Consider the following 69843-nt stretch of genomic DNA (forward strand, 5'->3'; position numbering starts at 1 on the left):
AGCCAGTGAACCAGGTCAGCAGAGCCATTGTAGAGCCAGAGAACCAGGTCAGCAGAGCTGCTCTCGAGCCTAAGAACAAGGTCAGCATAGCTGCTCTAGAGCCAGAGAACCAGGTCAGCAGAGCTGCTTTAGAGCCAGAGAACATGGTCAGCAGAGCTGCTTTAGAGCCAGAGAACCAGGTCAGCAGAGCTGCTTTAGATCCATAGAACCAGGTCAGCAAAGCCATTGTAGAGCCAGAGAACTAGGTCAGCAAAGCCATTGTAGAGCCAGAGTAACAGATCAGCAGAGCCGTTGTAGAGGAAGAGAACCAGATCAGCAGAGCCGTTGTAGAGCCAGAGAACCAGGTCAGCAGAGCTGCTCTACAGCCTAAGAACCAGGTCAGCAGACCTGCTCTAGAGCCAGAGAACCAGATCAGCAGAGCTGCTTTAGAGCCATAGAACTAGGTCAGCATAGCTGCTTTAGAACCAGAGAACCAGGTCAGCAAAGCTTCTTTAGAACCAGAGAACCAGGTCAGCAGAGCCGTTGTAGAGCCAGAGAACCAGGTCAGTAGAGCTGCTCTAGAGCCTAAGAACCAGGTCAGCAGATCTGCTCTTGAGCCAGAGAACCAGGTCAGCAGAGCTGCTTTAGAGCCATAGAACCAGGTCATCAGATCTGCTATAGAGGGAGAGAACCAGGTCAGCAAAGCCGCTTTAGAACCAGAGAACCAGGTCAGCAAAGCCGCTTTAGCACCAGAGAACCAGGTCAGCAGAGCTGCTTTAAAGCCAGAGAGCCAGAGAACCAGGTCAGCAGAGCTGCTCTAGAGCCAGAGAAACAGGTCAGCAGAGCTGCTCTAGAGCCAGAGAAACAGGTCAGCAGAGCTGCTTTAGAGCCAGAAAAACAGGTCAGCAGAGCTGCTTTAGAGCCATAGAACCAGGTCAGCAGAGCTGCTCAGAGCCTAAGAACTAGGTCAGCAGAGCTGCTCTAGAGCCATAGAAACAGGTTAGCAGAGCTGCTTTAGAGCCAGAGAAACAGGTCAGCAGAGCTGCTCTAGAGCCAGAGAATCTGGTCAGCAGAGCTGCTTTAGAGCCAGAGAAACAGGTCAGCAGAGTTGCTTTAGAGCCAGAGAACCAGGTCAACAGAGCTGCTTTAGAGCCAGAGAATCAGGTCAGGAGAGCCGTTGTAGAACCAGAGAACGAGGTCAGCAGAGCTGCTCTAGAGCCTAAGAACCAGGTCAGCAGAGCTGCTCTTGAGCCAGAGAACCAGTTCAGGAGAGCTCCTTAAGAGCCAGAGAACCAGGTCAGCAGAGCCGTTGCAGAGCCAGAGAACCAGGTCAGCAGATCTGCTTTAGAGCCAGAGAACCAGGTCAGCAGAGCCATTGTAGAGCCAGAGAACCAGGTCAGCAGAGCAACTCCAGAGCCTACGAACCAGGTCAGCAGAGCTCCTTAAGAGCCAGAGAACCAGGTCAGCAGAGCCGTTGCAGAGCCAGAGAACCAGGTCAGCAGAGCTCCTTAAGAGCCAGAGAACCAGGTCAGCAGAGCTGTTGTAGAGCCAGAGAACCAGGTCAGCAGACCTGCTCTAGAACCTAAGAACTGGGTCAGCAGAGCTGCTCTCGAGCCAGAGAACCAGGTCAGGAGAGCTGCGTTAGAGCCAATGAACCATGTCAGCAGAGGTGCTATAGAGGGAGAGAACCAGCTCAGTAGAGGCTTTTTAGTGCCATAGAACCACACCAGCAGAGCTGCTTTAGAGCCAGAGAACCAGGTCAGCAGAGCTGCTTTAGAGCCAGATAACCAGGTCAGCCTAGCTGTTGTAGAGCCAGAGATCCAAGTTAGCAGAGCTGCTCTAGAGCCTAAGAACCAGGCCAGCAGAGCTGCTCTAGAGCCATATAACCAGGTCAGCAGAGCTGCTTTAGAGCCAGAGAACGAGGTCAGAAGAGCTGCTTTAGAGCCAGAGAACCAGGTCTGTAGAGCCGTTGTAGAGCCAGAGAACCAGGCCAGCAGAGCTGCTCTAGAGCCTAAGAACCAGGCCAGCAGAGCTGCTCTAGAGCCAGAGAACCAGGTCAGCAGAGCCCCTTTAGAGCCAGACAACCAAATCAACAGAGCCGCTTTAGAGCCAGAGAACCAGGTCTGCAGAGCCGTTGTAGAGCCAGAGAACCAGGTCAGCAGAGCTTCTCTAGAGCCAGAAAATCAGGTCAGCAGAGCTGCTGTAGAGCCAGAGAAACCAGGTCAGCAGAGCTGCTCTAGAGCTTAAGATCCAGGTCAGCAGAGCTGCTCTAGAGCCAGAGAAACAGGTCACCAGAGCTGCTGTAGAGCCAGAGAAACCAGGTCAGCAGAGCTGCTTTAGATCCATAGAACCAGGTCAGCAAATCTTCTTTAGAACCAGAGAACCAGGTCAGCAGAGCCGTTGTAGAGCCAGAGAACCAGGTCAGTAGAGCTGCTCTAGAGCCTAAGAACCAGGTCAGCAGAGCTGCTCTTGAGCCAGAGAACCAGGTCAGGAGAGCTGCTTTAGAGCCAGAGAGCCAGGTCAGAAGAGCAGCTATAGAGGGAGAAAACCAGGACAGCAAAGCCACTTTAGCACCAGAGAACCAGGTCAGCAGAGCTGCTTTAAAGCCAGAGAACCAGGTCAGCAGAGCTGCTTTAGAGCCAGAGAAACAGTTCAGCAGAGCTGCTCTAGAGCCAGAGAATCTGGTCAGCAGAGCTGCTTTAGAGCCAGAGAAACAGGTCAGCAGAGTTGCTTTAGAGCCAGAGAACCAGGTCAACAGAGCTGCTTTAGAGCCAGAGAATCAGGTCAGCAGAGCCGTTGTAGAACCTGAGAACGAGGACAGCAGAGCTGCTCTAGAGCCTAAGAACCAGGTCAGCAGAGCTGCTCTTGAGCCAGAGAACCAGTTCAGGAGAGCTCCTTAAGAGCCAGAGAACCAGGTCAGCAGAGCCGTTGCAGAGCCAGAGAACCAGGTCAGCAGATCTGCTTTAGAGCCAGAGAACCAGGTCAGCAGAGCCATTGTAGAGCCAGAGAACCAGGTCAGCAGAGCAACTCCAGAGCCTAAGAACCAGGTCAGCAGAGCTCCTTAAGAGCCAGAGAACCAGGTCAGCAGAGCCGTTGCAGAGCCAGAGAACCAGGTCAGCAGAGCTCCTTAAGAGCCAGAGAACCAGGTCAGCAGAGCTGTTGTAGAGCCAGAGAACCAGGTCAGCAGACCTGCTCTAGAACCTAAGAACTGGGTCAGCAGAGCTGCTCTCGAGCCAGAGAACCAGGTCAGGAGAGCTGCGTTAGAGCCAATGAACCATGTCAGCAGATGTGCTATAGAGGGAGAGAACCAGCTCAGTAGAGGCTTTTTAGTGCCATAGAACCACACCAGCAGAGCTGCTTTAGAGCCAGAGAACCAGGTCAGCAGAGCTGCTTTAGAGCCAGATAACGAGGTCAGCCTAGCCGTTGTAGAGCCAGAGATCCAAGTAAGCAGAGCTGCTCTAGAGCCTAAGAACCAGGCCAGCAGAGCTGCTCTAGAGCCATGTAACCAGGTCAGCAGAGCTGCTTTAGAGCCAGAGAACCAGGTCAGAAGAGCTGCTTTAGAGCCAGAGAACCAGGTCTGTAGAGCCGTTGTAGAGCCAGAGAACCAGGTCAGCAGAGCTGCTCTAGAGCCAGAGAACCAGGCCAGCAGAGCTGCTCTAGAGCCTAAGAACCAGGCCAGCAGAGCTGCTCTAGAGCCAGAGAACCAGGTCAGCAGAGCCCCTTTAGAGCCAGACAACCAAATCAGCAGAGCCGCTTTAGAGCCAGAGAACCAGGTCTGCAGAGCCGTTGTAGAGCCAGAGAACCAGGTCAGCAGAGCTGCTCTAGAGCCAGAAAACCAGGTCAGCAGAGCTGCTGTAGAGCCAGAGAAACCAGGTCGGCTGCGCTGCTCTAGAGCTTAAGAACCAGGTCAGCAGAGCTGCTCTAGAGCCAGAGAAACAGGTCACCAGAGCTGCTGTAGAGCCAGAGAAACCAGGTCAGCAGAGCTGCTTTAGATCCATAGAACCAGGTCAGCAAAGCTTCTTTAGAACCAGAGAACCAGGTCAGCAGAGCCGTTGTAGAGCCAGAGAACCAGGTCAGTAGAGCTGCTCTAGAGCCTAAGAACTAGGTCAGCAGAGCTGCTCTTGAGCCAGAGAACCAGGTCAGGAGAACTGCTTTAGAGCCAGAGAGCCAGGTCAGCAGAGCTGCTATAGAGGGAGAGAACCAGGACAGCAAAGCCACTTTAGCACCAGAGAACCAGGTCAGCAGAGCTGCTTTAAAGCCAGAGAACCAGGTCAGCAGAGCTGCTTTAGAGCCAGAGAACCAGGTCACCAGAGCTGCTGTAGAGCCAGCGAACCAGGTCAGCAGAGCTGCTTTAGAGCCATAGAACCAGGTCAGCAGAGCTGCTTTAAAGCCAGTGAACCAGGTCAACAGAGCCATTGTAGAGCCAGAGAACCAGGTCAGCAGAGCTACTCTCGAGCCTAAGAACAAGGTCAGCATAGCTGCTCTAGAGCCAGAGAACCAGGTCAGCAGAGCTGCTTTAGAGCCAGAGAACATGGTCAGCAGAGCTGCTTTAGAGCCAGAGAACCAGGTCAGCAGAGCTGCTCTAGAGCCAGAGAACCTGGTCAGCAGAGCCGCTTTAGAGCCAGACAACCAAATCAGCAGAGCCGCTTTGGAGCCAGAGAACCAGGTCAACAGAGCTGCTTTAGAGCCAGAGAATCAGGTCAGCAGAGCCGTTGTAGAACCAGAGAACGAGGACAGCAGAGCTGCTCTAGAGCCTAAGAACCAGGTCAGCAGAGCTGCTCTTGAGCCAGAGAACCAGTTCAGGAGAGCTCCTTAAGAGCCAGAGAACCAGGTCAGCAGAGCCGTTGCAGAGCCAGAGAACCAGGTCAGCAGATCTGCTTTAGAGCCAGAGAACCAGGTCAGCAGAGCTGCTTTAGAGCCAGAGAAACAGGTCAGCAGAGTTGCTTTAGAGCCAGAGAACCAGGTCAACAGAGCTGCTTTAGAGCCAGAGAATCAGGTCAGCAGAGCCGTTGTAGAACCAGAGAACGAGGACAGCAGAGCTTCTCTAGAGCCTAAGAACCAGGTCAGCAGAGCTGCTCTTGAGCCAGAGAACCAGTTCAGGAGAGCTCCTTAAGAGCCAGAGAACCAGGTCAGCAGAGCCGTTGCAGAGCCAGAGAACCAGGTCAGCAGATCTGCTTTAGAGCCAGAGAACCAGGTCAGCAGAGCCATTGTAGAGCCAGAGAACCAGGTCAGCAGAGCAACTCCAGAGCCTAAGAACCAGGTCAGCAGAGCTCCTTAAGAGCCAGAGAACCAGGTCAGCAGAGCCGTTGCAGAGCCAGAGAACCAGGTCAGCAGAGCTCCTTAAGAGCCAGGGAACCAGGTCAGCAGAGCTGCTCTAGAGCCTAAGAACCAGGCCAGCAGAGCTGCTCTAGAGCCAGAGAACCAGGTCAGCAGAGCCCCTTTAGAGCCAGACAACCAAATCAGCAGAGCCGCTTTAGAGCCAGAGAACCAGGTCTGCAGAGCCGTTGTAGAGCCAGAGAACCAGGTCAGCAGAGCTGCTCTAGAGCCAGAAAAGCAGGTCAGCAGAGCTGCTGTAGAGCCAGAGAAACCAGGTCGGCTGCGCTGCTCTAGAGCTTAAGAACCAGGTCAGCAGAGCTGCTCTAGAGCCAGAGAAACAGGTCACCAGAGCTGCTGTAGAGCCAGAGAAACCAGGTCAGCAGAGCTGCTTTAGATCCATAGAACCAGGTCAGCAAAGCTTCTTTAGAACCAGAGAACCAGGTCAGCCGAGCCGTTGTAGAGCCAGAGAACCAGGTCAGTAGAGCTGCTCTAGAGCCTAAGAACTAGGTCAGCAGAGCTGCTCTTGAGCCAGAGAACCAGGTCAGGAGAGCTGCTTTAGAGCCAGAGAGCCAGGTCAGCAGAGCTGCTATAGAGGGAGAGAACCAGGACAGCAAAGCCACTTTAGCACCAGAGAACCAGGTCAGCAGAGCTGCTTTAAAGCCAGAGAACCAGGTCAGCAGAGCTGCTTTAGAGCCAGAGAACCAGGTCACCAGAGCTGCTGTAGAGCCAGCGAACCAGGTCAGCAGAGCTGCTTTAGAGCCATAGAACCAGGTCAGCAGAGCTGCTTTAAAGCCAGTGAACCAGGTCAACAGAGCCATTGTAGAGCCAGAGAACCAGGTCAGCAGAGCTACTCTCGAGCCTAAGAACAAGGTCAGCATAGCTGCTCTAGAGCCAGAGAACCAGGTCAGCAGAGCTGCTTTAGAGCCAGAGAACATGGTCAGCAGAGCTGCTTTAGAGCCAGAGAACCAGGTCAGCAGAGCTGCTCTGGAGCCAGAGAACCTGGTCAGCAGAGCCGCTTTAGAGCCAGACAACCAAATCAGCAGAGCCGCTTTGGAGCCAGAGAACCAGGTCAACAGAGCTGCTTTAGAGCCAGAGAATCAGGTCAGCAGAGCCGTTGTAGAACCAGAGAACGAGGACAGCAGAGCTGCTCTAGAGCCTAAGAACCAGGTCAGCAGAGCTGCTCTTGAGCCAGAGAACCAGTTCAGGAGAGCTCCTTAAGAGCCAGAGAACCAGGTCAGCAGAGCCGTTGCAGAGCCAGAGAACCAGGTCAGCAGATCTGCTTTAGAGCCAGAGAACCAGGTCAGCAGAGCTGCTTTAGAGCCAGAGAAACAGGTCAGCAGAGTTGCTTTAGAGCCAGAGAACCAGGTCAACAGAGCTGCTTTAGAGCCAGAGAATCAGGTCAGCAGAGCCGTTGTAGAACCAGAGAACGAGGACAGCAGAGCTTCTCTAGAGCCTAAGAACCAGGTCAGCAGAGCTGCTCTTGAGCCAGAGAACCAGTTCAGGAGAGCTCCTTAAGAGCCAGAGAACCAGGTCAGCAGAGCCGTTGCAGAGCCAGAGAACCAGGTCAGCAGATCTGCTTTAGAGCCAGAGAACCAGGTCAGCAGAGCCATTGTAGAGCCAGAGAACCAGGTCAGCAGAGCAACTCCAGAGCCTAAGAACCAGGTCAGCAGAGCTCCTTAAGAGCCAGAGAACCAGGTCAGCAGAGCCGTTGCAGAGCCAGAGAACCAGGTCAGCAGAGCTCCTTAAGAGCCAGGGAACCAGGTCAGCAGAGCTGTTGTAGAGCCAGAGAACCAGGTCAGCAGACCTGCTCTAGAACCTAAGAACTGGGTCAGCAGAGCTGCTCTCGAGCCAGAGAACCAGGTCAGGAGAGCTGCGTTAGAGCCAATAAACCATGTCAGCAGAGGTGCTCTAGAGGGAGAGAACCAGCTCAGTAGAGGCTTTTTAGTGCCATAGAACCACACCAGCAGAGCTGCTTTAGAGCCAGAGAACCAGGTCAGCAGAGCTGCTTTAGAGCCAGATAACCAGGTCAGCCTAGCCGTTGTAGAGCCAGAGATCCAAGTAAGCAGAGCTGCTCTAGAGCCTAAGAACCAGGCCAGCAGAGCTGCTCTAGAGCCATATAACCAGGTCAGCAGAGCTGCTTTAGAGCCAGAGAACCAGGTCAGAAGAGCTGCTTTAGAGCCAGAGAACCAGGTCTGTAGAGCCGTTGTAGAGCCAGAGAACCAGGTCAGCAGAGCTGCTCTAGAGCCAGAGAACCAGGCCAGCAGAGCTGCTCTAGAGCCTAAGAACCAGGCCAGCAGAGCTGCTCTAGAGCCAGAGAACCAGGTCAGCAGAGCCCCTTTAGAGCCAGACAAGCACATCAGCAGAGCCGCTTTAGAGCCAGAGAACCAGGTCTGCAGAGCCGTTGTAGAGCCAGAGAACCAGGTCAGCAGAGCTGCTCTAGAGCCAGAAAACCAGGTCAGCAGAGCTGCTGTAGAGCCAGAGAAACCAGGTCAGCAGAGCTGCTCTAGAGCTTAAGAACCAGGTCAGCAGAGCTGCTCTAGAGCCAGAGAAACAGGTCACCAGAGCTGCTGTAGAGCCAGAGAAACCAGGTCAGCAGAGCTGCTTTAGATCCATAGAACCAGGTCAGCAAAGCTTCTTTAGAACCAGAGAACCAGGTCAGCAGAGCCGTTGTAGAGCCAGAGAACCAGGTCAGTAGAGCTGCTCTAGAGCCTAAGAACCAGGTCAGCAGAGCTGCTCTTGAGCCAGAGAACCAGGTCAGGAGAGCTGCTTTAGAGCCAGAGAGCCAGGTCAGCAGAGCTGCTATAGAGGGAGAGAACCAGGACAGCAAAGCCATTTTAGCACCAGAGAACCAGGTCAGCAGAGCTGCTTTAAAGCCAGAGAACCAGGTCAGCAGAGCTGCTTTAGAGCCAGAGAACCAGGTCACCAGAGCTGCTGTAGAGCCAGCGAACCAGGTCAGCAGAGCTGCTTTAGAGCCATAGAACCAGGTCAGCAGAGCTGCTTTAAAGCCAGTGAACCAGGTCAGCAGAGCCGTTGTAGAGCCAGAGAACCAGGTCAGCAGAGCTGCTCTCGAGCCTAAGAACAAGGTCAGCATAGATGCTCTACAGCCAGAGAACCAGGTCAGCAGAGCTGCTTTAGAGCCAGAGAACATGGTCAGCAGAGCTGCTTTAGAGGGAGTGAACCAGATCAGCATAGTTGCTTTAGAGCCAGAGAACCAGGTCAGCAGAGCTGCTTTAGAGGCAGAGAACCAGATGAGCAGGACTGCTTTAGAGCCATAGAAGAGCCAGAGAACAAGGTCAGCAGAGCCGTTGTAGAGCCAGAGAACCAGGCCAGCAGAGCTGCTGTAGAGCCAGAGAACCAGGTCAGCAGAGCTGCTATAGAGCCAGAGAACCAGGTCAGCAGAGTCGCTGTAGAGCCAGAGAACCAGGTCAGCAGAGCCGTTGTAGAGCCAGAGAACCAGATCAGCAAAGCTGCTCTAGAGCCAGAGAACCAGGTCAGCAGAGCCGTTGTAGAGCCAGAGAACCAAGTCAGCTGAGCTGCTCTATAGCCAGAGTACCAGGTCAGCAGAGGCGTTGTAGAGCCAGAGAACCAGGTCAGCAGAGCTGCTCTAGAGCCAGAGAAACAGGTCAGCAAAGCCGTTGTAGAGCCAGAGAACCAGATCAGCAAAGCTGTTTTAGAGTCAGAGAAACAGGTCAGCAGAGCCGTTGTAGAGTCTGAGAACCAGGTCAGCAGAGCCGTTGTAGAGCCAGAGAACCAGGTCAGCAGAGCTGCTCTCGAGCCTAAGAACAAGGTCAGCATAGCTGCTCTAGAGCCAGAGAACATGGTCAGCAGAGCTGCTTTAGAGCCAGAGAACCAGGTCAGCAGAGCAGCTCAGAGCCTAAGAACTAGGTCAGCAGAGCTGCTCTAGAGCCAGAGAACCATGTCAGCAGAGCTGCTCTCGAGCCAGAGAACCAGGTCAGCAGAGCTGCTTTAGAGCCAGTGAAATAGGTCAGCAGAGCTGCTTTAGAGGGAGTGAACCAGATCAGCAGAGTTGCTTTAGAGCCAGAGAACCAGGTCAGCAGAGCTGCTTTAGAGGCAGAGAACCAGATGAGCAGGACTGCTTTAGAGCCATAGAAGAGCCAGAGAACCAGGTCAGCAGAGCCGTTGTAGAGCCAGAGAACCAGGTCAGCAGAGCTGCTGTAGAGCCAGAGAACCAGGTCAGCAGAGCTGCTATAGAGCCAGAGAACCAGGTCAGCAGAGTCGCTGTAGAGCCAGAGAACCAGGTCAGCAGAGCCGTTGTAGAGCCAGAGAACCAGATCAGCAAAGCTGCTCTAGAGCCGGAGAACCAGGTCAGCAGAGCCTTTGTAGAGCCAGAGAACCAAGTCAGCTGAGCTGCTCTAGAGCCAGAGAACCAGGTCAGCGGAGCCGTTGTAGAGGCAGAAAATCTGATCAGCAAAGCTGCTCTATAGCCAGAGACCCAGGTCAGGAGAGGCGTTGTAGAGCCAGAGAACCAGGTCAGCAGAGCTGCTCTAGAGCCAGAGAAACAGGTCAGCAAAGCCGTTGTAGAACCAGAGAACGAGATCAGCAAAGCTGTTTTAGAGTCAGAGAAACAGGTCAGCAGAGCCGTTGTCCAGCCAGAGAACCAGGTCAGCAGAGTTGCTGTTGAGCCAGAGAACCAGGTCAGCAGAGCTGCTGTAGAGCCAGAGAACCAGGTCAGCAGAGCTGCTCTAGAGTCTAAGAAGCAGGTCAGCAGAGCTGCTTTAGAGCCAAAGAACCAGATCAGCAGACGTGCTTTAGACCCATATAACCAGGTCAGCAGTGCTGCTTTAGAGCCAGAGAATCAGGTTAGCAGAGCCGTTGTACAGCCAGAGAACCAGGTCAGCAGAGCTGCTCTAGAGGGAGAGAACCAGGTCAGCAGAGCTTCTTTAGAGCCAGGTCAGCAGAGCCGTTGTAGAGCCAGAGAACCAGGTCAGCAGAGCTGCTGTAGAGCCAGAGAACCAGGTCAGCAGAGCTGCTATAGAGCCAGAGAACCAGGTCAGCAGAGTCGCTGTAGAGCCAGAGAACCAGGTCAGCAGAGCCGTTGTAGAGCCAGAGAACCAGATCAGCAAAGCTGCTCTAGAGCCGGAGAACCAGGTCAGCAGAGCCTTTGTAGAGCCAGAGAACCAAGTCAGCTGAGCTGCTCTAGAGCCAGAGAACCAGGTCAGCGGAGCCGTTGTAGAGGCAGAAAATCTGATCAGCAAAGCTGCTCTATAGCCAGAGAACCAGGTCAGGAGAGGCGTTGTAGAGCCAGAGAACCAGGTCAGCAGAGCTGCTCTAGAGCCAGAGAAACAGGTCAGCAAAGCCGTTGTAGAACCAGAGAACGAGATCAGCAAAGCTGTTTTAGAGTCAGAGAAACAGGTCAGCAGAGCCGTTGTACAGCCAGAGAACCAGGTCAGCAGAGTTGCTGTTGAGCCAGAGAACCAGGTCAGCAGAGCTGCTGTAGAGCCAGAGAACCAGGTCAGCAGAGCTGCTCTAGAGTCTAAGAAGCAGGTCAGCAGAGCTGCTTTAGAGCCAAAGAACCAGATCAGCAGACGTGCTTTAGACCCATAGAACCAGGTCAGCAGAGCTGCTTTAGAGCCAGAGAATCAGGTTAGCAGAGCCGTTGTACAGCCAGAGAACCAGGTCAGCAGAGCTGCTCTAGAGGGAGAGAACCAGGTCAGCAGAGCTTCTTTAGAGCCAGAGAACCATGTCAGCAGAGCTGCTTTAGAGCCAGAGAAGGAGGTCAGCAGAGGTGCTTTAGAGGCAGAGAACCAGATCAGCAGAGCTGCTGTTGAGCCAGAGAAACCAGGTCAGCAGAGCTGTGTTTGAGGGAGAGAACCAGGTCAGCAGAGCTGCTTTAGAGCCAGAGAACCAGGTCAGCAGAGCTGCTTTAGAACCAGAGAACCAGGTCAGCAAAGCCGTTGTAGAGAATGAGAACCAGATGAGCAAACATGTTTGAGAGCCAGAGAAACAGGTCAGCAGAGCTGCTCTAGAGCCTAAGAACCAGGTCAGCAGAGCTGCTTTAGAGCCAGAGAACCAGGTCAGCAGAGCTGCTCTAGAGCCAGAGAAACAGGTCAGCAAAGCTGTTGTAGAGAAAGAGAACCAGATGAGCAAAGCTGTTTTAGAGCAAGAGAAACAGGTCAGCAGAACTGCTCTAGAGCCTTAGAACCAGGTCAGCAGAGCTGCTTTAGAGTCAGAGAACCAGATCAGCAGACCTGCTTTAGAGCCAGAAAAGCAGGTCAGCAGAGCTGCTGTAGAGCCATAGAACCAGGTCAGCAGATCTGCTCAAGAGCCTAAGAACCAGGTCAGCAGAGCTGCTTTAGAGCCAGAGAACCAGGTCAGGAGAGCTGCACTAGAGCCAGAGAACCAGGTCAGCAAAGCTGCCTCAGGGCTAGAGAAACAGGTCAGCAGAGCTACTTTAGAGGGAGAGAACCAGATCAGCATAGCTGTTTTAGAGGGAGAGAACCAGATCTGCAGAGCTGCTTTAGACCCAGAGAACCAGGTCAGCAGAGCCGTTGTAGAGCCAGAGAACCAGGTCAGTAGAGCCGTTGTTTAGCCAGAAAACCAGGTAAGCAGAGCTGCTCTAGAGCCTAAGAACCAGGTCAGCAGAGCTGCTTTAGAGCCAGGGAACCAGGTCAGCAGAGCTGCTATAGAGGGAGAAAACCAGGTCAGCTGAGCCGATTTAGCGCCAGAGAACCAGGTCAGCAGAGCTACATAAGAGCCAGAGAACCAGGTCAGCAGAGCTGCTTTAGAGCCACAGAACCAGGTCAGCAGAGCTGCTCTAGAGCCTAAGAACCAGGCCAGCAGAGCTGCTCTAGAGGGAGAGAACCAGGTCAGCAGAGCTGCTTTAGAGCCAGAGTACCAAGTCAGCAGAGCTGTTTTAGAGCCAGAGAACGATGTCAGCAGAGCTGCTTTAGAGGCAAAGAACCAGGTCAGAAGAGCTGCTGTTGAGCCAGCGAAACCAAATCAGCAGAGCTGCTTTAGAGGGAGAGAAGCAGTTCAGCACAGCTGCTTTAGAGCCAGAGATCCAGGTCAGCAGAGCTGCTTTAGAAACAGAGAACCAGGGCAGCAGAGCTGCTTTAGATCCAGAGAAACAGGTCAGCAGAGCGGCTATAGAGCCAGAGAACAAGGTCAGCAGAGCCTCTTTAGAGCTAGAGAACCAGGTCAGCAGAGCTACTTTAGAGCCAGAGAACCAGGTCAGCAGAGCTGCACTAGAGCCTAAGAAACAGGTCAGCAGAGCTGCTCTAGAGGCAGAGAACCGGGTCAGCCGACCTGCTGTAGAGCCAGAGAACCAGGTCAGCAGAGCTGCTCTAGAGCCTAAGAACCAGGTCAGCAGAGCTGCTCTACAGCCTGAGATCCGGGTCAGCAGAGCTGCCGTAAAGCCAGTTAAACGGGTCAGCAGATCTGTTGTAGAGCCAGAGAACCAGGTGAGCAGAGCTGTTTTAGAGCAACAGAAGTGACAGAAAACCAGGTCAGCAGAGCTCCTTTAGAGCCAGACAACCAGGTGAGCAGAGCTGTTTTAGAGCCATAGAAGTGACAGAAAACCAGGTCTGCAGAGCTGCTGTAGAGCCAGAGAACCAGGTCAGCAGAGCTGCTCTAGAGTCTAAGAACCAGGTCAGCAGAGCTGCTTTAGAGCCAGAGAACCAGATCAGCAGACGTGCTTTAGACCCATAGAACCAGGTCAGCAGAACAGCTTTAGAGCCAGAGAATCAGGTTAGCAGAGCCGTTGTACAGCCAGAGAACCAGGTCAGCAGAGCTGCTCTAGAGGGAGAGAACCAGGTCAGCAGAGCTTCTTTAGAGCCAGAGAACCATGTCAGCAGAGCTGCTTTAGAGCCAGAGAATAAGGTCAGCAGAGGTGCTTTAGAGGCAGAGAACCAGATCAGCAGAGCTGCTGTTGAGCCAGAGAAACCAGGTCAGAAGAGCTGTGTTTGAGGGAGAGAACCAGGTCAGCAGAGCTGCTTTAGAGCCAGAGAACCAGGTCAGCAGAGCTGCTTTAGAACCAGAGAACCAGGTCAGCAAAGCCGTTGTAGAGAATGAGAACCAGATGAGCAAACATGTGTTAGAGCCAGAGAAACAGGTCAGCAGAGCTGCTCTAGAGCCTAAGAACCAGGTCAGCAGAGCTGCTTTAGAGCCAGAGAACCAGGTCAGCAGAGCTGCTCTAGAGCCAGAGAAACACGTCAGCAAAGCGGTTGTAGAGAAAGAGAACCAGATGAGCAAAGCTGTTTTAGAGCTAGAGAAACAGGTCAGCAGAGCTGCTCTAGAGCCTTAGAACCAGGTCAGCAGACCTGCTTTAGAGTCAGAGAACCAGATCAGCAGACCTGCTTTAGAGCCAGAAAATCAGGTCAGCAGAGCTGCTGTAGAGCCAGAGAACCAGGTCAGCAGAGCTGCTCAAGAGCCTAAGAACCAGGTCAGCAGAGCTGCTTTAGAGCCAGAGAACCAGATCAGCAGACCTGCTTTAGAGCCATAGAACCAGGTCAGCAGAGCTGCTTTAGAGCCAGAGAACCAAGTCAGCAGAGCCGTTGTACAGCCAGAGAACCAGGTCAGCAGAGCTGCTCCAGAGCCTAAGAACCAGGTCAGCAGAGCTGCTCTAGAGCCAGAGAACCAGGTCAGCAGAGCTGCCTCAGGGTTAGAGAAACAGGTCAGCAGAGCTACTTTAGAGGGAGAGAACCAGATCAGCATAGCTGCTTTAGAGGGAGAGAACCAGATCTGCAGAGCTGCTTTAGAGCCAGAGAACCAGGTCAGCAGAGCCGTTGTAGAGCCAGAGAACCATGTCAGTAGAGCCGTTGTTTAGCCAGAAAACCAGGTAAGCAGAGCTGCTCTAGAGCCTAAGAACCAGGTAAGCAGAGCTGCTCTAGAGCCTAAGAACCAGGTCAGCAGAGCTGCTATAGAGGGAGAAAACCATTTCAGCTGAGCCGATTTAGCGCCAGAGAACCAGGTCAGCAGAGCTACATAAGAGCCAGAGAACCAGGTCAGCAGAGCTGCTTTAGAGCCACAGCACCAGGTCAGCAGAGCTGCTCTAGAGCCTAAGAACCAGGCCAGCAGAGCTGCTCTAGAGGGAGAGAACCAGGTCAGCAGAGCTGCTTTAGAGCCAGAGTACCAGGTCAGCAGAGCTGTTTTAGAGCCAGAGAACGATGTCAGCAGAGCTGCTTTAGAGGCAGAGAACCAGGTCAGAAGAGCTGCTGTTGAGCCAGAGAAACCAAGTCAGCAGAGCTGCTTTAGAGGGAGAGAAGCAGTTCAGCAAAGCTGCTTTAGAGCCAGAGATCCAGGTCAGCAGAGCAGCTTTAGAAACAGAGAACCAGGGCAGCAGAGCTGCTTTAGATCCAGAGAAACAGGTCAGCAGAGCGGCTATAGAGCCAGAGAACAAGGTCAGCAGAGCCTCTTTAGAGCTAGAGAACCAGGTCAGCAGAGCTGCTTTAGAGTCAGAGAACCAGGTCAGCAGAGCTGCACTAGAGCCTAAGAAACAGGTCAGCAGAGCTGCTCTAGAGGCAGAGAACCGGGTCAGCCGACCTGCTGTAGAGCCAGAGAACCAGGTCAGCAGAGCTGCTCTAGAGCCTAAGAACCAGGTCAGCAGAGCTGCTCTAGAGCCTGAGATCCGGGTCAGCAGAGCTTGCGTAAAGCCAGTTAAACGGGTCAGCAGAGCTGCTGTAGAGCCAGAGAACCCGGTGAGCAGAGCTGTTTTAGAGCAATAGAAGTGACAGAAAACCAGGTCAGCAGAGCTCCTTTAGAGCCAGACAACCAGGTGAGCAGAGCAGTTTCAGAGCCATAGAAGTGACAGAAAACCAGGTCTGCAGAGCCGTTGTAGAGCCAGAGAACCAGGTCTGCAGAGCCACTGTAGAGCCAGAGACCCAGGTCAGCAGAGCTGCTCCAGAGCCAGAGATCCAGGTCAGCTGACCGGTTGTAGAGCCTGAGAACCAGATCAGCAAAGCTGCTCTAGAGGCAGAGAACCAGGTCAACAGAGCCGTTGTAGAGCCAGAGAACCAGGTCAGCAGAGCTGCTGTAGAGCCAGAGAACCAGGTCAGCAAAGCCGTTGTAGAGCCAGAGAACCAGATCAGCAAAACTGTTTTAGAGCCAGAGAAACACATCCGCAGAGCCGTTGTAGAGCCAGAGAACCAGGTCAGCAGAGCTGCTGTAGAGCCAGAGAACCAGGTCACAAGAGCTGCTCTAGAGCCTAAGAACCAGGTCAGCAGAGCTGCTTTAGAGCCAGAGAACCAGATCAGGAGAGCTGCTTTAGAGCCATAGAACCAGGTCAGCAGAGCTGCTTTAGAGCCAGAGAACAAGGTCCGCAGAGCCGTTGTACAGCCAGAGAACCACGTCAGCGGAGCTGCTGTAGAGCCAGAGAACCAGGTCAGCAGAGCTGCTTTAGAGCCATAGAACCAGGTCAGCAGAGCTGCTTTAGATCCAGCGAACCAGGTCAGCAGAGCTGTTATAGAGCCAGAGAACCAGGTCAGCAGAGCTGCTCTAGAGCCTAAGAACCAGGTCAGCAGAGCTGCTCTAGAGCAAGAGAACCATGTCAGCAGAGCTGCTTTAGAGGGAGTGAACCAGATCAGCAGAGATGCTTTAGAGGCAGAGAACCAGGTCAGCAGATCTGTTGTAGAGCCAGAGAACCAGGTCAGCAGAGCTGCTTTAGAGTCGTAGAACCAGGTCAGCAGAACTGCTCTCGAGACAGAGAACCAGGTCAGGAGAGCTGCTTTAGAGCCAGAGAACCAGGTCAGCAGAGGTGCTATAGAGGGAGAGAACCAGGTCAGCAGAGGTGCTTTAGCGCCAGAGAACCACGTCAGAAGAGCTGCTTTAGAGCCAGAGAATCAGGTCACCAGAGCTGCTTTAGAGCCAGAGATTCAGGTCAGCAGGGCTGCTTTAGAGCCAGAGAACCAGGTCAGCAGAGCTGCTCTAGGGCCAGAGAACCTGGTCAGCAGAGCCGCTTTAGAGCCAGACAACCAAATCAGCAGAGCCGTTTTAGAGCCAGAGAACCAGGTCTGCAGAGCCGTTGTTGAACCAGAGAACCAGGTCAGCAGACATGCTCTAGAGCCAGTAAACCAGGTCAACAGAGCTGCTGTAGAGCCAGAGAAACCAGGTCAGCAGAGATGTTCTAGAGCCTAAGAACCAGGTCAGCAGAGCTGCTCTAGAGCCAGAGAACCAGGTCAGCCGAGCTGCTTTAGAACCAGAGAACCAGGTCAGCAACGCCGTTGTAGAGAATGAGAACCAGATGAGCAAACATGTTTTAGAGCCAGAGAAACAGGTCAGCAGAGCTGCTCTAGAGTCTAAGAACCAGGTCAGCAGAGCTGCTTTAGAGCCAGAGAACCAGGTCAGCAGATCTGCTCTAGAGCCAGAGAAACAGGTAAGCAAAGCCGTTGTAGAGAAAGAGAACCAGATGATCAAAGCTGCTTTAGAGCCAGAGAATCAGGTCAGCAGAGCTGCTTTAGAGCCAGAGAACCAGGCCAGCAGAGCAGCTCTAGAGCCAGAGAACCAGGTCAGCAGAGCCGGTTTAGAGCCAGAAAACCAGGTCTGCAGAGCTGCTGTAGCGCCAGAGAAACCAGGTCAGCAGAGCTGCTCTAGAGCCGAAGAACCAGGTCAGCAGAGCTGCTCCAGAGCCAGAGAACAAGGTCACCAGAGCTGCTCTGGAGCCAGAGAACGAGGTCAGCAAAGCCGTTGTAGAGCCAGAGAACTAGGTCAGCAAAGCCATTGTAGAGCCAGAGTAACAGATCAGCAGAGCCGTTGTAGAGCCAGAGAACCAGGTCAGCAGACCCGTTGTAGAGCCAGAGAACCTGGTCAGCAGAGATGCTCTAGAGCCTAAGAACCAGGACAGCAGACCTGCTCTAGAGCCAGAGAACCAGATCAGCAGAGCTGCTTTAGAGCCATAGAACTAGGTCAGCATAGCTGCTTTAGAACCAGAGAACCAGGTCAGCAGAGCTGCTTTAGATCCATAGAACTAGCTCAGCAAACCTTCTTTAGTACCAGAGAACAAGGTCAGCAGAGCCGTTGTAGAGCCAGAGAACCAGGTCAGTAGAGCTGCTCAGGAGCCTCAGAACCAGGTCAGCAGAGCTGCTCTTGAGCCAGAGATCCACGTCAGCAGAGCTGCTTTAGAGCCAGAGAACCAGGTCAGCACAGCTGCTATAGAGGGAGAGAACCAGGTCAGCAAAGCCGCTTTAGCACCAGAGAACCAGGTCAGCAGAGCTGCTTTAAAGCCAGAGAACCAGGTCAGCAGAGCTGCTGTAGAGCCAGAGAACCAGGTCAGCAGAGCTGCTGTAGAGCCAGAGAAACACATCCGCAGAGCCGTTGTAGAGCCAGAGAACCAGGTCACAAGAACTGCTCTAGAGCCTAAGAACCAGGTCAGCAGAGCTGCTTTAGAGCCAGAGAACCAGATCAGGAGAGCTGCTTTAGAGCCATAGAACCAGGTCAGCAGAGCTGCTTTAGAGCCAGAGAACCAGGTCCGCAGAGCCGTTGTACAGCCAGAGAACCATGTCAGCGGAGCTGCTGTAGAGCCGGAGAACCAGGTCAGCAGAGCTGCTTTAGAGCCATAGAAAGGGACGCTTTTCTCGGGAGCTGAGCATCGCACCAGCCGTGAGGGGAACGGCGCTTTGACCAGGAGCTTTTGTCCGGGCTGCAGCAGTGCCGTGAGGGGAACGGCGGAAGGCCCCAACGAACCACAGCCCCCAGCATTCCCTCTCCCGGGCGCCTGCCTTTCACGTCAGCAGGCAGCGCCGGGGAGGGTTAAAGCCGCGGAGGTAGACCCGCAGCGCGGGACGCTTTTCTCGGGAGCTGAGCATCGCACCAGCCGTGAGGGGAACGGCACTTTGAGCAGGAGCTTTTGTCCGGGCTGCAGTAGTGCCGTGAGGGGAACGGCGGAAGGCCCCAATGAACCACAGCCCCCAGCATTCTCTCTCCCGGGCGCCTGCCTTTCACGTCAGCAGGCAGCGCCGGGGAGGGTTAAAGCCGCGGAGGTAGACCCGCAGCGCGGGACGCTTTTCTCGGGAGCTGAGCATCGCACCAGCCGTGAGGGGAACGGCGCTTTGAGCAGGAGCTTTTGTCCGGGCTGCAGCAGTGCCGTGAGGGGAACGGCAGAAGGCCCCAACGAACCACAGCCCCCAGCATTCCCTCTCCCGGGCGCCTGTCTTTCACTTCAGCAGGCAGCGCCGGGGAGGGTTAAAGCCGCGGAGGTAGACCCGCAGCGCGGGACGCTTTTCTCGGGAGCTGAGCATCGCACCAGCCGTGAGGGGAACGGCGCTTTGAGCAGGAGCTTTTGTCCGGGCTGCAGCAGTGCCGTGAGGGGAACGGCGGAAGGCCCCAACGAACCACAGCCCCCAGCATTCCCTCTCCCGGGCGCCTGCCTTTCACGTCAGCAGGCAGCCCGGGCCAAGGGCGGGCCCGTCCTTGCCCGTCACTGCCTGAACCTGACTGGACTGGGCCACCCCTCTAATACTTCTACGCGTGCATCATCAGGAAGGTAGATTTGCACATTGTTTTGACTTTGGTGATACGAGTAAAGTGTACTACACATATATTTGTCGAGGCTGCTGATCCTTTGGGTGGTAATGTGCAAAGAAGCACTGTGACTTAACACTCGGACTACCGTTATTTTATATTGCCAACATTGTCCTGGGACTGCATCTTTTGATAGGGGTGTATACAGTGCATACAGTGCATGATGGCAGGCAAGGGGAAGCGTTTGGGAGGAGGTGGGTCTGTGTCTGGCACTATGGATCATTTTATCACGAGAGCTGTCTCGGTTTTAGAACAAGAACTAGCTATTGCTGAGCGCCGGTTATCCGCCGAGCTAAGTCAAGCTAGACGCTCATCATTAGGTATACTTGCCTTAGCAAAATCCCCCAAGAACTCTGTATTGCAGGGCGTGGAAGATGTGGTGCAGCAGCGGGACTTAGTGGATAGCACCATCACATTAGCCGATCGAAATGACACAAATGATGCCCCGAGAGAGGTTCCCCTTGTAACCACTAGTGCTTCGATTCACTCTCAACCTGTCCCTATTCATCCACAGACAAGAGCCCATAAAAAGGGTGTTAACAGTGCAGCCTTTAAGAGGAAGAGAGATGGGCTGTCTCAGGGCGGGAGACTGGCAAAGCATTCTAACAATACTATTTGCCCACCATTGAAGCCTGGCGTGGGTCAGCTTGCTGATAACACTACTGTGGATGAGACTGTGGATGAGACTGCCAATAGGCATCTGGACCAGTCTCAACATAATGATTTGATCCCCCAGATTGAACATGTAGTCCGCTCCCTATTATTACCACTTCTGGAAAGGGTAAAGGTGGTCTCTGACAAAGTAGATCGACTTGAGCAAACTATTTTAGATAATTTTTGCTCATTAAAAAATGTCATTAAATGAGCCACCAAGGACAGTGTTAATTCTATTAAGGTGAACCCTATCCTTCCTGCTCCGCCACTTTCTCCCCCCATTACTGACATACCCCCTATAGTTGACTCGAGGGTAGTTCCTCCCAGAACTTCGACAGTAGACATCTCCAGTACTCAAGCTGGTAGTCACGACAAGGTTGGTTTAAGGGATTTACCTGGAACTAAATCGGTTAGTAGGTCTTCACATAAAGGGCTAAACACAGATCCTGGAGACAGAAGAACTAAATCCTCTAATATTTGCATCCACCTACCTCCTGAATCTATCCCTTACGTTGTTGTTTTGTCCGGCGTTCCGGAATTGAAAATTGATATAGAGGAATCTTATCAACAACTCAAAAATAAAGTCATTTTCTGGCTCAATCAAAAGAGACCCATCCCGAACTTCTTGGACGGGAAAATTCTCTTTGCCAGAAGAGTCAGCTGGGTGGGTCCTAGACCAAAAAATGCCCAAGGGGATTGTATCATCATTAACTTTAAGGACAGCCGAGTGGTGCGCTTTATTTGTGACCATCCACTTAGTTGGGATAGGTCAGAAATAAGGGTTCATGATTTAAGGTATTTTTATAATCCTTACCTCAACACCCCTGGAAGCCTTGATCAAACCCAGGAAAGAAGTGGAACCAACCCGAATTTTGTAACATTTCCCACTCAGCGTACTGATAATATATATCACCTGGAAGCCTCAGCCTGACCGGGCTTGGAGGGGCCTTCTTTTAGCATGTTTCCCTCTGTTAACAACTCGCAAATTAGATCTGAGGGAAAGGGTGTAGTTGTTAGTGAGTTGCATGACTTAACCCAAAAAAAAAATACCTGCAACATTTTAAGCTGGAATGTTGCTGGCATCAGACTCAAAAGCCAGGATGACCTATGGGTTGGTTATGTTCTGTCCCATGATATTATCGCATTGCAGGAAACCTGGGACACAGCTAATAACCTTTTTTTGGACGGCTATGTTCACTTTTATATTCCAGCCACACCCAGCTTGGCGTGGAGGGCTAAGGGGGGCCTTGCTTTGCTCGTTTCCTTGAACTTGAAAGGATCCGCTAAACAGGTTGATTCTGGCTCCCAACACTGCTTAGCTGTAGAACTAGTGGTGGCAAATTCACCCTCTCTGCTTTTGATTAACTTTTACAATTCTAAAGATAGTGTCAGTCTAAATTTCCATCTAGAATCTCTGGGGGAGGTTCTGGATAAATACAGGGCATCACATAACAGTTTTGAGGTCATTTTAATGGGCGATTTCAATGTCCATCCTTGCAGCCTAGGTTGTATCTTGGATGACGAGGAGGGTTCTCCCTACGCATCACCCACACATTTTGAACATACCAAATCAGGCGAGGCCCTGGAGAGCCTATTGGCTTCCTCAGACCTCTCTGAACCTGGTCGCTGCACGGATGGGCAGAGACCGTGTACCTTTAAAGGCCCTGATTCAGGGTCAGTCATCGATTACATTTTTGTTTCTTCTTTGATTTTCCCTTTGATTTTAAATTACAGGGTGGAGGACTCCGCATTCAGTGACCACAACCCGGTGATAGTCGAGGTTGCCACGGATGGGTTCTTGGTTTTTAAAGATTCTAGCACTCTGGGAACTAGAGCCCTGGTAGTAAAAGACCAGGGCAGGAGGTTAAAATGGGCTCAGGTGTCCCCGATTTCTTTCCTTCAAGAAGTCCTGTCTAAGGTTGAACCAGAGATGGGGATATGCCTAGATCATGCTAACACCAACTCTAGTATAGTTGAGGCTTTTGCTATTATTTGCCTACATATAAATGCGGCCCTCCTGGCTAAATCCAAGTCAGGCTGTGTTACAGGTAAAAAATGGTTTAATACCAACTGTACCAAGGCTCATTCTGCTCTTTTGAAGGCAATAAAGGGTAAACCGAGAAACAGACCTCTAATCATTTCTTTGAGGAAACAGTATAATTTGGCTATTAAAGCTTGTAAAAACGAGATCCAGGAAGAAGCCTGGAATAACTTACTGTTACCGGATACTCTGCGGGATAGCTCCAAATTTTGGGGATTGATAAATCACCCCTTTTTTTCCGGTAGCGAGAATCAGGCCATGGAATGTAGTATTCCTGACGAACAGTGGTTAGCCCACTTAGAAAAAATTTATAGTTCTGTTTCGCCTGGGAATTCAGAGGGGCTCTCACCTTTAAACCAGGTTGGTCCAGTTTCGGCCTTCAAGGAGGAGGATGTAGAAAAAGCCATCCTAGAGACATCTAAGAGTAAGGCACCAGGCCCTGATGGTGTTCCTGCCGACCTTTATAGGTCTGCTCCTAAATTATGGGCCAAAATACTAACTAATGTTTTCAATGCTGCGAGACATAAGAATATCCCCGAGTCCTGGGCGATATCTACAATTATTCCAATTTTTAAAAAAGGCCAGAGGGATGACCCGGCCTGTTATAGGCCTATCTCCCTAATTGACTCTGCCGTTAAAATCTTAGGCAGAGTCATTCTGGGTAGATTGAACACTTGGCTGGCGGGTAGCAGTATATTATCTGACGCCCAATATGGTTTTAGGGCCAATAGGAGCACGCAGGATCAATGTTTAAATCTCCACCTACTTATTTGCAAATACACAATTGCAAAGGAGGGGTCCCTGTACATGGCCTTCATGGACCTCTCCTCAGCCTTTGACCTGGTTAACAGGTCTAAATTGTGGAGTATTCTTTTGGATATCGGGGTTGATCCCCCTCTGGTTGGATTCTTGGTGGATCTCCATCGTGGCTTATCAGCCTCGGTGAGAGTTACCCAGGGGGGAAGGTGCACCAGTTGCTTCAAGTCAGAGAGGGGTGTAAGGCAAGGGTGCATATTGGCACCTCTCCTTTTCACACTTTACATTAATGCCCTGGACCCAGCCCTGGCCAACGCAGCAGTGGATGTACCTCGTGTAGGAGACACCAAGATCCCAGTCCTCCTATACGCGGATGACGCCGTGCTTTTGGCGCGTTCAGGGGTGGCTCTCGACAGACTTTTGGCCTCTTTCGGTGACTTCATGACATCTTTAGACCTGAAAATTAATACCCAAAAATCACAGGTCATGATCACTGGCCAGGCCAGTAGGAAAAAGAAATCTAAATCCTTTTTTTGTTTAGGCCACGAGGTCAAAAGGGTCCCAATTTTTACCTATTTAGGGGTCATTTTCGACGAGAAAGGCACGTGGGGCCCTCAACATAAACTAAAAGGCAATTCAATGGCAAGATCTGCCGCAGCTATACTTGGCTTTGCCAAACGGCTGGGTACTCGCCCCTTGGAGGCCATTTTGAAAGTTTATAAAGCTAAATCTTTGGCAATAGCCACCTATGGCTCTGCCATATGGGGCTATTCTAATAATGTCACCATACAGAGGGTGGAAAACAAGTTTTTAAGATCCCTGCTGTCTGTTCCCCAGTCCACACCCACTTTTACAACACATTCAGAATTGGGTTTGGGGTTTGTTGTTGACTTAATCAAAATGGCACCTGTTATATGTTGGTTAAAAACCTGGCTTAACCAAGACGTTCTTTTAACCCATTTAATACTTAAGGACTGCCTTGCCCTGCATAGAGCCCACACAATTCCATGGCTAGTATATGTTAAAAAGATGTTGAGCATAGTGGGTCGACCAGAGCTATTTGATTCCCCTGACCGTATCAATAAGAAGGACATCATGGGGATTAAGACCGCACTTTTGACAAGATTAATGGCCGAGAGGGAGGACATTGAATTAAACAAGCCGGTAGTGAGAAGGAACTATGGGTTAATCACCGTTCCTGGCCTTGAACCCTACCTGGCATTTGTAACCAGCCCACTTCACAGGTCTCTCCTGATCAAATTCCGCTTAAATTTGATACATTATGTGCTAGGTTTTTATCCCACATGGGCTACCCCTGATAATGCTACCCCATGTGACTGTGATAATTTTTCTTGTCAAGACACACTACATTTTACTATGTTTTGTGAGCATTTTGCACAGATTAGGACAAAATACCTGTTACCTCTACTTAAAGGGGCTGGCTATGTTCAGGTTCGGCCAGCGCTTCTGTTCTTGCAACTCCTGCCTAACATAACTATTGCTTTTTATGTAGCAAACTTTTTAGTTGCAGCTGTTCGCATCAGTAAGAAGCGTGCTAGAGAGCGGCCTACTTTTAACATAATTGATGCGGTTGTGACGGACGGTGGCCCGTAGTTATGGAGTATTCCATCCCTGTTAATCTTTTAGATGGAAATTTTATCTTTACATCTTATTTATTCTTTTTAACTTAGAATAGAACCTATGAAATATGTTCTCTTCACATTTTTAAATTTTGATTATGTTTTCCATCATCAGATTTGTAATTGATGTATCTTTGCCCTGTATTTTATGTATTGTGATTTCATGTCTGTTTTGTCTCTTTTTATGATCTTTTATTGATCGAATAAAAGTAATTGACTGACTGACTGACTGACTGAGCCATAGAACCAGGTCAGCAGAGCTGCTTTAGAGCCAGCGAACCAGGTCAGCAGAGCCGTTATAGAGCCAGAGAACCAGGTCAGCAGAGCTGCTCTGGAGCCTAAGAACCAGGTCAACAGAGCTGCTCTAGAGCAAGAGAACCATGTCAGCAGAGCTGCTTAAGAGCCAGAGAACCAGGTCAGCAGAGCTGCTCTAGAGCATAAGAACTAGGTCAGCAGAGTTGCTCTAGAGCCAGAGAACCAGGTCAGCAGAGCTGCTCTAGAGCCAGGCAACCAGGTCAGCAGAGCTGCTTTAGAGCCAGAGAAACAGGTCAGCAGAGCTGCTTTAGAGGGAGTGAACCAGATCAGCAGAGCTGCTTTAGAGCCAGAGAACCAGGTCAGCAGATCCGTTGTAGAGCCAGAGAACCAGGTCAGCAGAGCTGCTCTAGAGCCTAAGAACCAGGTCAGCAGAACTGCTCTCGAGCCAGAGAACCAGGTCAGGAGAGCTGCTTTAGAGCCAGAGAACCAGGTCAGCAGAGGTGCTATAGAGGGAGAGAACTAGGTCAGCAGAGGTGCTTTAGCGCCAGAGAACCATGTCAGAAGAGCTGCTTTAGAGCCAGAGAATCAGGTCACCAGAGCTGCTTTAGAGCCAGAGATTCAGGTCAGCAGAGCTGCTTTAGAGCCAGAGTACCAGGTCAGCAGAGCTGCTCTAGGGCCAGAGAACCTGGTCAGCAGAGACGCTTTAGAGCCAGACAACCAAATCAGCAGAGCCGCTTTAGAGCCAGAGAACCAGGTCAGCAGAGCTGCTCTAGAGCCAGAAAACCAAGTCAACAGAGCTGCTGTAGAGCCAGAGAAACCAGGTCAGCAGAGCTGTTCTAGTGCCTAAGAACCAGGTTAGCAGAGCTGCTCTAGAGCCAGAGAACCAGGTCAGGTGAGCTGCTTTAGAACCAGAGAACCAGGTCAGCAAAGCCGATGTAGAGAATGAGAACCAGATGAGCAAACATGTTTTAGAGCCAGAGAAACAGGTCAGCAGAGCTGCTCTAGAGCCTAAGAACCAGGTCAGCAGAGCTGCTTTAGAGCCAGAGAACCAGATCAGCAGATCTGCTCTAGAGCCAGAGAAACAGGTAAGTGAAGCCGTTGTAGAGAAAGAGAACCAGATGAGCAAAGCTGCTTTAGAGCCAGAGAACCAGGCCAGCAGAGCTGCTCTAGAGCCAGAGAACCAGGTCAGCAGAGCCGCTTTAGAGCCAGACAACCAAATCAGCAGAGCCGCTTTAGAGCCAGAGAACTAAGTCAGCAAAGCCATTGTAGAGCCAGAGTAACAGATCAGCAGAGCCGTTGTAGAGCCAGAGAACCAGGTCAGCAGAGCCGTTGTAGAGCCAGAGAACCAGGTCAGCAGAGCTGCTCTAGAGCCTAAGAACCAGGACAGCAGACCTGCTCTAGAGCCAGAGAACCAGATAAGCAGAGCTGCTTTAGAGCCATAGAACTAGGTCAGCATAGCTGCTTTAGAACCAGAGAACCAGGTCAGCAGAGCTGCTTTAGATCCATAGAACCAGGTCAGCAATGCTTCTTTAGAACCAGAGAACAAGGTCAGCAGAGCCGTTATAGAGCCAGAGAACCAGGTCAGTAGAGCTGCTCTAGAGCCTCAGAACCAGGTCAGCAGAGCTGCTCTTGAGCCAGAGAACCACGTCAGCAGAGCTGCTTTAGAGCCAGTAATCCAGGTCAGCAGAGCTGCTATAGAGGGAGAGAACCAGGTCAGCAAAGCCGCTTTAGCACCAGAGAACCAGGTCAGCAGACCTGCTTTAAAGCCAGAGAACCAGGTCAGCAGAGCTGCTTTAAAGCCAGTGAACCAGGTCAGCAGAGCCGTTGTAGAGCCAGAGAACCAGGTCAGCAGATCTGCTCTCGAGCCAAAGAATAAGGTCAGCATAGCTGCTCTAGAGCCAGAGAACCAGGTCAGCAGAGCTGCTTTAGACCAGAGAACCTGGTCAGCAGGACTGCTTAATGTGAGAAGTTGGCCTGGCATATGCTGGTCACTAGTTATAGTGGCCACCTTGCACCAGTCCAATTCGACTCTTGGTAGATAGGTTTAAAGACAACCTTTTAAAGAAAGCTATCCTAGTGGTAGCTGTGGAGAGCAGCCTTCAGGCTAAGTCTCTGAGGAATGTAAAGCAGCTTGTTTTACCTTATAATCTCTTGAATTACCAAATGAAAAGACACCACACAGGTATATATATCAAATATATATGTACTTATTTCTAAATATACTCTACTAATCTCTTTATGAGATTAGAGCCAGGTAAACATTCAAAAGATCAACAGTTCTCAATAAATTAAGCACAAATGTGGCTGTAGCCCTAGGGGCGTACCAGACCATATACTAAAATAGTGGTTTAACAAACTCGACTTGCAAAAGCAAGAGGCCTAGGGCCTTGGGAATCGCTGGGGCTTCACTTCTGCAGTGTTAGCAGGTAAGTAATCAGCCCACAGGAGACGCGTGCAGTGTCTAAACACACACGCGGGTTTTCAATGCGTTTCAATGGCAAATGTCGCGGTTTGTATTTTACAGTTCTAGGGCACTTCGCAAAAGTCAACAGGCAAGCAACTTACAGGGTAAGTATTTCGAGGGCCAACACACACTTGGGCACCGGAGTGCACGAGTTACCTCACCCAGGGAAGCCGGGTGCATAGGTGTCCTTTGGTGTCGGGTCGCGATGCTGTTTCCAATGGAGATCACTGGATACTTGCTGCTTGTGACGACTGGAGAGGTGTCCATTCGAATCCGACGATGGATTGGAGTTGCAGAAGAACTAGAAATTGAGGGGACAGAGTTCAGAGTCACTTGCCAGTGACCGGTGGCCAGCAAGATGGATGACCACAGCTGTCGCGTCTCTTCAGGTCGGTGATGGTGTTTTGTCTCTTCGCTCACGAGGTCCAGGAAGGCTCGACAATGACCAGCAGCTGGATTCGGGAGGTCCCACAATGTCTGCAGCGGTCGACGGTGTCGGCATTTGGATTAGGGCCAACAAGCCATGGCAGCGGCAAGTCTCGTGTAGCGTGAAGATTGGCAATGGTGCAGACCAGCAAGGTCTGATGGACTTACCCAGCGAAGGTAAGTGAGGGCAGGCCTAGAGCAACCAGGCGAGCTCTTGGAATTGATGTGGAAGTCTTCAGGTGAGTTACTAGCCAACGGGCAAGCAACCGCGAAGATGCCTTTGCAGGAAAAGTTTAACAACAGCCCACGGTCACTCAGGATGGGGTAGGCCGCTGAAATTCGGTACTAGACCTGCTAGGGACTTGGACAACAAATGGTCTAAAGCACAACTTCGTTGGACGTAGTTTAGGGCTTACACTCGAAATCAGTGCACGGTTCCCTGGTATTGCCGTTCCTCGTCACTCGTGGGGTCCAGATGCCACAGCTTCACTGGGGACTCAAAATGACCGTCGAGAGGTAAGGAAATGCACATCAGGGGACGCAGGGACTTCGGGCTCCGGCGGGAGCGGTAAAGTTTGCAACCGTTGTAGAGAGTTTTGGTGCCTGCCAAGCAGGGGAGTCACTCCTTGACTCCAAGGGAGATTCTTCAGTCTTCCAGAGAGAGTGGAACAACGAAGGGCCAGGATTCTTCTTAGTTGAGCATCGTCCAGGTGTAATCTAAATTGCATTGGCAATGTGTGGTATCTTATAGTGAAAAGATGGGAGGGATTAGCTCTATGACCACTCCTCTAGGAGGGTCAGGGTAGTGGGTGGTTACACCCACTTCCCTTTGTCCAGTTTCATGCCAGAGCAGGGGCAGGTAGCCCCTGAACCGGTTTGAGCTGGCATATGCACAGAGGAACCTACTGCTCCCCCAGTGCAGGACTTCAAAGCACTCTAAGAGTGCACCCACCCAGCTCCAATACACTAAATCCTGTCTGGGAGGTGGTGACACCTCCCTGTGACAGGAAACCCTTTGTTGGGCTCCCTCCACTGCGAGTTTCGGTCAGCAGCAGGAGGGCAGCCCGGTGTCTGTGCTGGTGGCATCCATTTTGTGATGCCAGGGCTCTGATAGATTTCTACCGTGTAGTACAGTGGGTACATGTCGTCCCCTCTAGAAGGGTGGGATCCTACTCCCACACCAGTTACTGGTGTGGGGGTAGGATTCCAAGTTGTTTGACACCAAACACAACATGTTTTGATGCAGTCATTCCAAAGTTAGCATTTACCGCGAGGTTATAATGCACTTAAGAGTATATGGTTTAACCGCATCCACCAACAGCAGCAGAGAATAGACTCTGCCAGCTGCAGAGGGGTCCTGCTCAGGCAGAAGCACCCCCTCACATAGTAAACCATGCACCCTGCCCTTGGGATTGATAGGTCCTACCATAGGGGTGACTGATAGGTTTATATGTGTGTGTATTGTGAGATATAGGAACCTATACCTCAGTGAGGAGTGCTAACACTACCTCATACAGGCTGCAGTAGCAGGCCTGTGGTGTCAGATTGTGAGTGTTTCCCAGGGATGGCATAATACATGCTGCAGCCCCTGGTAGGCCTGTGAAGTACCAATGCCCTAGGTACCTAAGGTACCATATACTAGGGGCTCATAAGGCACCACAGTATCCAATCACTAGTGCATCTAATATGCACACCAAGTTGTTTAGAGAGATCAGTTAGACTGGGGCCCTGATTAGCAGGGACCCAGCCAGACTATAGCCAGAAACCAGTGTATACATCAGAAAAAAAGTGGGGGCAACACAAGTGCAGATCCTACTCTCCTACGCACCCCCCCCCCCCAAACGCAGGGACATTAAACTAACCTTGACCAGTTGAGTCTTCATGTTCTAAGTGGAAATACATCGAGAGTCCATCTGCATTGGCATGTTGGGTCCCAGGTCTATGTTCCACTGTATAGTCCATCCCCTGTAGGGAAATGGACCACCTGGGCAGTTTAGGATTTTCACCTTTCATCTGTTTGAGCCACAGGAGGGGCTTATGGTCAGTCTGAACTATGAAGTGAGTGCCAAACAAGTATGGCCTCAGCTTCTTCAGGGCCCAAACCACAGCAAAGGCCTCCCTCTCAATAGCTGACCAACGTTTCTCTCTAGGGGCTAGCCTTCTGCTTATAAAAGCTACTGGCTGGTCTTGACCTTCATTATTAAGTTGAGACAGTACAGCTCCCACACCCAGCTCTGAAGCATCTGTTTGGACAATGAACTTCTTTTTGTAATCTGGACTCTGTAAGATGGGGGCAGTGCATATTGCCTGCTTGAGGTCATCAAATGCCTTTTGACAGCTAGCTGTCCACTGAACCTTTTTTGGCATTTTCTTGGAGGTAAGATCATTTAAGGGGGTCACTATAGATCCATATCCCTTAACAAACCTCCTGTAATACCCAGTCAGGCCCAAGAAGGCTCTCACCTGTGTCTGGGTGGTTGGAGCTACCCAGTCCATTATGGTCTGGATCTTGCTCTGCAATGGTTGAACCTGGCCTCCACCTACAAGGTGGCCCAGGTACACAACCTGACTCTGCCCTATCTGGCACTTAGTGGCCTTGATAGTGAGGCCTGCTTTCAGCAGGGCCTCCAGTACATTCCTGAGGTGGACCAGGTGATCCTGCCAGGTGGAACTATAGACAGCAATATCATCAAGATATGCTGAGCAATAGGTTTCCATACCAGTCAGAACTTTATTCACCAACCTCTGAAATGTGGCAGGTGCATTCTTCAAACAAAGGGCATTATCACAAAGTGATAGTGCCCACCAGGGGTCGAAAATGCTGTTTTAGCCTTGGCATCATCAGCTAACTTGATTTGCCAATAGCCTGCGGTAAGGTCAAATGTACTGAGATACTTGGCTGAGGCCAAAGTGTCTATTAGTTCATCTGCCCTTGGTATGGGGTAGGCATCAGTCCTGGTGACTGCATTGAGGCCCCTGTAGTCAACACAAAACCTCATCTCTTTCTTACCGCCCTGGGTGTGAGGTTTTGGGACAAGTACTACTGGGCTAGCCCAAGGGCTATCTGAGGGCTCAATAACACCTAGCTCCAACATTTTCTGGACTTCAGTCCTGATACAGTCCCTGACATGGTCAGGTTGCCTGTAGATTTTACTCTTTACAGGCAGACTGTCTCCAGTGTCCACCACATGGGTGCACCAGGAAGTCTGACTTGGGGTCAGGCTAAACATATGTCTAAACTGCTGTAGCACTTGTCTTCATTCAGTTTGTTGATGTTCAGTGAGGCTGCTTGCCAAAGCAACACCATCAACTGACACATCTTCAGGGTTCTGTGAGAGCAGGTCAGGGAGAGGGTCACTCTCCTCCTCCTGGTCCTCATCAGTTGCCATGAGCAAGGTCATGGCAGCCCTGTCCACATATGCTTTAAGTCTGTTGACATGGAGCACCCTAAGGGGGCTCCTGGGAGTGCCAAGATCTACCAAGTAGGTGACCTCTCCCTTCTTTTCAACAATTGTATGGGGGCCACTCCATTTGTCCTGGAGAGCTGCTGGGACGACAGGCTCCAACACCCACACTTTCTGGCCTGGCTGGTAAACAGTCAAGACAGCCTTTTGGTCATGCCAAGCTTTCTGGAGTTCTTGGCTTGCCTCAAGGTTTTTACTGGCCTTCTTCATGTACTCAGCCATCCTGGAGCGGAGACCAAGTACATAGTCCACTACAACTTGTTTGGGAGGTTTGAGAGGTAACTCCCATCCCTCCTTCACCAGACATAATGGTCCTCTAACAGGGTGCCCAAACAGAAGTTCAAAAGGGCTGTAGCCAACCCCCTTCTGAGGAACCTCCCTGTATGCAAACAGAAGGCAGGGAAGTAAAAGGTCCCATTTTCGCCTAAGCTTCTCTGGGAGTCCTTTAATCATTCCCTTTAGGGTTTTGTTGAGTCTCTCAACTAACCCATTGCATTGTGGGTGATAGGGAGTAATGAATTTGTAGTTTACACCACACTCCTTCCACATTGCAGTTAGATATCCTGATATAAAGTTAGAACCTCTGTCAGAGATGACCTCCTTTGGAAAACCCACCCTGGAGAAAACTCCAATGAGGGCTCTTGCTACCACAGGATCTGTGGTAGTCCTTAGGGGTATAGCTTCTGGATACCTGGTGGCATGATCCACTACCACCAGTATAAATCTGTGCCAAGATGCTGTTGGTGGGTCAAGGGGACCAACAATGTCAATCCCTACCCTTTCAAAGGGAACCCCCACCACAGGTAGTGGTATCAGGGGGGCCTTTGTGGTGCCACCTGTCTTGCCACTGGCTTGACAAGTGACACAGGAGCGACAAAACTCCTTTGTGTCTTCAGACATGTGTGGCCAATGAAAATGTGGTACAAGCCTGTCCCAGGTCTTGTTTTGGCCCAAGTGTCCTGCCAATGGGATATCATGTGCTAGGGTCAAGAGGAACCCCCTAAACTTCTGAGGAATTACCAGCCTCCTGGTGGCTCCAGGGGTAGGATCTCTAGCCTCAGAATATAGGAGCCCCTCATCCCAATAAACCTTATGGGACCCACTAGCACTCCCAGCAGCCTCAGCAGCAGCCAGCTGTCTAAGGGGTTCAAGAGTGGAGCAGCACTGTTGCTCTTTGCTCAGATCTTCCCTGGAAGGGCCCCCTGCCCCCAAGAACTCAACCTGACCAGGCTCAAGTTCCTCTGGGTCAGTTCCTTCTACAGGCTCTGCTTCTCCTCCCGCAGGAGGGGAATCTGAGATCTGAGACAGAGGGGAAGGCCCAGCCTTAACCCTACTGCTCTTCCTCTTGGGTAGCACCTGGTCCATAGCTTCAGGATCCAGAGCTGGTTCAGCTGTATGCATTTTGGCTTGTGACCTGGTCACAGCAAATACCTCTGCAGGTATGCCCAACATCTCAGCATGAGTCCATAATTCTACCTCAGACCAGGCTGAAGTCTCTAGATCATTGCCCAACAAACATTCGACAGGGAGGTCTGCACTGACTACTACCTTTTTGAGGCCAGTTACCCCTCCCCAGGAGAAATTCACAACTGCCAGGCTATGGTTGGTCCTGGTGTTGCTTGCATTGGTTACCTGGTACATTTCACCCAGGATGATCTGTGTAGGGTCCACTAGGTCCTCTGCCACCATGGTGACACTAGCACCTGTGTCCCTAAATGCCAAAGCCTGTTTGCCATTTATGATAGGCTGCTGTTTGTATTTGCCCAGATTACTGGGGCTCACTAGGAAGGACATATCAAGGTCTCCCTCACAAACTAGCATTGCCTGTGTTGGTACTCTGACTAGGCCAGAGTCCACATCAGAACCCAGGGTCAACCCTACTACACCCTTATTCTGAGTATTACCTCTACCACTTGCTGCACTAGGGGGAACAGTTGCCTTAGGGGCTGGAGTGGTGGTGGTTTGGTCTTTGGACTTTGTACAGTCAGAACTCCAGTGCCCTTTCTGTTTACAGAATTTGCACCAGGGCTTATTTTGGCCTTTTCCCTTTGCAGCTTGTGACTCCCCACCAGATGCAGATTTTTGGGGCTCTTGTGAAGACTTCTGATCTTTAGATGTATCCCCACCCTTATCTGAGCCTTTAGGATCTTGCTTCTTAGTGTCACCACCTTGGTTCTGGTTTTTCTGCCTCACCCTGGTTCTGACCCATTTGTCTGCCTTCTTTCCCAATTCTTGGGGAGAGGTCAGATCAGAGTCCACCAGGTACTGATGCAACAACTGGTTCTGGCAATTATTAACGATCTGTTCTCTCATTTTTTTTTTTTTTTTTTTGGAAAACCTTTATTGTTCACAGTGGTACCTTTACATAGTGTACATGCACCATCCATGGTATCAAATCAGTTATGCAATAGGTGAATGCTTGTTTAACAATATGACACAGCCATTCAGCCGACAACCCTGGGGTCCGGCGGCGTTGTGCATAGTGGCATTGCTGTAGCCCTTGGACGCGCACCTGAGCAAGTGATAGGTCTATTTTGTTGTGTGCGTGTGCTTGGTGTACCTGATTCGCAGTGGTGTCAGCAAGGATGGCGTTGCGTCCCAGCCTGCGCCGCAGCCACCGCCCAGACCCCAGTTAAAGTCGCGCAGAGCTTCATTAAAAACCTCAGGCTTAGGGGTCCCTAGTCGGTACAGCACCAGCGTCATGTCCGCAGCGCGGGCTGGGTGCGGTGCTGCTGCTTCAGCATAGCTCACTACGACATAAAGGAAGAGCCTTGCATTTAAATCAAGCAATTTTAGTCTGTACTGCCGTGTTCGGTCCCATGTGTGTGTTGTGTGGTGCGCGCCCAGTCCCCGAGCGCTGTATCTCTCAGTCCGTTGGTCATCGGGGCATGCCCAGCTCTCAACCCTACGCGTCCTCGACAAGAGGTTGCCGCAAGTTTCGGACGCTCCCATCCCTGGCAGGACAGATAGGTCATCGCCGCTCCACCGTCACAAAGCAGGGCACGCAAAGTAGGGCAGCGCTCCGGGGATGCTAGACAGCGCAGCTACCGTGTGTTATCTGCGACAAATCAGGAATCTAGTCGGGAAACGCAGCCGATAAGCAAGCCGCTCCCGACGCTTATACGGCAATAGGGGCAATAGGGATGAGGGTTATTAACTCTAACAGGGTCAAGGGGGGGTGAGGGGGGAGATCATTTTGTGCCAGTGCGGAGAGGTCAACAGCCGCCCAGTGGGGCACAGTGGGCCCGTGCGCCGCGTGCGGGAGATAGCGGCCGGGAGAGGGGGGGGGTGCTGGATGGGCCCCCGGTCTTGTTGAGAGTCCAAAGCAGCTACGTAACGCCCACAGTTGGAGTCGTGGAATGCAGGGCGCTCTGCTACGCTGAAGGGAGAGTGGCAGGTTGAGACGGAGTGGTCGCATCCTCCCGCCTGGGCCCCCAGCTAGGCGCTATTTGCACTGCTTCAAGACGGGGCGGTGGTATGTAGTAGGCGTGTGTGCTATCCGTGTAGCGCTAGGCCTCAGGTGTTGGCCTCGCTGAGAGTGGGAGTAGAGGGTACCAGAGGCAGGCGGGGGGGAACAGGAGTTGGCGCCGCCGCAGCGTTAAGGCCGCCTCCGTCAGTCCACAAGGAAACGGCAGGCGTTAGTGATTCAGGTTACCCCTCTTTCCTGGCAAGCCATCTGAAATGCTGTGAGAAGGTCATCCCAGAGTTGGGCGATGGGGAATTTGCGGAGCCCCGCTATTTCCTCACGGAGGAGCGCCGCGCTCTCCGCGCGCGCCCAGTTAACGATCTGTTCTCTCATTATAAGATTATACAATCCCTTAAAGTCAGTTACTCTACTACCCACCAGCCAACCTTCTAGAGCCTTGGTTGCACAATCAACAAAGTCAGTCCAATCCTGAGTCTGTGCTTTCTGGGTGTCTCTGAAATTCAACCTGTACTGTTCAGTGGTTAAGCCAAACCCATCTATCAAAGCACACTTCAGGGTTTCATAATCATTAGCATTCTCTTCTCTAACAGTGAGGAGCTTGTCTCTCCCTTTGTCTGAAAAGGAGAGCCACAAGATTGCTGCCCACTGTTTCTGGGGGCCTGTTGAACTTTACAGGCCCTCTCCATAGCAGTTATCCATTTGTGGATATCATCCCCACTCTGGTAGGGAGGAACAACCTTGGACAGGTTCCCATGATCTGGCATGTAATCTCTGCCTCTAGGGACACTGTTGCTGCCACCAGGGGTATCTAACCCCTCCTTCTTTGAAGCTCTTTGGAGCTCGAAGGCTTCCATATCTAAGGCCAATTGCTTCGTTCTGAGGGCAAGCCTAGCTTCCTCATACTGGAGCATCTTGAACCTTCTTTCAGAGGAGGTCTCCCTGGGAAAGTTGGAGTTCCTCTGTGGAATAGATTCTCTTCCAGAGTGATATGACCTGTCAGAGTCCCTTGAGAGGGACCTCGGCCTGTCTCCCACTCTGTCAGCTCTCTTAGGGACATTTCCTCTATACTCTTCAGACCCTTCTGGGTCTGGCCCTTCAACCAAAGACTCCAGGTCATCTTGATTTTCATCATCAGATCCAGAGACTATGTTTGAACCACCCCCTGATGCAGACCCACTAGCTCCTAGAGCTTGTCTCAGGTCATCTGCTACTAACAGATCTATCAGGTGTTGTGATGAGGGACTCCTGCCCACCCTCAGATTTCTTTCAAAGCATAAGGCCTTCAGTTCAATGTAGGCTATATCTTTGTACTGAGATGGGGTGGACCCACTGCCTCCACCATGGTGAGACATACTAGTGTTGTGCAGTGTTGTACTACCTACACTAGTTGAGGCCTACTGGACCTAGCTTGAGCTGTAGCAAGGGTGTGCTTGTCCCTTCACAAACAGCTCTAAGTTCAGTAGACCTTATAAATACTAGCTTGACTTTATATGTACCTTGAGTACCTTAAGTGGTTTTCAGTTAGTAATTCAAATAGAGATTTTCTGGTAAAACAATGGCAAGCTGGAATCCCACACGCTGCCCACCAATGTGAGAAGTTGGCCTGGCATATGCTGGTCACTAGTTATAGTTTCGCAAATCAAAAGGGAATGGATCACTTGTAACTGAAAATAGGGGTTCTCAAACCGTTGTTTGAACCATTAATACCTGAATAGGTATTATGAGAACCCTCAATCACGTATTTTGGGTGGTATTAGCGGTTTATCTTGGTTCTCCGCCTTATGAATACGTGTCAGCATTATCATTGGGTCTCTTGTGTATAATGCTTCCTCCACCTGGAGGGAACCACTGATTCTCAGTAGTGATCAGAAATATTTGTGCAAAAAGGTGATTTGGTGACGCTAAAAATGTCTAACTCACACTGCCCTCAAAAAACAATATTTATTCTGTCAGGTGTGTGAGAAGACTCTTAAAAAAATAAAAGTAGTAGTGCAGTAGGTCAAATAATGTGACCAAAGAACTTTTTTGTGTCCACATCAAAAAAGGTCAACATGTTTCTGCCCTTCTAGTGCCTCAGGAGGGGGTCGTTGGGCGTTCTTCAGGACCTAGTGGTTGTGAGAGCCGGTGATGCCCAGTTCTAAGAATAGGTTTATAATTGTCTTCATAAACATGAGGTCTAACAGTACCTCAAGGTTATTATTACCTACAAACAAAAAGACAAATGGGGTTGAAAGAGACAAACAATGATACGGGCACTGTACTAGGTGCTTGTAAAGCAGATGCTATTGTGAAAATGGCAATTCTTTATAATACTGTAAAGCAATGTTTAAAATGGCAAATCTTTATTGTACTCAGAGATAGCGGTCAAGGGAGTGGGGGGAGAGGAGGAGGTTTCTGTTAATGTGAATTATTAGCACAAAAAAGCGGTTTCCTCTATCTAGACCACGGTTGTTGCGGCAAAGTGATCTTAGCCGAGTGGGTAATGTTCGAACAGAGCATAAAGAGAGACCGCTAAGTCATAGTTCTCTAATGAGGAATTGCTAATCTTGTGTGCGATATTGTGCGTTTTTACTCGGTGAACCTCTTGGTGATTAGTGCGTTAAGAAAAAAGAAGAAAAGAAAACGGGTTACCTTGGAGCAGATCCGTATTGCGGCTGCTGCCTTGCCACCGTAAGCGCGTAGCCTATTATGTGGAGAAACGGGGATAGGCAGAGAAGGGAGGAAGAGGGGGGGGGGAAAGGAGGCAGGAAGGGAGGTTGGGGGGTGGAAATACCGTTAGGTGGTTGCTTCCAAAGAGACTGGTTGTCGTCGAGAGGATTCTTCCTTGATGATCGTACCTCCTTTCTGGGCTAAGCACGACTTGTGCTGACGCTGGCTTGCAGGGCTCGTACTGAACGAGATCCCGTGTTTGGCCGATTTGTACCCTGTCAGTGAAAACTGAGGGAGGACTATGAGAAATTATGTTTCTTAAGAGTGTCATGCGGAAAGGATTTGGGCTCACGATTAATTGCTGCGAGGTGGATCCTCGATGTGAAATAAGTGGAGCCTTCTTTAAGATGTGTAATTAAAAGGTGATCTGCATGAATCTGTGGTTTTTTTGTAAACCCAATATTTGGCGTTTGAAAGTTCTGTGTGGCTGATACAAGTGTATAGTCACATGAAAAGGGTAGAGCAAATCAAAACTAACCATTAGCGTATCAATCAGAATATTTTAGTCAAGTTTCAGGCACAAAGCTAATTTGTGGTGATATATCAGTCATATTACTTGAAGTTCAACCAGGGTATATTATCGTTCAGGCCCTTGGTGTCTGTACTCAGACGATGTACCCATCTTTGTTCTCTTTCAAATAAGATTTTCTCTGCATTGTTCTTTGTTCCTACTAGTGTTTCAATTATGATCCATTTTAGGTCATCCACAGAGTGTTTTTGTTCAATGTAATGTCGGCTCATTTTTGTGGTCTCTCGTTTGCACTTCACGTTGCTTCTGTGCTCGCAGATTCTCACTTTGACTTTCCTGCACGACATGCCGATGTACCTTAGGTTGCAGGGACATGTGATCATGTAGATAACATAGGATGTGTTACAATTTGTATGTTGTTTTATGGTCCACTTGAGATTTGGTGTTAATTGGACAGTCTTGGTTGATGTTGTAAGGTGACATACTGAGCACTGTCCACACGGGTAGTGTCCTGTGACTGGTTGTAAGTCCCACAAAGTATTGATCAATTTTGGGGTAACAGGAGGTCGTGTGTGTACCAATATGTCTTTTATATTTCTTGTCCTTTTGTTGGCAAACCTGGGTTTATTCCATTTTAATGTGCCTGAGGTCAGGATACGCCAGTTTTTATTGATTATTTTCTTAACAGCATTGCTCGCTGCACTGTAGGTCGTGACACAGGTAGGTGTATCATCGGTAGGGTCCCTCTGCGTTGTTTCTAGTAGACACTCCCTTGGCTGATTTCTGGCCCTTTTCTTACATTTAGATATTATTTTTGTCGGATAGTCTTGTTTCAAAAGCTTAGAGCTTAATTCGTTTGCTTGTTTTTTGTATTCTGTTAGATCGCTACAGTTACGTTTCAGCCGTAAAACTGGCTATATGGTAGGTTTTCTTTTAACGGGCGAGGGTGAAAACTGTTGAATGATAGTAGACTGTTTCTGGCAGTGGGTTTGAAGAAGGTTCGTGTCTTAACAGTATCTTCTTCAATGTAAATAGTGAGATCAAGAAAGTCTAGCTGTGTGTTGTTAGCTGTGTAGGTGAATCTCAAACATTCATCTTGTTTATTCATCCATTGGTGAAAGTTACTCAGACTTTGTTGGTCACCTTCCCAGATCACCATGATATCGTCAATATATCGTTTCCAGAATCGGAAGTTAGTTTGGTATGGGTTCCTGGCATTATGTATGTACATTTTTTCAAAAGTGCTTACGTAGAGTCCCGCTACGCTCGCCGCAAATGTGCTGCCCATAGATGTTCCGTGTCGTTGTTGGTACAGTTTCCCTTCATACTCGAAATAGTTCTCAGTGAGCGCCAACGCGCAACATTGTAAAATTAAGTGCCGTGGGGTTTGATATGACCAGTCTTGGTCAAAAAGTATTGCCTCAAGAGTTTCTAGGGTTTTCTGTTGGGGCAAGCTGGTGTATAAACTTTCTACATCAAAACCCGCCAAGAGCATTGTGTCAGAGGAGAAGTTTTCATTTTTAAGAAAATTCAGTAGGTCACGAGTTTCCTTCAAGTAGGTTGGTGTCTGTTGAACCAGTGGTTTTAGGAAATGGTCCGCAAATTGTGAAAGTGGCTCTCGGACTGATCCTATGCCAGACACGATTGGGCGGCCTGGGGGTGGTCTCCTCTCTTTGTGTATTTTAGGGAGGGAGTAGAAGTATGGTATTTTTGGAGAGGTTGTTTTCAGAAAATCTGCTTCGTTATGCGATATCCACCTGTTGATTTCAGCTTTTCAACCATGATCTTAATTGTTTGTTGCAGTCTTGCTGTGGGGTCAATTGTAATGACGGTATAGAATTTATCATCAGATAGTAGGTCTAGGCATTGTTGATTATAGCCTTCTTTACTTATTAAAACGATTCCACCTCCCTTATCTGCTGGCTTTATTATCATGTCTTTATTGTTTTTCAATGTTTCCAAAGCTTGTTTTTCAGCTTTTGTTAGATTCATAAATGGTTTTTTTGTTGATTGTGTAAGTTCGCCAATTTCTTTCATTATGGCTTGTTCGAATGTTTGAAGCTCAATAGGGACTTGATGATTCAGTGGGCAAAAAGTGGATTTGGGGCGTAACGGTGTGTCACCTTCCTTGTTGTCAGTATCTTTATTAGAGAAGAAGGCTTTGAGTTTTAGCTTTCTACAGAATTCGGCGACTTCACATTTTGTTTTGAAAACATCTAGGTTTGGGGTTGGTCCATACCCGAGTCCTTTATTGAGCACTCTTTCTTGGACCTCTGTGAGGATTATATCAGTTAAATTGATTACAAGCGAGTCGTGCTCGTTCCGGATTTCTCCTTGGTCATGTTGGACATGCTCCTGGTTTGGACTTGTCTACTACTACTACTACTACTTCAAAATAGCGATCTCACACAAACACTGGAACAAAATACAGATTGGGATGAACTTTCTGAAATGAAAAAGGAGCAAGTAAGGACTGCTATCCACGGCGTTATAATGACTGAATATTTGCGAGCCAATGCAGCTCCTAGAGGCCTCTGGGTACATAATGCACCACAAATTTTTCTTAAAGATCTGGCTTTCCGCAAAGACTGGTCTGCGATTTCGTGGAAGTGCACGAGAGACTATCTAGTCTTAATCATTAAAACAGCTACGAGACTGACAGAAGCCTTAACTATCAAGATCCAACTATATGAAACCAAACTTAAGAACATGGTACAAATATCAGTCTACAGAAAAAGACTGGAGGAAATAAACAAAGATATGAATGAGACCAAGGAGTATATAACTAACAACAAAATACAGAAACTGGGAAAAGATCTTAAACGCTTCTCCATGGAAAAAATGCACCCATATAGCAAGGAAGACTATGAAATACCGGATTATCAGTTCGATACTGATGATAGTGGAACATCAACCGACAGTTCAGACTGGAACAATGCTGACACAAGACAACCTAGAAGGAACCGAGGAACCTACAGACGCCAACAACAGCGGAGACCAAATATTTGGCGCACCCCTCAATATGGGAATCAACAACCAATTCCCTTTGAACCATACACACCGAACTTTCAGGGCTGGATGAATCCGTTCACTACAGGGCCCCCACCAATGGGACACTATATGGGACCATACATGCAGCAACCGTCTTTTTTAGGACGTGGCCAGACGAACCAGAGGGGACGAAGAAAAGGTGTCACGTGGACAGACAAAGAAAGACAAGTCCAAACCAGGAGCATGTCCAACATGACCAAGGAGAAACCCGGAACGAGCACGATTGGCTTGTAATTAATTTAACTGATATAATCCTCACAGAGGTCCAAGAAAGAGTGCTCAATAAAGGGCTCGGGTATGTACCAACCCCAAACCTAGATGTTTTCAAAACAAAATGTGAAGTCGCCGAATTCTGTAGAAAGCTAAAACTCAAAGCCTTCTTCTCAAATAAAGATAGTGACAACAAGGAAGGTGACACACCGTTACGCCCCAAATCCACTTTTTGCCCACTTAATCATCAAGTCCCTATTGAGCTTCAAACATTCGAACAAGCCATAATGAAAGAAATTGGCGCACTTACACAATCAACAAAAAAAACATTTATGAATCTAACAAAAGCTGAAAAACAAGCTTTGGAAACATTGAAAAACAATAAAGACATGATAATAAAGCCAGCAGATAAGGGAGGGGGAATCGTTTTAATAAGTAAAGATGGCTACAATCAACAATGCCTAGACCTACTATCTGATGATAAATTCTATACCGTCATTACAATTGACCCCACAGCAAGACTGCAACAAACAATTAAGATCATGGTTGAAGAAGCTGAAATCAACAGGTGGATATCGCATAACGAAGCAGATTTTCTGAAAACGACCTCTCAAAAAATACCATACTTCTACTCCCTCCCTAAAATACACAAAGAGAGGAGACCACCCCCAGGCCGCCCAATCGTGTCTGGCATAGGATCAGTCCTAGAGCCACTTTCACAATTTGCGGACCATTTCCTAAAACCACTGGTTCAACAGACACCAACCTACTTGAAGGACACTCGTGACCTACTGAATTTTCTTAAAAATGAAAACTTCTCCTCTGACACAATGCTCTTGGCGGGTTTTGATGTAGAAAGTTTATACACCAGCTTGCCCCAACAGAAAACCCTAGAAACTCTTGAGGCAATACTTTTTGACCAAGACTGGTCATATCAAACCCCACGGCACTTCATTTTACAATGTTGCGCGTTGGTGCTCACTGAGAACTATTTCGAGTATGAAGGGAAACTTTACCAACAACGACACGGAACATCTATGGGCAGCACATTTGCGCCGAGCGTAGCGGGACTCTACGTAAGCACTTTTGAAAAAATGTACATACATAATGCCAGGAACCCATACCAAACTAACATCCGATTCTGGAAACGATATATTGACGATAACTTCAAGAAATATGACTGATATATCACCACAAATTAGCTTTGTGCCTGAAACTTGACTAATATATTCTGATTGATACGCTAATGGTTAGTTTTGATTTGCTCTACCCTTTTCATGTGACTATACACTTGTATCAGCCACACAGAACTTTCAAACGCCAAATATTAGGTTTACAAAAAAAACACAGATTCATGCAGATCACCTTTTAATTAAACATCTTAAAGAAGGCTCCACTTATTTCACATCGAGGATCCACCTCGCAGCAATTAATCGTGAGCCCAAATCCTTTCCGCATGACACTCTTAAGAAACATCATTTCTCATAGTCCTCCCTCAGTTTTCACTGACAGGGTACAAATCGGCCAAACACGGGATCTCGTTCAGTACGAGCCCTGCAAGCCAGCGTCAGCACAAGTCGTGCTTAGCCCAGAAAGGAGGTACGATCATCAAGGAAGAATCCTCTCGACGGCAACCAGTCTCTTTGGAAGCAACCACCTAACGGTATTTCCAACCCCCCAACCTCCCTCCCTCCCTTCCTCCCTCCTTTCCCCCCCCCCCCTTCCTCCCTTCTCTGCCTATCCCCGTTTCTCCACATAATAGGCTACGCGCTTACGGTGGCAAGGCAGCAGCCGCAATACGGATCTGCTCCAAGGTAACCCGTTTTCTTTTCTTCTTTTTTCTTAACGCACTAATCACCAAGAGGTTCACCGAGTAAAAACGCACAATATCGCACACAAGATTAGCAATTCCTCATTAGAGAACTATGACTTAGCGGTCTCTCTTTATGCTCTGTTCGAACATTACCCACTCGGCTAAGATCACTTTGCCGCAACAACCGTGGTCTAGATAGAGGAAACCGCTTTTTTGTGCTAATAATTCACATTAACAGAAACCTCCTCCTCTCCCCCCACTCCCTTGACCGCTATCTCTGAGTACAATAAAGATTTGCCATTTTAAACATTGCTTTACAGTATTATAAAGAATTGCCATTTTCACAATAGCATCTGCTTTACAAGCACCTAGTACAGTGCCCGTATCATTGTTTGTCTCTTTCAACCCCATTTGTCTTTTTGTTTGTAGGTAATAATAACCTTGAGGTACTGTTAGACCTCATGTTTATGAAGACAATTATAAACCTATTCTTAGAACTGGGCATCACCGGCTCTCACAACCACTAGGTCCTGAAGAACGCCCAACGACCCCCTCCTGGGGCACTAGAAGGGCAGAAACATGTCAACCTTTTTTGATGTGGACACAAAAAAGTGCTTTGGTCACATTATTTGACCTACTGCACTACTACTTTTATTTTTTTAAGAGTCTTCTCACACACCTAACAGAATAAATATTGTTTTTTGAGGGCAGTGTGAGTTAGACATTTTTAGCGTCACCAAATCACCTTTTTGCACAAATATTTCTGATCACTACTGAGAATCAGTGGTTCCCTCCAGGTGGAGGAAGCATTATACACAAGAGACCCAATGATAATGCTGACACGTATTCATAAGGCGGAGAACCAAGATAAACCGCTAATACCACCCAAAATACGTGATTGAGGGTTCTCATAATACCTATTCAGGTATTAATGGTTCAAACAACGGTTTGAGAACCCCTATTTTCAGTTACAAGTGATCCATTCCCTTTTGATTCGCGATACATAATTAGGAAGAAGAATGGATGACTGCTTCTTCTAGCTCCCCCCCCTCTATTTTGATTACAAAAAATAAAAAAAAACACTAGTTATAGTGGCCACCTTGCACCAGTCCAATTTGACTCTTGGTAGATGGGTTTAAAGACAACCTTTTAAAGAAAGTTATCCTAGTGGTAGCTGTGGAGAGCAGCCTTCAGGCTAAGTCTCTGAGGAATGTAGCTTGTTTTACCTTATAATCTCTTGACTTACCAAATGAAAAGACACCACACAGGTATATATATCTAATATATATGTATTTATTTCTAAATATACTCTACAAATCTCTTTATGAGATTAGAGCCAGGTAAACATTCAAAAGATCAACAGTTCTCAATAAATTAAGCACAAATATGGCTGTAGTCCTAGGGGCGTACCAGACCATATACTAAAATAGTGGTTTAACAAACTCGACTTGCAAAAGCAAGAGGCCTAGGGCCTTGGGAATCGCTGGGGCTTCACTTCTGCAGTGTTAGCAGGTAAGTAATCAGCCCACAGGAGACGCGTGCAGTGTCTAAACACACACGCGGGTTTTCACTGCGTTTCAATGGCAAATGTCGCGGTTTGTATTTTACAGTTCTAGGGCACTTCGCAAAAGTCAACAGGCAAGCAACTTACAGGGTAAGTATTTCGAGGGCCAACACACACTTGGGCACCGGAGTGCACGAGTTACCTCACCCAGGGAAGCCGGGTGCATAGGTGTCCTTTGGTGTCGGGTCGCGATGCTGTTTCCAATGGAGATCACTGGATACTTGCTGCTAGTGACGACTGGAGAGGTGTCCGTTCGAATCCGACGATGGATTGGAGTTGCAAAAGACCTAGAAATTGAGGGGACAGAGTTCAGAGTCACTTGCCAGTGACCGGTGGCCAGCAAGATGGATGACCACAGCTGTCGCGTCTCTTCAGGTCGGTGATGGTGTTTTGTCTCTCACGAGGTCCAGGAAGGGTCGACGATGACCAGCAGCTGGATTCGGAAGTTCCCACAAAGTCTACAGCTGTCGACGGTGTCGGCACCCGGATTGGAGCCAACAAGCTTTGGCAGCCGCAAGTCTCTTGTTGAGTAAAGATTGGCAATGGTGCAGACCAGCAAGGTCTGATGGACTTACCCAGCAAAGGTAAGTGAGGGCAGGCCCAGAGCAACCAGGCGAGCCCTAGGAATCGATGTGGAAGTCTTCAGGTGAGTTACTAGCCAACAGGCAAGCAACTGCGAATACGCCTTTGCAGGAAAAGTTTAACAACAGCCCACGGTCACTCGGAACGGGGTAGGCCGCTGAAATTCGGAACTAAACCTGCTAGAGACTTGGACAATAAGTGGTCCAAAGCACAACTTCGTTGGACGTAGTTTAGGGCTTGCACTCGAAATCAGTGCACGGTTCCCTGGTATTGCCGTTCCTCATCACTCGTGGGGTCCAGATGCCACAGCTTCGCTGGGGACTCAAAATGGCCGTCGTGAGGTCAGGAAATCTGCTTCAGGGGATGCAGGGACTTCGGGCTCCGGCGGGAGCGGTAACGTTTGCAACCGTTGTAGAGAGTTTTGGTGCCTGTCAAGCAGGGGAGTCACTCCTTGACTCCAAGGGGGATTCTTCAGTCATCCAGAGATAGTGGAACGTCGGAGGGTCAGGATTCTTCTAAGTTGAGCGTCGTCCAGGTGTAATCTAAATTGCATTGGCAATGTGTGGTATCTTATAGTGAAAAGATAGGAGGGACTAGCTCTATGACCACTCCTCTAGGAGGGTCAGGGTAGTGGGTGGTTACACCCACTTCCCTTTGTCCAGTTTCGCGCCAGAGCAGGGGCAGGTAGCCCCTGAACCGGTTTGAGCTGGCATATGCACAGAGGAGCCTACTGCTACCCCAGTGCAGGACTTCAAAGCACTCTAAGAGTGCACCCACCCAGCTCCAATACACTAAATCCTGTCTGGGAGGTGGTGACACCTCCCTGTGACAGGAAACCCTTTGTTGGGCTCCCTCCACTGCGAGTTTCGGTCAGCACCAGGAGGGCAGCCCGGTGTCTGTGCTGGTGGCATCCATTTTGTGATGCCAGGGCTCTGAAAGACTTCTACAGTGTAGTACAGTGGGTACATGTCGTCCCCTCTAGAAGGGTGGGATCCTACTCCCACACCAGTTACTGGTGTGGGGGTAGGATTCCAAGTTGCTTGACACCAAACACAACATGTTTTGATGCAGTCATTCCAAAGTTAGCATTTACAGCGAGGTTATAATGCACTTAAGAGTATATGGTTTAACCACATACACCAACAGCAGCAGAGAATAGACTCTGCCAGCTGCAGAGGGGTCCTGCTCAGGCAGAAGCACCCCCTCACATTTTAAACCATGCACCCTGCCCTTGGGATTGATAGGGCCTACCATAGGGGTGACTGATAGGTTTATATGTGTGTGTATGGTGAGATATAGGAACCTATACCACAGTGAGGAGTGCTAACACTACCTCACACAGGCTGCAGTAGCAGGCCTGTGGTGTCAGATTGTGAGTGCTTCCCAGGGGTGGCATAATACATGCTGCAGCCCCTGGTAGGCCTGTGAAGTACCAATGCCCTAGGTACCTAAGGTACCATATAGTAGGGGCTCATAAGGCACCACAGTACTCACTAGTGCATCTAATATGCACACCAAGGTGTTTAGAGAGATCAGTTAGACTGGGGCCCTCATTAGCAGGGACCCAGCCAGACTATAGCCAGAAACCAGTGTATACATCAGGAAAAAAAAGGGGGCAACACAAGTGCAGATCCTACTCTCCTACACTTTAGAGCCAGAGAACCAGGTCAGCAGAGCTGCTCAGAGCCAGAGAACCAGGTCAGCAGACCTGCACTAGAACCTAAGAACCAGATCAGCAGAGCTGCTCTAGAGCCAGAGAACCAGGTCAGCAGAGCTGCTCTAGAGCCAGAGAACCAGGTCAGCAGAGCTGCTCTAGAGCCAGAGAAGAAGGTCAGCAGAGTTGCTCCAGAGCCTAAGAACCAGGTCAGCAGAGCTGCTCTAGAGCCAGAGAACCAGGTCAGCAGAGCTGCTTTAGAGCTAGAGAAACAGGTCAGCAGAGCTGCTTTAGAGGGAGAGAACCAGATCAGCAGAGCTGCTTTAGAGGGAGAGAGAACCAGATCAGCAGAGCTGCTTTAGAACCAGAGAATCAGGTCAGGAGAGCCGTTGTAGAGCCAGAGAACCAGGTCAGCAGAGCCGTTGTAGAGCCAGAAAACCAGGTAAGCAGAGCTGCTCTAGAGCCTAAGAACCAGGTCAGCAGATCTGCTTTAGAGCCAGGGAACCAAGTCAGCAGAGCTGTTATAGAGGGAGAAAACCAGGTCAGCTGAGCCGCTTTAGCGCCAGAGAACCAGGTCAGCAGAGCTGCATAAGACCAGATAACCAGGTCAGCAGAGCTGCTCTAGATCCTAAGAACCAGGTCAGCAGAGCTGCTATGGAGGGCAAGACCCAGGTCAGCAGAGCTGCTTTAGAGCCACAGAACCAGGTCAGCAGAGCTGCTTTAGAGCCAGAGAACGAGGTCAGCAGAGCTGCTTTAGATCCAGAGAACCAGGTCAGCAGAGTCGCTTTAGAGCCTGAGAACCAGTTTAGCAGAGCTGCTTTAGAGCTAGAGGACCAGGTCAGCAGAGCTGCTCTAGAGCCAGGGAACCAAGTCAGCAGAGCTGTTATAGAGGGAGAAAACCAGGTCAGCTGAGCCGCTTTAGCGCCAGAGAACCAGGTCAGCAGAGCTGCATAAGACCAGATAACCAGGTCAGCAGAGCTGCTCTAGATCCTAAGAACCAGGTCAGCAGAGCTGCTATGGAGGGCGAGACCCAGGTCAGCAGAGCTGCTTTAGAGCCAAATAACCAGGTCAGCAGAGCTGCTTTAGAGCCAGAGAACGAGGTCAGCAGAGCTGCTTTAGATCCAGAGAACCAGGTCAGCAGAGTCGCTTTAGAGCCTGAGAACCAGTTTAGCAGAGCTGCTTTAGAGCTAGAGGACCAGGTCAGCAGAGCTGCTCTAGAGCCAGAGAACCAGGTCAGCAGAGCTGCTTTAGAGCCAGAGTCCCAGGTCAGCAGTGTTGCTCCAGAGCCTAAGAACCAGGTCAGCAGAGCTGCTCTAGAGCCAGAGAACCAGGTCAGCAGAGCTGCTCTAGAGCCAGAGAAGCAGGTCAGCAGAGTTGCTCCAGAGCCTAAGAACCAGGTCAGCAGAGCTGCTCTAGAGCCAGAGAACCAGGTCAGCAGAGCTGCTTTAGAGCTAGAGAAACAGGTCAGCAGAGCTGCTTTAGAGGGAGAGAACCAGATCAGCAGAGCTGCTTTAGAGGGAGAGAGAACCAGATCAGCAGAGCTGCTTTAGAACCAGAGAATCAGGTCAGGAGAGCCGTTGTAGAGCCAGAGAACCAGGTCAGCAGAGCCGTTGTAGAGCCAGAAAACCAGGTAAGCAGAGCTGCTCTAGAGCCTAAGAACCAGGTCAGCAGATCTGCTTTAGAGCCAGGGAACCAAGTCAGCAGAGCTGTTATAGAGGGAGAAAACCAGGTCAGCTGAGCCGCTTTAGCGCCAGAGAACCAGGTCAGCAGAGCTGCATAAGACCAGATAACCAGGTCAGCAGAGCTGCTCTAGATCCTAAGAACCAGGTCAGCAGAGCTGCTATGGAGGGCGAGACCCAGGTCAGCAGAGCTGCTTTAGAGCCACAGAACCAGGTCAGCAGAGCTGCTTTAGAGCCAGAGAACGAGGTCAGCAGAGCTGCTTTAGATCCAGAGAACCAGGTCAGCAGAGTCGCTTTAGAGCCTGAGAACCAGTTTAGCAGAGCTGCTTTAGAGCTAGAGGACCAGGTCAGCAGAGCTGCTTTAGAGCCAGAGAACCAGGTCAGCAGAGCTGCTCTAGAGCCTAAGAACCAGGTCAGCAGAGCCGCTCTAGAGGCAGAGAACCAGATGAGCAGGACTGCTTTAAAGCCATAGAAGAGCCAGAGAACCAGGTCAGCAGTGCCATTGTAGAGCCAGAGAACCAGGTCAGCAGAGCTGCTGTAGAGCCAGAGAACCAAGTCAGCAGAGATGCTTTAGAGCCAGAGAACCAGGTCAGCAGAGCTGATCTAGAGCCAGAGAAACAGGTCAGCAGACCTGCTCTAGAACCTAAGAACCAGGTCAGCAAAGCTGCTATAGAGGGCGAGACCCAGGTCAGCATAGCTACTTTACAGCCAGAGAACCAGGTCAGCAGAGCTGCTTTACAGCCAGAGAATGAAGTCAGCACAGCTGCTTTAGAGGCAGAGAACAAGGTCAACAGAGCTTCTGTTGAGCCAGAGAAAACAGGTCAGCAGAGCTGCTTTAGAGTGAGAGAACCAGGTCAACAGAGCTGCTTTAGAGTCAGAGAATCAGGACAGCAGCGCTGCTTTAGAACCAGAGAACCAGGTCAGCAGAGCTGCTTTAGATTCAGAGAACCAGGTCAGCAGAGCTGCTTTAGAGCCTGAGAGACAGTTCAGCAGAGCCGCTTTAGAGCTAGAGAACCAGGTCAGCAGAGCTACTTTAGAGCCAGAGAACCAGGTCAGCAGAGCTGCTCTAGAGCCTAAGAACCAGGTCAGCAGAGCTGCTCTAAAGGCAGAGAACCAGATGAGCAGGACTGCTTTAGGGCCATAGAAGAGCCAGAGAACCAGGTCAGCAGAGCTGCTGTAGAGCCAGAGAACCAGGTCAGCAGAGCTCCTTAAGAGCCAGTGAACCAGGTCAGCAGAGCCGTTGTAGAGCCAGAGAACCAGGTCAGCAGACCTGCTCTAGAACCTAAGAACCAGGTCATCAGAGTTGCTCTCGAGCCAGAAAACCAGGTCAGGAGAGCCGCTTTAGAGCCAGAGAACCATGTCAGCAGAGGTGCTATAGAGGGAGAGAACTAGCTCAGTAGAGGCGCTTTAGCGCCAGAGAACCACGCCAGCAGAGCTGCTTTAGAGCCAGAGAACCAGGTCAGCAGAGCTGCTTTAGAGCCAGAGAACCAGGTCATCAGAGCTGCTTCAGAGCCAGAGAACCAGGTCCGCCTAGCCGTTGTAGAGCGAGAGAACCAAGTCAGCAGAGCTGCTCTAGAGCCTAAGAACCAGGCCAGCAGAGCTGCTCTAGAGCCATAGAACCAGGTCCGCAGAGCTGCTTTAGAGCCAGAGAACCAGGTCAGAAGAGCTAATCTAGAGCCAGAGAACCAGGTCTGCAGAGCCGTTGTAGAGCCAGAGAACCAGGTCAGCAGAGCTGCTCTAGAGCCACATAACCAGGTCAGCAGAGCTGCTCTAGAGCCAGAGAACCAGGTCAGCAGAGTTTTTCCAGAGCCTAAGAAAAAGGTCAGCAGAGCTGCTCTAGAGCCAGAGAACCAGGTCAGCAGAGCTGCTTTAGAGCTAGAGAAACAGGTCAGCAGAGCTGCTTTAGAGGTAGAGAACCAGATTAGCAGAGCTGCTTTAGAGGGAGAGAACCAGATCAGCAGAGCTGCTTTAGAGCCAGAGAATCAGGTCAGCAGAGCCGTTGTAGAGCCAGAGAACCAGGTCAGCAGAGCCGTTGTAGAGCCAGAGAACCAGATCAGCAGAGCTGCTCTAGAGCCTTAGAACCAGGTCAGCAGAGCTGCTTTATAGCCAGGGAACCAGGTCAGCAGAGCTGCTATAGAGGGAGAAAACCAGGTCAGCTAAGTCGCTTTAGCGCCAGAGAACCAGGTCAGCAGAGCTGCATAAGACCAGATAACCAGGTCAGCAGAGCTGCTCTAGAGCCTAAGAACCAGGTCAGCAGAGCTGCTATAGAGGGCGAGACCCACATCAGCAGAGCTGCTTTAGAGCCAGAGAACCAGGTCAGCAGACCTGCTTTAGAGCCAGAGAACGAGGTCAACAGAGCTGATTTAGAGGCAGAGAACCAGGTCAGCAGAGCTGCTGTTGATCCAGAGAAACCAGGTCAGCAGAGCTGCTTTAGAGGGAGAGAACCAGGTCAACAGAGCTGCTTTAGAGTCAGAGAATCAGGTCAGCAGAACTGCTTTAGAACCAGAGATCCAGGCCAGCAGAGCTGCTTTAGATCCAGAGAACCAGGTCAGCAGAGCCGCTTTAGAGCCTGAGAACCAGTTCAGCAGAGCCGCTTTAGAGATAAAGAACCAGGTCCGCAGAGCTGCTTTAGAGCCAGAGAAGCAGGTCAGCCAAGCTGCTCTAGAGCCTCAGAACCAGGTCAGCAGAGCTGCTCTAGAGGTAGAGAACCAGGTGAGCAGGACTGCTTTAGAGCCATAGAAGAGCCAGAGAACCAGGTCAGCAGAGCCGTTGTAGAGCCAGAGAACCAGGTCAGCAGAGCTGCTGTTGAGACAGAGAACCAGGTCAGCAGAGATGCTTTAGAGCCAGAGAACCAGGTCAGCAGAGCTGATCTAGAGCCAGAGAACCAGGTCAGCAGAGCTCCTTAAGAGCCAGTGAACCAGGTCAGCAGAGCCGTTGTAGAGCCAGAGATCCAGGTCAGCAGACCTGCTCTAGAACCTAAGAACCAGGTCAGCAGAGCTGCTATAGAGGGCGAGACCCAGGTCAGCATAGCTGCTTTATAGCCAGAGAACCAGGCCAGCAGAGCTGCTTTACAACCAGAGAACGAGGTCAGCACAGCTGCTTTAGAGGCAGAGAACAAGGTCAACAGAGTTGCTGTTGAGCCAGAGAAACCAGGTCAGCAGAGCTGCTTTAGAGGGAGAGAACCAGGTCAACAAAGCTGCTTTAGAGTCAGAGAATCAGGACAGCAGCGCTGCTTTAGAACCAGAGAACCAGGTCAGCAGAGCTGCTTTAGATTCAGAGAACCAGGTCAGCAGAGCCGCTTTAGAGCCTGAGAGACAGTTCAGCAGAGCCGCTTTAGAGCTAGAGAACCAGGTCAGCAGAGCTGCTTTAGAGCCAGAGAATCAGGTCAGCAGAGCTGCTCTAGAGCCTAAGAACCAGGTCAGCAGAGCTGCTCTAGAGGCAGAGAACCAGATGAGCAGGACTGCTTTAGAGCCATAGAAGAGCCAGAGAACCAGGTCAGCAGTGCCGTTGTAGAGCCAGAGAACCAGGTCAGCAGAGCTGATGTAGAGCCAGAGAACCAGGTCAGCAGAGCTCCTTAAGAGCCAGTGAACCAGATCAGCAGACCTGCTCTAGAACCTAAGAACCAGGTCAGCAGAGTTGCTCTCGAGCCAGAGAACCAGGTCAGGAGAGCCGCTTTAGAGCCAGAGAACCATGTCAGCAGAGGTGCTATGGAGGGAGAGAACCAGCTCAGTAGAGGCGCTTTAGCGCCAGAGAACCACGCCAGCAGAGCTGCTTTAGAGCCAGAGAACCAGGTCAGCAGAGCTGCTTTAGAGCCAGAGAACCAGGTCAGCAGAGCTGCTTCAGAGCCAGAGAACCAGGTCCGCCTAGCCGTTGTAGAGCGAGAGAACCAAGTCAGCAGAGCTGCTCTAGAGCCTAAGAACCAGGCCAGCAGAGCTGCTCTAGAGCCATAGAACCAGGTCCGCAGAGCTGCTTTAGAGCCAGAGAACCAGGTCAGAAGAGCTAATCTAGAGCCAGAGAACCAGGTCTGCAGAGCCGTTGTAGAGCCAGAGAACCAGGTCAGCAGAGCTGCTCTAGAGCCACATAACCAGGTCAGCAGAGCTGCTCTAGAGCCAGAGAACCAGGTCAGCAGAGTTTTTCCAGAGCCTAAGAAAAAGGTCAGCAGAGCTGCTCTAGAGCCAGAGAACCAGGTCAGCAGAGCTGCTTTAGAGCTAGAGAAACAGGTCAGAAGAGCTGCTTTAGAGGGAGAGAACCAGATTAGCAGAGCTGCTTTAGAGGGAGAGAACCAGATCAGCAGAGCTGCTTTAGAGCCAGAGAATCAGGTCAGCAGAGCCGTTGTAGAGCCAGAGAACCAGGTCAGCAGAGCCGTTGTAGAGCCAGAGAACCAGATCAGCAGAGCTGCTCTAGAGCCTTAGAACCAGGTCAGCAGAGCTGCTTTATAGCCAGGGAACCAGGTCAGCAGAGCTGCTATAGAGGGAGAAAAACAGGTCAGCTAAGTCGCTTTAGCGCCAGAGAACCAGGTCAGCAGAGCTGCATAAGACCAGATAACCAGGTCAGCAGAGCTTCTCTAGAGCCTAAGAACCAGGTCAGCAGAGCTGCTATAGAGGGCGAGACCCAGGTCAGCAGAGCTGCTTTAGAGCCAGAGAAACAGGTCAGCAGAGCTGCTTTAGAGCCAGAGAACGAGGTCAACAGAGCTGATTTAGAGGCAGAGAACCAGGTCAGCAGACCTGCTGTTGAGCCAGAGAAACCAGGTCAGCAGAGCTGCTTTAGAGGGAGAGAACCAGGTCAACAGAGCTGCTTTAGAGTCAGAGAATCAGGTCAGCAGAACTGCTTTAGAACCAGAGAACCAGGCCAGCAGAGCTGCTTTAGATCCAGAGAACCAGGTCAGCAGAGCCGCTTTAGAGCCTGAGAACCAGTTCAGCAGAGCCGCTTTAGAGATAGAGAACCAGGTCAGCAGAGCTGCTTTAGAGCCAGAGAACCAGGTCAGCCAAGCTGTTCTAGAGCCTCAGAACCAGGTCAGCAGAGCTGCTCTAGAGGTAGAGAACCAGGTGAGCAGGACTGCTTTAGAGCCATAGAAGAGCCAGAGAACCAGGTCAGCAGAGCCGTTGTAGAGCCAGAGAACCAGGTCAGCAGAGCTGCTGTTGAGACAGAGAACCAGGTCAGCAGAGATGCTTTAGAGCCAGAGAACCAGGTCAGCAGAGCTGATCTAGAGCCAGAGAACCAGGTCAGCAGAGTTCCTTAAGAGCCAGTGAACCAGGTCAGCAGAGCCGTTGTAGAGCCAGAGAACCAGGTCAGCAGACCTGCTCTAGAACCTAAGAACCAGGTCAGCAGAGCTGCTCTCGAGCTAGAGAACCAGGTCAGAAGAGCTGCTTTAGAGCCAGAGAACCATGTCAGCAGAGGTGCTATAGAGGGAGAGAACCAGCTCAGTAGAGGTGCTTTAGCGCCAGAGAACCATGCCAGAACAGCTGCTTTAGAGCCAGAGAACCAGTTCAGCAGAGCTGCTTTAGAGCCAGAGAACCAGGTCAGCAGAGCTGCTTTAGAGCCAGAGAACCAGGTCAGCCTAGCCATTGTAGAGCCAGAGAACCAAGTCAGCAGAGCTGCTCTAGAGCCTAAGAACAAGGTCAGCAGAGCTGCTCTAGAGCCATAGAACCAGGTCAGCAGAGCTGTTTTAGAGCCAGCTAACCAGGTCAGAAGAGCTAATCTAGAGCCAGAGAATCCGGTCAGCAGAGCTGCTTTAGAGCCAGAGAACCAGGCCAGCAGAGCTGCTCTAGAGCCAGAGAACCAGGTCAGCAGAGCCGCTTTAGAGCCAGACAACCAAATCAGCAGAGCCGCTTTAGAGCCACAAAACCAGGTCTGCGGAGCCGTTGTAGAGCCAGAGAACCAGGTCAGCAGAGCTGCTCTAGAGCCAGAAAACCAGGTCAGCAGAGCTGCTGTAGAGCCAGAGAAACCAGGTCAGCAGAGCTGCTCTAGAACCTAAGAACCAGGTCAGCAGATCTGCTCTAGAGCCAGAGAACCAGGTCAGCAGAGCTGCTGTGGGGCCAGAGAAACCAGGTCAGCAGAACCGTTGTAAACGCAGAGACACAGATCAGCAAGGCTGCTCTAGAGCCAGAGAACCAGGTCAGCAAAGCCGTTGTAGAGCCAGAGAACTAGGTCAGCAAAGCCGTTGTAGAGCCAGAGTAACAGATCAGCAGAGACGTTGTAGAGCCAGAGAATCAGGTCAGCAGAGCCTTTGTAGAGCCAGAGAACCAGGTCAGCAGAGCTGCTCTAGAGCCTAAGAACGAGGTCAGCAGAGCTGCTCTAGAGCCTAAGAACCAGGCCAGCAGAGCTGCTCTAGAGCCATAGAACCAGGTCCGCAGAGCTGCTTTAGAGCCAGAGAACCAGGTCAGAAGAGCTAATCTAGAGCCAGAGAACCAGGTCTGCAGAGCCGTTGTAGAGCCAGAGAACCAGGTCAGCAGAGCTGCTCTAGAGCCACATAACCAGGTCAGCAGAGCTGCTCTAGAGCCAGAGAACCAGGTCAGCAGAGTTTTTCCAGAGCCTAAGAAAAAGGTCAGCAGAGCTGCTCTAGAGCCAGAGAACCAGGTCAGCAGAGCTGCTTTAGAGCTAGAGAAACAGGTCAGAAGAGCTGCTTTAGAGGGAGAGAACCAGATTAGCAGAGCTGCTTTAGAGGGAGAGAACCAGATCAGCAGAGCTGCTTTAGAGCCAGAGAATCAGGTCAGCAGAGCCGTTGTAGAGCCAGAGAACCAGGTCAGCAGAGCCGTTGTAGAGCCAGAGAACCAGATCAGCAGAGCTGCTCTAGAGCCTTAGAACCAGATCAGCAGAGCTGCTTTATAGCCAGGGAACCAGGTCAGCAGAGCTGCTATAGAGGGAGAAAAACAGGTCAGCTAAGTCGCTTTAGCGCCAGAGAACCAGGTCAGCAGAGCTGCATAAGACCAGATAACCAGGTCAGCAGAGCTGCTCTAGAGCCTAAGAACCAGGTCAGCAGAGCTGCTATAGAGGGCGAGACCCAGGTCAGCAGAGCTGCTTTAGAGCCAGAGAAACAGGTCAGCAGAGCTGCTTTAGAGCCAGAGAACGAGGTCAACAGAGCTGATTTAGAGGCAGAGAACCAGGTCAGCAGACCTGCTGTTGAGCCAGAGAAACCAGGTCAGCAGAGCTGCTTTAGAGGGAGAGAACCAGGTCAACAGAGCTGCTTTAGAGTCAGAGAATCAGGTCAGCAGAACTGCTTTAGAACCAGAGAACCAGGCCGGCAGAGCTGCTTTAGATCCAGAGAACCAGGTCAGCAGAGCCGCTTTAGAGCCTGAGAACCAGTTCAGCAGAGCCGCTTTAGAGATAGAGAACCAGGTCAGCAGAGCTGCTTTAGAGCCAGAGAACCAGGTCAGCCAAGCTGCTCTAGAGCCTCAGAACCAGGTCAGCAGAGCTGCTCTAGAGGTAGAGAACCAGGTGAGCAGGACTGCTTTAGAGCCATAGAAGAGCCAGAGAACCAGGTCAGCAGAGCCGTTGTAGAGCCAGAGAACCAGGTCAGCAGAGCTGCTGTTGAGACAGAGAACCAGGTCAGCAGAGATGCTTTAGAGCCAGAGAACCAGGTCAGCAGAGCTGATCTAGAGCCAGAGAACCAGGTCAGCAGAGCTCCTTAAGAGCCAGTGAACCAGGTCAGCAGAGCCGTTGTAGAGCCAGAGAACCAGGTCAGCAGACCTGCTCTAGAACCTAAGAACCAGGTCAGCAGAGCTGCTCTCGAGCTAGAGAACCAGGTCAGAAGAGCTGCTTTAGAGCCAGAGAACCATGTCAGCAGAGGTGCTATAGAGGGAGAGAACCAGCTCAGTAGAGGTGCTTTAGCGCCAGAGAACCATGCCAGAACAGCTGCTTTAGAGCCAGAGAACCAGTTCAGCAGAGCTGCTTTAGAGCCAGAGAACCAGGTCAGCAGAGCTGCTTTAGAGCCAGAGAACCAGGTCAGCCTAGCCATTGTAGAGCCAGAGAACCAAGTCAGCAGAGCTGCTCTAGAGCCTAAGAACAAGGTCAGCAGAGCTGCTCTAGAGCCATAGAACCAGGTCAGCAGAGCTGTTTTAGAGCCAGCTAACCAGGTCAGAAGAGCTAATCTAGAGCCAGAGAATCCGGTCAGCAGAGCTGCTTTAGAGCCAGAGAACCAGGCCAGCAGAGCTGCTCTAGAGCCAGAGAACCAGGTCAGCAGAGCCGCTTTAGAGCCAGACAACCAAATCAGCAGAGCCGCTTTAGAGCCACAAAACCAGGTCTGCAGAGCCGTTGTAGAGCCAGAGAACCAGGTCAGCAGAGCTGCTCTAGAGCCAGAAAACCAGGTCAGCAGAGCTGCTGTAGAGCCAGAGAAACCAGGTCAGCAGAGCTGCTCTAGAACCTAAGAACCAGGTCAGCAGATCTGCTCTAGAGCCAGAGAACCAGGTCAGCAGAGCTGCTGTGGGGCCAGAGAAACCAGGTCAGCAGAACCGTTGTAAACGCAGAGAAACAGATCAGCAAGGCTGCTCTAGAGCCAGAGAACCAGGTCAGCAAAGCCGTTGTAGAGCCAGAGAACTAGGTCAGCAAAGCCGTTGTAGAGCCAGAGTAACAGATCAGCAGAGACGTTGTAGAGCCAGAGAATCAGGTCAGCAGAGCCTTTGTAGAGCCAGAGAACCAGGTCAGCAGAGCTGCTCTAGAGCCTAAGAACGAGGTCAGCAGAGCTGCTCTAGAGCCAGAGAACCAGATCAGCAGAGCTTCTTTAGAGCCATTGAACTAGGTCAGCAGAGCTGCTTTAGAACCAGAGAACCAGGTCAGCAGAGCTGCTCTAGAGCCAGAAAAGCAGATCAGCAGAGCTGCTGCAGAGCCAGAGAACCAGGTTAGCAGAGCTGCTCTAGAGCCTAAGAACCAGGTCAGCAGAGCTGCTCCAGAGGCAGAGAACCAGATGAGCAGGACTGCTTTAGAGCCATAGAAGAGCCAGAGAACCAGGTCAGCAGAGCCGTTGTAGAGCCAGAGAACCAGGTCAGCAGAGCTGCTCTAGAGCCAGAGAACCAGATCAGCAGAACTGCTCTTGAGCCAGAGAACCAGGTCAGCAGAGCTGCTCTAGAACCAGAGAACCAGGTCAGCAGAGTTTTTCCAGAGCCTAAGAAAAAGGTCAGCAGAGCTGCTCTAGAGCCAGAGAACCAGGTCAGCAGAGCTGCTTTAGAGCTAGAGAAACAGGTCAGCAGAGCTGCTTTAGAGGGAGAGAACCAGATTAGCAGAGCTGCTTTAGAGGTTGAGAACCAGGTCAGCAGAGCCGTTGTAGAGCCAGAGAACCAGGTCAGCAGAGCCGTTGTAGAGCCAGAGAACCAGATCAGCAGAGCTGCTCTAGAGCCTTAGAACCAGGTCAGCAGAGCTGCTTTATAGCCAGGGAACCAGGTCAGCAGAGTTGTTATAGAGGGAGAAAAACAGGTCAGCTAAGTCGCTTTAGCGCCAGAGAACCAGGTCAGCAGAGCTGCATAAGACCAGATAACCAGGTCAGCAGAGCTGCTCTAGAGCCTAAGAACCAGGTCAGCAGAGCTGCTATACAGGGCGAGACCCAGGTCAGCAGAGCTGCTTTAGAGCCAGAGAACCAGGTCAGCAGAGCTGCTTTAGAGCCAGAGAACCAGGTCAGCAGAGCTGATTTAGAGCCAGAGAACGAGGTCAACAGAGCTGATTTAGAGGCAGAGAACCAGGTCAGCAGAGCTGCTGTTGAGCCAGAGAAACCAGGTCAGCAGAGCTGCTTTAGAGGGAGAGAACCAGGTCAACAGAGCTGCTTTAGAGTCAGAGAATCAGGTCAGCAGAACTGCTTTAGAACCAGAGAATCAGGCCAGCAGAGCTGCTTTAGATCCAGAGAACCAGGTCAGCAGAGCCGCTTTAGAGCCTGAGAACCAGTTCAGCAGAGCTGCTTTAGAGCCAGAGAACCAGGTCAGCAGAGCTGCTTTAGAGCCAGAGAACCAGGTCAGCCTAGCCATTGTAGAGCCAGAGAACCAAGTCAGCAGAGCTGCTCTAGAGCCTAAGAACCAGGTCAGCAGAGCTGCTCTAGAGCCATAGAACCAGGTCAGCAGAGCTGTTTTAGAGCCAGCTAACCAGGTCAGAAGAGCTAATCTAGAGCCAGAGAATCCGGTCAGCAGAGCTGCTTTAGAGCCAGAGAACCAGGCCAGCAGAGCTGCTCTAGAGCCAGAGAACCAGGTCAGCAGAGCCGCTTTAGAGCCAGACAACCAAATCAGCAGAGCCGCTTTAGAGCCACAAAACCAGGTCTGCAGAGCCGTTGTAGAGCCAGAGAACCAGGTCAGCAGAGCTGCTCTAGAGCCAGAAAACCAGGTCAGCAGAGCTGCTGTAGAACCAGAGAACCAGGTCAGCAGAGCTGCTTTAGATTCAGAGAACCAGGTCAGCAGAGCTGCTTTAGAGCCTGAGAGACAGTTCAGCAGAGCCGCTTTAGAGCTAGAGAACCAGGTCAGCAGAGCTACTTTAGAGCCAGAGAACCAGGTCAGCAGAGCTGCTCTAGAGCCTAAGAACCAGGTCAGCAGAGCTGCTCTAGAGGCAGAGAACCAGATGAGCAGGACTGCTTTAGGGCCATAGAAGAGCAAGAGAACCAGGTCAGCAGAGCTGCTGTAGAGCCAGAGAACCAGGTCAGCAGAGCTCCTTAAGAGCCAGTGAACCAGGTCAGCAGAGCCGTTGTAGAGCCAGAGAACCAGGTCAGCAGACCTGCTCTAGAACCTAAGAACCAGGTCATCAGAGTTGCTCTCGAGCCAGAGAACCAGGTCAGGAGAGCCGCTTTAGAGCCAGAGAACCATGTCAGCAGAGGTGCTATAGAGGGAGAGAACTAGCTCAGTAGAGGCGCTTTAGCGCCAGAGAACCACGCCAGCAGAGCTGCTTTAGAGCCAGAGAACCAGGTCAGCAGAGCTGCTTTAGAGCCAGAGAACCAGGTCATCAGAGCTGCTTCAGAGCCAGAGAACCAGGTCCGCCTAGCCGTTGTAGAGCGAGAGAACCAAGTCAGCAGAGCTGCTCTAGAGCCTGAGAACCAGGCCAGCAGAGCTGCTCTAGAGCCATAGAACCAGGTCCGCAGAGCTGCTTTAGAGCCAGAGAACCAGGTCAGAAGAGCTAATCTAGAGCTAGAGAACCAGGTCTGCAGAGCCGTTGTAGAGCCAGAGAACCAGGTCAGCAGAGCTGCTCTAGAGCCACATAACCAGGTCAGCAGAGCTGCTCTAGAGCCAGAGAACCAGGTCAGCAGAGCTGCTTTAGAGCTAGAGAAACAGGTCAGCAGAGCTGCTTTAGAGGGAGAGAACCAGATTAGCAGAGCTGCTTTAGAGGGAGAGAACCAGATCAGCAGAGCTGCTTTAGAGCCAGAGAATCAGGTCAGCAGAGCCGTTGTAGAGCCAGAGAACCAGATCAGCAGAGCTGCTCTAGAGCCTTAGAACCAGGTCAGCAGAGCTGCTTTATAGCCAGGGAACCAGGTCAGCAGAGCTGCTATAGAGGGAGAAAACCAGGTCAGCTAAGTCGCTTTAGCGCCAGAGAACCAGGTCAGCAGAGCTGCATAAGACCAGATAACCAGGTCAGCAGAGCTGCTCTAGAGCCTAAGAACCAGGTCAGCAGAGCTGCTATAGAGGGCGAGACCCACATCAGCAGAGCTGCTTTAGAGCCAGAGAACCAGGTCAGCAGACCTGCTTTAGAGCCAGAGAACGAGGTCAACAGAGCTGATTTAGAGGCAGAGAACCAGGTCAGCAGAGCTGCTGTTGATCCAGAGAAACCAGGTCAGCAGAGCTGCTTTAGAGGGAGAGAACCAGGTCAACAGAGCTGCTTTAGAGTCAGAGAATAAGGTCAGCAGAACTGCTTTAGAACCAGAGATCCAGGCCAGCAGAGCTGCTTTAGATCCAGAGAACCAGGTCAGCAGAGCCGCTTTAGAGCCTGAGAACCAGTTCAGCAGAGCCGCTTTAGAGATAGAGAACCAGGTCAGCAGAGCTGCTTTAGAGCCAGAGAATCAGGTCAGCCAAGCTGCTCTAGAGCCTCAGAACCAGGTCAGCAGAGCTGCTCTAGAGGTAGAGAACCAGGTGAGCAGGACTGCTTTAGAGCCATAGAAGAGTCAGAGAACCAGGTCAGCAGAGCCGTTGTAGAGCCAGAGAACCAGGTCAGCAGAGCTGCTGTTGACACAGAGAACCAGGTCAGCAGAGATGCTTTAGAGCCAGATAGCCAGGTCAGCAGAGCTGATCTAGAGCCAGAGAACCAGGTCAGCAGAGCTCCTTAAGAGCCAGTGAACCAGGTCAGCAGAGCCGTTGTAGAGCCAGAGATCCAGGTCAGCAGACCTGCTCTAGAGCCTTAGAACCAGGTCAGCAGAGCTGCTATAGAGGGCGAGACCCAGGTCAGCATAGCTGCTTTATAGCCAGAGAACCAGGCCAGCAGAGCTGCTTTACAACCAGAGAACGAGGTCAGCACAGCTGCTTTAGAGGCAGAGAACAAGGTCAACAGAGCTGCTGTTGAGCCAGAGAAACCAGGTCTGCAGAGCTGCTTTAGAGGGAGAGAACCAGGTCAACAGAGCTGCTTTAGAGTCAGAGAATCAGGACAGCAGCGCTGCTTTAGAACCAGAGAACCAGGTCAGCAGAGCTGCTTTAGATTCAGAGAACCAGGTCAGCAGAGCCGCTTTAGAGCCTGAGAGACAGTTCAGCAGAGCCGCTTTAGAGCTAGAGAACCAGGTCAGCAGAGCTGCTTTAGAGCCAGAGAACCAGGTCAGCAGAGCTGCTCTAGAGCCTAAGAACCAGGTCAGCAGAGCTGCTCTAGAGGCAGAGAACCAGATGAGCAGGACTGCTTTAGAGCCATAGAAGAGCCAGAGAACCAGGTCAGCAGTGCCGTTGTAGAGCCAGAGAACCAGGTCAGCAGAGCTCCTTAAGAGCCAGTGAACCAGATCAGCAGACCTGCTCTAGAACCTAAGAACCAGGTCAGCAGAGTTGCTCTCGAGCCAGAGAACCAGGTCAGGAGAGCCGCTTTAGAGCCAGAGAACCATGTCAGCAGAGGTGCTATGGAGGGAGAGAACCAGCTCAGTAGAGGCGCTTTAGCGCCAGAGAACCACGCCAGCAGAGCTGCTTTAGAGCCAGAGAACCAGGTCAGCAGAGCTGCTTTAGAGCCAGAGAACCAGGTCAGCAGAGCTGCTTCAGAGCCAGAGAACCAGGTCCGCCTAGCCGTTGTAGAGCGAGAGAACCAAGTCAGCAGAGCTGCTCTAGAGCCTAAGAACCAGGCCAGCAGAGCTGCTCTAGAGCCATAGAACCAGGTCCGCAGAGCTGCTTTAGAGCCAGAGAACCAGGTCAGAAGAGCTAATCTAGAGCCAGAGAACCAGGTCTGCAGAGCCGTTGTAGAGCCAGAGAACCAGGTCAGCAGAGCTGCTCTAGAGCCGCATAACCAGGTCAGCAGAGCTGCTCTAGAGCCAGAGAACCAGGTCAGCAGAGTTTTTCCAGAGCCTAAGAAAAAGGTCAGCAGAGCTGCTCTAGAGCCAGAGAACCAGGTCAGCAGAGCTGCTTTAGAGCTAGAGAAACAGGTCAGAAGAGCTGCTTTAGAGGGAGAGAACCAGATTAGCAGAGCTGCTTTAGAGGGAGAGAACCAGATCAGCAGAGCTGCTTTAGAGCCAGAGAATCAGGTCAGCAGAGCCGTTGTAGAGCCAGAGAACCAGGTCAGCAGAGCCGTTGTAGAGCCAGAGAACCAGATCAGCAGAGCTGCTCTAGAGCCTTAGAACCAGGTCAGCAGAGCTGCTTTATAGCCAGGGAACCAGGTCAGCAGAGCTGCTATAGAGGGAGAAAAACAGGTCAGCTAAGTCGCTTTAGCGCCAGAGAACCAGGTCAGCAGAGCTGCATAAGACCAGATAACCAGGTCAGCAGAGCTGCTCTAGAGCCTAAGAACCAGGTCAGCAGAGCTGCTATAGAGGGCGAGACCCAGGTCAGCAGAGCTGCTTTAGAGCCAGAGAAACAGGTCAGCAGAGCTGCTTTAGAGCCAGAGAACAAGGTCAACAGAGCTGATTTAGAGGCAGAGAACCAGGTCAGCAGACCTGCTGTTGAGCCAGAGAAACCAGGTCAGCAGAGCTGCTTTAGAGGGAGAGAACCAGGTCAACAGAGCTGCTTTAGAGTCAGAGAATCAGGTCAGCAGAACTGCTTTAGAACCAGAGAACCAGGCCAGCAGAGCTGCTTTAGATCCAGAGAACCAGGTCAGCAGAGCCGCTTTAGAGCCTGAGAACCAGTTCAGCAGAGCCGCTTTAGAGATAGAGAACCAGGTCAGCAGAGCTGCTTTAGAGCCAGAGAACCAGGTCAGCCAAGCTGCTCTAGAGCCTCAGAACCAGGTCAGCAGAGCTGCTCTAGAGGTAGAGAACCAGGTGAGCAGGACTGCTTTAGAGCCATAGAAGAGCCAGAGAACCAGGTCAGCAGAGCCGTTGTAGAGCCAGAGAACCAGGTCAGCAGAGCTGCTGTTGAGACAGAGAACCAGGTCAGCAGAGATGCTTTAGAGCCAGAGAACCAGGTCAGCAGAGCCGATCTAGAGCCAGAGAACCAGGTCAGCAGAGCTCCTTAAGAGCCAGTGAACCAGGTCAGCAGAGCCGTTGTAGAGCCAGAGAACCAGGTCAGCAGACCTGCTCTAGAACCTAAGAACCAGGTCAGCAGAGCTGCTCTCGAGCTAGAGAACCAGGTCAGAAGAGCTGCTTTAGAGCCAGAGAACCATGTCAGCAGAGGTGCTATAGAGGGAGAGAACCAGCTCAGTAGAGGTGCTTTAGCGCCAGAGAACCATGCCAGAACAGCTGCTTTAGAGCCAGAGAACCAGTTCAGCAGAGCTGCTTTAGAGCCAGAGAACCAGGTCAGCAGAGCTGCTTTAGAGCCAGAGAACCAGGTCAGCCTAGCCATTGTAGAGCCAGAGAACCAAGTCAGCAGAGCTGCTCTAGAGCCTAAGAACAAGGTCAGCAGAGCTGCTCTAGAGCCATAGAACCAGGTCAGCAGAGCTGTTTTAGAGCCAGCTAACCAGGTCAGAAGAGCTAATCTAGAGCCAGAGAATCCGGTCAGCAGAGCTGCTTTAGAGCCAGAGAACCAGGCCAGCAGAGCTGCTCTAGAGCCAGAGAACCAGGTCAGCAGAGCCGCTTTAGAGCCAGACAACCAAATCAGCAGAGCCGCTTTAGAGCCACAAAACCAGGTCTGCAGAGCCGTTGTAGAGCCAGAGAACCAGGTCAGCAGAGCTGCTCTAGAGCCAGAAAACCAGGTCAGCAGAGCTGCTGTAGAGCCAGAGAAACCAGGTCAGCAGAGCTGCTCTAGAACCTAAGAACCAGGTCAGCAGATCTGCTCTAGAGCCAGAGAACCAGGTCAGCAGAGCTGCTGTGGGGCCAGAGAAACCAGGTCAGCAGAACCGTTGTAAACGCAGAGAAACAGATCAGCAAGGCTGCTCTAGAGCCAGAAAACCAGGTCAGCAAAGCCGTTGTAGAGCCAGAGAACTAGGTCAGCAAAGCCGTTGTAGAGCCAGAGTAACAGATCAGCAGAGACGTTGTAGAGCCAGAGAATCAGGTCAGCAGAGCCTTTGTAGAGCCAGAGAACCAGGTCAGCAGAGCTGCTCTAGAGCCTAAGAACGAGGTCAGCAGAGCTGCTCTAGAGCCAGAGAACCAGATCAGCAGAGCTTCTTTAGAGCCATTGAACTAGGTCAGCAGAGCTGCTTTAGAACCAGAGAACCAGGTCAGCAGAGCTGCTCTAGAGCCAGAAAAGCAGATCAGCAGAGCTGCTGCAGAGCCAGAGAACCAGGTTAGCAGAGCTGCTCTAGAGCCTAAGAACCAGGTCAGCAGAGCTGCTCCAGAGGCAGAGAACCAGATGAGCAGGACTGCTTTAGAGCCATAGAAGAGCCAGAGAACCAGGTCAGCAGAGCCGTTGTAGAGCCAGAGAACCAGGTCAGCAGAGCTGCTGTAGAGCCAGAGAACCAGGTCAGCAGAGCTGCTCTAGAGCCAGAGAACCAGATCAGCAGAACTGCTCTTGAGCCAGAGAACCAGGTCAGCAGAGCTGCTCTAGAGCCAGAGAACCAGGTCAGCAGAGTTTTTCCAGAGCCTAAGAAAAAGGTCAGCAGAGCTGCTCTAGAGCCAGAGAACCAGGTCAGCAGAGCTGCTTTAGAGCTAGAGAAACAGGTCAGCAGAGCTGCTTTAGAGGGAGAGAACCAGATTAGCAGAGCTGCTTTAGAGGGAGAGAACCAGGTCAGCAGAGCCGTTGTAGAGCCAGAGAACCAGGTCAGCAGAGCCGTTGTAGAGCCAGAGAACCAGATCAGCAGAGCTGCTCTAGAGCCTTAGAACCAGGTCAGCAGAGCTGCTTTATAGCCAGGGAACCAGGTCAGCAGAGTTGTTATAGAGGGAGAAAAACAGGTCAGCTAAGTCGCTTTAGCGCCAGAGAACCAGGTCAGCAGAGCTGCATAAGACCAGATAACCAGGTCAGCAGAGCTGCTCTAGAGCCTAAGAACCAGGTCAGCAGAGCTGCTATACAGGGCGAGACCCAGGTCAGCAGAGCTGCTTTAGAGCCAGAGAACCAGGTCAGCAGAGCTGCTTTAGAGCCAGAGAACCAGGTCAGCAGAGCTGATTTAGAGCCAGAGAACGAGGTCAACAGAGCTGATTTAGAGGCAGAGAACCAGGTCAGCAGAGCTGCTGTTGAGCCAGAGAAACCAGGTCAGCAGAGCTGCTTTAGAGGGAGAGAACCAGGTCAACAGAGCTGCTTTAGAGTCAGAGAACCAGGTCAGCAGAGCCGCTTTAGAGCCTGAGAACCAGTTCAGCAGAGCTGCTTTAGAGCCAGAGAACCAGGTCAGCAGAGCTGCTTTAGAGCCAGAGAACCAGGTCAGCCTAGCCATTGTAGAGCCAGAGAACCAAGTCAGCAGAGCTGCTCTAGAGCCTAAGAACCAGGTCAGCAGAGCTGCTCTAGAGCCATAGAACCAGGTCAGCAGAGCTGTTTTAGAGCCAGCTAACCAGGTCAGAAGAGCTAATCTAGAGCCAGAGAATCCGGTCAGCAGAGCTGCTTTAGAGCCAGAGAACCAGGCCAGCAGAGCTGCTCTAGAGCCAGAGAACCAGGTCAGCAGAGCCGCTTTAGAGCCAGACAACCAAATCAGCAGAGCCGCTTTAGAGCCACAAAACCAGGTCTGCAGAGCCGTTGTAGAGCCAGAGAACCAGGTCAGCAGAGCTGCTCTAGAGCCAGAAAACCAGGTCAGCAGAGCTGCTGTAGAGCCAGAGAAACCAGGTCAGCAGAGCTGCTCTAGAACCTAAGAACCAGGTCAGCAGATCTGCTCTAGAGCCAGAGAACCAGGTCAGCAGAGCTGCTGTGGGGCCAGGGAAACCAGGTCAGCAGAACCGTTGTAAACGCAGAGAAACAGATCAGCAAGGCTGCTCTAGAGCCAGAGAACCAGGTCAGCAAAGCCGTTGTAGAGCCAGAGAACTAGGTCAGCAAAGCCGTTGTAGAGCCAGAGTAACAGATCAGCAGAGACGTTGTAGAGCCAGAGAATCAGGTCAGCAGAGCCTTTGTAGAGCCAGAGAACCAGGTCAGCAGAGCTGCTCTAGAGCCTAAGAACGAGGTCAGCAGAGCTGCTCTAGAGCCAGAGAACCAGATCAGCAGAGCTTATTTAGAGCCATTGAACTAGGTCAGCAGAGCTGCTTTAGAACCAGAGAACCAGGTCAGAAGAGCTGCTCTAGAGCCAGAAAAGCAGATCAGCAGAGCTGCTGCAGAGCCAGAGAACCAGGTTAGCAGAGCTGCTCTAGAGCCTAAGAACCAGGTCAGCAGAGCTGCTCTAGAGGCAGAGAACCAGATGAGCAGGACTGCTTTAGAGCCATAGAAGAGCCAGAGAACCAGGTCAGCAGAGCCGTTGTAGAGCCAGAGAACCAGGTCAGCAGAGCTGCTGTAGAGCCAGAGAACCAGGTCAGCAGAGCTGCTCTAGAGCCAGAGAACCAGATCAGCAGAACTGCTCTTGAGCCAGAGAACCAGGTCAGCAGAGCTGCTCTAGAGCCAGAGAACCAGGTCAGCAGAGTTTTTCCAGAGCCTAAGAAAAAGGTCAGCAGAGCTGCTCTAGAGCCAGAGAACCAGGTCAGCAGAGCTGCTTTAGAGCTAGAGAAACAGGTCAGCAGAGCTGCTTTAGAGGGAGAGAACCAGATTAGCAGAGCTGCTTTAGAGGGAGAGAACCAGATCAGCAGAGCTGCTTTAGAGCCAGAGAATCAGGTCAGCAGAGCCGTTGTAGAGCCAGAGAACCAGGTCAGCAGAGCCGTTGTAGAGCCAGAGAACCAGATCAGCAGAGCTGCTCTAGAGCCTTAGAACCAGGTCAGCAGAGCTGCTTTATAGCCAGGGAACCAGGTCAGCAGAGCTGCTATAGAGGGAGAAAAACAGGTCAGCTAAGTCGCTTTAGCGCCAGAGAACCAGGTCAGCAGAGCTGCATAAGACCAGATAACCAGGTCAGCTGAGCTGCTCTAGAGCCTAAGAACCAGGTCAGCAGAGCTGCTATAGAGGGCGAGACCCAGGTCAGCAGAGCTGCTTTAGAGCCAGAGAACCAGGTCAGCAGAGCTGCTTTAGAGCCAGAGAACGAGGTCAACAGAGCTGATTTAAAGGCAGAGAACCAGGTCAGCAGACCTGCTGTTGAGCCAGAGAAACCAGGTCAGCAGAGCTGCTTTAGAGGGAGAGAACCAGGTCAACAGAGCTGCTTTAGAGTCAGAGAATCAGGTCAGCAGAACTGCTTTAGAACCAGAGAACCAGGCAAGCAGAGCTGCTTTAGATCCAGAGAACCAGGTCAGCAGAGCCGCTTTAGAGCCTGAGAACCAGTTCAGCAGAGCCGCTTTAGAGATAGAGAACCAGGTCAGCAGAGCTGCTTTAGAGCCAGAGAACCAGGTCAGCCAAGCTGCTCTAGAGCCTCAGAACCAGGTCAGCAGAGCTGCTCTAGAGGTAGAGAACCAGGTGAGCAGGACTGCTTTAGAGCCATAGAAGAGCCAGAGAACCAGGTCAGCAGAGATGCTTTAGAGCCAGAGAACCAGGTCAGCAGAGCTGATCTAGAGCCAGAGAACCAGGTCAGCAGAGCTCCTTAAGAGCCAGTGAACCAGGTCAGCAGAGCCGTTGTAGAGCCAGAGAACCAGGTCAGCAGACCTGTTCTAGAACCTAAGAGCCAGGTCAGCAGAGCTGCTCTCGAGCTAGAGAACCAGGTCAGAAGAGCTGCTTTAGAGCCAGAGAACCATGTCAACAGAGGTGCTATAGAGGGAGAGAACCAGCTCAGAAGAGGTGCTTTAGCACCAGAGAACCATGCCAGCACAGCTGCTTTAGAGCCAGAGAACCAGTTCAGCAGAGCTGCTTTAGAGCCAGAGAACCAGGTCAGCAGAGCTGCTTTAGAGCCAGAGAACCAGGTCAGCCTAGCCATTGTAGAGCCAGAGAACCAAGTCAGCAGAGCTGCTCTAGAGCCTAAGAACCAGGTCAGCAGAGCTGCTCTAGAGCCATAGAACCAGGTCAGCAGAGCTGTTTTAGAGCCAGCTAACCAGGTCAGAAGAGCTAATCTAGAGCCAGAGAATCCGGTCAGCAGAGCTGCTTTAGAGACAGTGAACCAGGCCAGCAGAGCTGCTCTAAAGCCAGAGAACCAGGTCAGCAGAGCCGCTTTAGAGCCAGACAACCAAATCAGCAGAGCCGCTTTAGAGCCACAGAACCAGGTCTGCAGAGCCGTTGTAGAGCCAGAGAACCAGGTCAGCAGAGCTGCTTTAGAGCCAGAAAACCAGGTCAGCAGAGCTGCTGTAGAGCCAGAGAAACCAGGTCAGCAGAGCTGCTCTAGAACCTAAGAACCAGGTCAGCAGATCTGCTCTAGAGCCAGAGAACCAGGTCAGCAGAGCTGCTGTAGGGCCAGAGAAACCAGGTCAGCAGAACCGTTGTAAACGGAGAGAAACACATCAGCAAGGCTGCTCTGGAGCCAGAGAACCAGGTCAGCAAAGCCGTTGTAGAGCCAGAGAACTAGGTCAGCAAAGCCGTTGTAGAGCCAGAGTAACAGATCAGCAGAGACGTTGTAGAGCCAGAGAATCAGGTCAGCAGAGCCTTTGTAGAGCCAGAGAACCAGATCAGCAGAGCTGCTCTAGAGCCTAAGAATGAGGTCAGCAGAGCTGCTCTAGAGCCAGAGAACCAGATCAGCAGAGCTTCTTTAGAGCCATTGAACTAGGTCAGCAGAGCTGCTTTAGAACCAGAGAACCAGGTCAGCAGAGCTGCTCTAGAGCCTAAGAACCAGGTCAGCAGAGCTGCTCTAGAGGCAGAGAACCAGATGAGCAGGACTGCTTTAGAGCCATAGAAGAGCCAGAGAACCAGGTCAGCAGAGCCGTTGTAGAGCCTAAGAACCAGGTCAGCAGAGCTGCTGTAGAGGCAGAGAACCAGATGAGCAGGACTGCTTTAGAGCCATAGAAGAGCCAGAGAACCAGGTCAGCAGAGCCGTTGTAGAGCCAGAGAACCAGGTCAGCAGAGCTGCTGTAGAGCCAGAGAACCAGGTCAGCAGAGCTGCTCTAGAGCCAGAGAACCAGATCAGCAGAACTGCTCTTGAGCCAGAGAACCAGGTCAGCAGAGCTCCTTAAGAGCCAGTGAACCAGGTGAGCAGAGCCGTTGTAGAGCCAGAGAACCAGGTCAGCAGAGCTGCTCTAGAGCCTAAGAACGAGGTCAGCAGAGCTGCTCTAGAGCCAGAGAACCAGATCAGCAAAGCTGCTTTAGAGCCATTGAACTAGGTCAGCAGAGCTGCTTTAGAACCAGAGAACAAGGTCAGCAGAGCTGCTCTAGAGCCAGAAAAGCAGATCAGCAGAGCTGCTGCAGAGCCAGAGAACCAGGTTAGCAGAGCTGCTCTAGAGCCTAAGAACCTGGTCAGCAGAGCTGCTCTAGAGGCAGAGAACCAGATGAGCAGGACTGCTTTAGAGCCATAGAAGAGCCAGAGAACCAGGTCAGCAGAGCCGTTGTAGAGCCAAAGAACCAGGTCAGCAGAGCTGCTGTAGAGCCAGAGAACCAGGTCAGCAGAGCTGCTCTAGAGCCAGAGAACCAGATCAGCAGAACTGCTCTTGAGCCAGAGAACCAGGTCAGCAGAGCTGCTTTAGAGCCAGAGAACCAGGTCAGCAGAGCTGTTATAGAGGGAGAGAACCAGGTCAGCAAAGCCGCTTTAGCACCAGAGAACCAGGTCAGCAGAGCTGCTCTAGATCCTAAGAACAAGGTCAGCATAGCTGCTCTAGAGCTAGAGAACCAGGTCAGCAGAGCTGCTTTAGAGCCAGAGAACGAGGTCAGCAGATCTGCTTTAGAGCCAGAGAACCAAGTCAGCAGAGCTGCTCAGAGCCTAAGAACTAGGTCAGCATAGCTGCTCTAGAGCCAGGGAACCAGGTTGTAGGAAGGTGGAATCTGACTATATGGTTGCTCCCACTTTTTTCCTGGTGTTTGAATGGTTTTTGACTAGTCTGTCTGGGATACTGCTGTCCAGGACCCCAGCCTATCTGCTTACTCCCTTTAAGGATTGGTGTGCATATTAGATGCACTAGTGATTGGATACTGTGGTACCTTATGAGCCCCTAGTATATGGTACCTTAGGTACCTAGGGCATTGGTACTTCACAGGCCTACCAGGGGCTGCAGCATGTATTATGCCACCCCTGGGAAGCATTCTCAATCTGACACCACAGGCCTGCTATTGCAGCCTGTGTGAGGTAGTGTTAGCACTCCTCACTGAGGTATAGGTTCCTATATCTCACCATACACACACATATAAACCTATCAGTCACCCCTATTGCAGGCCCTATCAATCCTGAGGGCAGGGTGCTTGGTTTACTATGTGAGGGGGTGCTTCTGCATGAGCAGGACCCCTCTGCAGCTGGCAGAGTCTTTTCTCTGCTGCTGTTTGTGGATGCGGTTAAACCATATACTCTTAAGTGCATTATAATCTCGCTGTAAATGCTAACTTTGGAATGACTGCATCAAAACATGTCGTGTTTGGTGTCAAACAACTTGGAATCATACCCCCACACCAGTAACTGGTGTGGGAGTATGATCCCACCCTTCTAGAGGGGATGACATGTACCCACTGTACTAAACGGTAGAAATCTCCCAGAGCCCTGGCATCACAAAATGGATGCCACCAGCACAGACACTGGGCTGCCCTCCTGCTGCTGACCGAAACTCGCAGTGGAGGAAGCCCAACAAAAGGCATCCTGTCACAGGGAGGTGTCACCACCTCCCAGACAGGATTTAGTGTATTGGAGCTGGGTGGGTGCACTCATAGAGTGCTTTGAAGTCCTGCACTGGG

The sequence above is a fragment of the Triturus cristatus genome, unplaced genomic scaffold (genome assembly GCF_964204655.1).
Source record: "Triturus cristatus unplaced genomic scaffold, aTriCri1.1 SCAFFOLD_199, whole genome shotgun sequence".
Classification (NCBI taxonomy): domain Eukaryota; kingdom Metazoa; phylum Chordata; class Amphibia; order Caudata; family Salamandridae; genus Triturus; species Triturus cristatus.